This window comes from Chlamydotis macqueenii, chromosome 12, assembly GCF_036417535.1.
Source record: "Chlamydotis macqueenii isolate bChlMac1 chromosome 12, bChlMac1.mat, whole genome shotgun sequence".
NCBI lineage: Eukaryota > Metazoa > Chordata > Aves > Otidiformes > Otididae > Chlamydotis > Chlamydotis macqueenii.
The window spans coordinates 22149824-22221581 of NC_141567.1; the positions used below are offsets into that span (position 1 = coordinate 22149824).

A 71758-nucleotide genomic window follows, 5' to 3' on the forward strand; every position below is an offset into this window, starting at 1 on the left:
GAGAAAAAAATATATATATATATAAAGAACTTACAGGTCAGATTGGAATCATTTTGGGGTGGGTTTTGAAGTTGACCTTGAAATGAATCACTGGAAGCATTTGAATGAGTGATGTGATTCAGTTCCTTCACGTGTGTGACGAAGCGCTTGCAGTCTGGAGCCCACTATGGAGCACAAGCAATAGTCACAGCGTGGAAGGAGTGAGAACAAAGAGCTCGGTGTTGCTGGAGCTGCTGCAGCCACTCTCCGTGTCAACAGTGGATCAGGACGTGCTTTGGTACAGCTCCTCTGCCCAAAAGAGGTATCTGAGTGACATGCAATTTCACTCAGTCCCCTAGTTTTACGGCTTGGCAATGGGGACACAGAGCAGGAAAATACCCGTACTCTGACGGAGCAACCCAGCAATGCCTTAATTACATCTGTGTTGTCGTCGCCACTGCAGCTCTGTCTTGTGCACCCTCTCCAGCTGCCAAAGGTCCCGCTGCCATCAGGTGGTGTTTGTATGAGCAACGTCTACGTCCCTGTCTATAAATAATGCCAGTGGACGGGGGGGTGGGTGGAGGAATGGAAACTTGTAAATGAAACAACAGTGTTTCTTCAAATTATACATTCAGATTGATCTAAAGATAAAAATAAAACTCCTCAGGAACAATTTTGATCTTGGCTATATAGTAGCCTAAATTCTAACACTGAAGTGAGAAACAGAGTCACTTGGTTGTTCTTCATTTTTTTGACAGCCATTTCTACACCAAGGGTGAAGATGGTAATATCTTTGTCGTTACAATCCGAAACCCGACATATTTGTTTCCTGATTTGCCATCTAAGTAGGAGTTTAATTAAAACCCATTCATGTGAGAGAAAATAAGCCAATCTGACTTAATTGCCAGTTGATTTAGTATTGCCAGTTCACAAAAAAAAAACCCAAAACAACAAACCCCAGAAACTACAGGGTTGCAATAAGAATAAGTGGTTTCTCTGCCCTAGGTAGGTTTAGGGACTGCAGAACTCAGGCTGAAGCCGGGGTATTGTTTCTGTTCTTTCTCTTCTTGGCAATTGTTGTACTCACTTTTTGCTTTCACAAATTAATTAGTTTACCTCTGTATTAATTGTTACTAGTGAGTTATTGCCCTCATGTCCAAGGCAATAAGGGTAGTAATCCCTTCCGCAAAGAAATTTCGTTAAATGTCAGATATTCACTTGCATGATTTGAAGCCATGACTCAATTTGCTGTCATAAAGTAGCCAGCGTAGTGCTAGAGCACTGGAGCAGCTCGCCAAGCTGGACCCATCAGCGTGTCCAACACAGCGTTACAGACCTTGCTCCTCATTCCATTTGGCAAAGTGACTGTTGTACTTGATGAGAACCCGCTCATGTTCTTGGCGCTAAGGCCGGCATCATTGTCTTCCCAGGTAGTAGAAGAGGAACCGCGTTTGGCTACTCGCTGTTGGGAAGAGCGACGGCACGCATCCCCCGTGTTCTTCTGGGGAGCCGTCCGAAGCCGGCTGTAGCCCAGGAGCCTGCAGTGTGGTAAGCGCAGCGCTGGTCTCCACTCGGGGAATGCCAGCAAGGTGTAGGTAGCAGTTCAGTCTAAAGCTGGTCAGCTCCGCGTGCTTCTGCAAACTGAATTGCTTTTAGATGCCAGAGGAATGTGGTTTGTGTGACAGGTAGCTGATGGAGGTCGCTGAAGCAGCTGCGGATTATGTGGGTTTGAACTGCATCTCCACAGGCACTGGAATCCCTTCTCACCAAAATCTCCTGAACTTTATTAACTTGATTTAATAATGAAACCATTATAGTTTCCTCTTTCCTGAAACTTGTCTACATGCAGTCTCCTTTTGAAGGCGCACATCCCCACTCTGATTTATTTTAAAACAGCTTTTAGAAGGTGTCATCCTTGTGATGAAGTGTTAGGTCTGTGTTGCCAGTGTGCCATTAAAAATTGAATTTCTGACGTTTAAAAGTCTCACTCATCCCAAGTGTCACAGTTTGACAGCACAGGATTATGGATCCATTTCCTCTGTCGGGGCGGGGGGGGAGATGAAAAATGAGAGAAAGCAAGATCTGCAGTCTCTTTCTTCACAATTGAGCTGTAAATTTAAATAAATGCGCACGTTAAACCTCAAAAGACTGAAATGGCACTCTGTATCCTGTGCTGTCTGTGGAGAAGCAACTGTTGTCCTGTGCTCCTGTACAAACACGAAGAGAAGGCTGGAACAGCCTTCTCAATTGTCCGTGAACTGGTAAAACACGGAGCAAGGAATATCTATGGAATCCACAAATGGATAACGTCACAAAACCAAAACATGCCCAGATCCCATTGTTTATTCCTGAGTAGGTCAATAAAAAGGTCAGGTGGAGTATTTCTTGCTGCTTTGCTTTGCCAGCTTTAAACAGCCATGCCTTTGGTATCCTTTCTCTGTTTATCTATCCGCAAAGTGATAACTTCAAAACATGACACCTGATCGGTTTCAAAATGTTGGGAGTGTTCGCATCAGCAAGCAGAACTTTTATCGCTTTTGCCTGAAGCAACAAAAATGGTCTGGGCTTCATGTTTTCCACCTAGAAGTGTTGACTGGAGAGTGTGTAGAGCTTTGCCTGTAAATTTCTGACGTCCATCAGTCTGGCCAAGGGCACAAGCTCGAGCCATCGGCCGTTTCATCCAGCAGTGAGGAGTCTGAGTCAGCGAGCGGTGGCACCTGGCTCTGGCTGGCTGCTGACATCCCAGTCACCCGCCCTGCGGCACGCCCAACCGCTTGCAGGACGCGGCCTCCCCCCAAAAAAAACAAGAGCTGGGAACAGGTGGTTGTTGCTTGAAGAAATTACTCTGCTCTTTAGGCCTCGTCCTTTTGCAAAGAACTTTAAAGGAAGGAGAGCGCCGTGGCTGGGCTGGAGGGCTTGCCCTGGCAGGGAGTACCCGCTCCTGCTGGCCGCCGGGGAGGAAGATGGCGACCCCCGCCCGCCGCAGGAAGATGGCAGGCGGGGAGGAGGACAGGGCGGGCCGCGCAACCTTCGTGAGGGGAGACGGGGAGTAAGCGCGGGACCTGGCGGAGCGGGGCGGCGAGGAAAGGCGTAAGGCGCTTTTCGGGGAGGGGAGAAGCAGGACAACCGCGGCGCTGCCCGACGGGCACGGAACCCGTGGCGGCGGGCGGGCGGGCTGCGCGGGCGGGCGGGGCGGCCGGCAGGGGGCAGCAGGCGGACGGGGATCGGCGCCGCAGGGAGGGCGGGCGCGAGGGCGCCTGGCGCGCGGCCGGCGGCGGGGCCGCGCGACCACTTCGCTGTCGGTTGCCGCGGGAAAAAAAAAAAAAAGAAGGAAAAAAAACAAGCAAAAAAAAAAAAAAAAAGAAAGCGAGGCGGTGCGGGGAGCGGCGGGGACGAGCCCCTCCCCACAACGCCCGGCGGCGGGAGCGCGGCGCCAGGTGCGAGGCGGAGCCCCCGGCCAGGGGGGTGAACGGCCGGGGAGCGGGGCCCGGCGCGTTGCCCCGGGGGCGGAGGCTTCGGCCTTCCCGCGCCCCGTCCCGGGGCCGTGCGGGCTGCCGTGCCCTGCCCCGCCCGAGGGGCAGCCGGCCGCCCGGGGCCGCGCCGTCAGGCGATGCCGCTGGTGGGCCACCCGCCCCCCTGCCGCGGGCCCTCCCGCCCCGCCAGGGCTTCCCGAGTGCGGCCCGGCCTGCCCCCACCGCGGCCGGGGCTCCCCACGGGATGCCCCGAGCGGGGCGGCGCGGGGGCCGGCCTCTCCCGGCACGGGGGTGACGAGGGGGAACACGGCGCTTCCAGTGACCCCCCGCCGGCGCGGAGCGGGTCAGTCCCGCTCCTCGGTGGGGGGGTTCGCTGAGCGGGTCCTTCAGTCCCACTCCTTCGGGGGACCGGGGCTGGGGGGCGGGGGGGGGGGCAGTCGGAGGCCTGCGGGGCGCCGGGGCTGGCGGCGTGCGAGTGAGCGGGGCCGCGGCGCTCTGGGCCTAGGTAGGACGGACCTGCCCCCCTGCCTCTGCCCCCATGGCCAATAAGAAGAGGCCCGGGCTGACACCTGCCTATATACAGCGGAGGAGAGCAACATCTTCAGCGCCGGGCTCGGAGGGGGGGGCACCCAACCCAAAACACAACATCAGGGCAGCGCGGGGGGCTCGGTGGTGCTATAAACCCCCCCCTCCCGAGACCATGACTTCCAGTAAAATTGAGATGCCAGGGGAGGTGAAGGCAGATCCTGCCGCTCTGATGGCATCCCTGCATCTGCTGCCTTCTCCCACTCTCAACCTGGAAATCAAATACACCAAGGTAAGTTGTGCTCGTTTGTTCTGGCAGGGAGATTCGTGCCTATCCCTCCAGAGGAGGGATTTTTTTCTTAAAATCGGTTTCATTCTGCCCTAACCAACTTCAGTGTAGAGACAAAAAAAACCCAAAACCTGCTGAAAGGCTGCCTTGAATCTGCAATAAAGGAAACGGATTTTTACCCTGTAATCATCTGAAAAGTCATAGGATAACAGAAAAGCAAATTAGATCTGTTGGGACCGGCTTTGCCACTTTACTTCTCTTTAAACACAGTATTTTCTACAAAGCCGACAGGGTTTATTTTCAGTGCAAAAATCAATAGTTCCCAAATACGTTTCAGATGCTTTTGATGTACTTTAGAGGAAGTTACTATACATACCTGTATATCTGAATCAGAAAATAAAAAATGTTTTCTTTCTTGGATTGCCGTGTGTGCCCAGGGAACTCTTTTACAATTCCTGGAGGGCTCTTAATGCTGCCAGGTTGTTACAGCACTGGAACAGGTCTCTGCTAACTTCTGTGATACTTGAATACTTGAATCCCTGAACAGTATTGCAAGAGGGCATACTTCTTCCTACTAACCTTTAAAACTGATTTTCATAAAGAGAGGGTTAAGAACAAACCCATTGTGTCAATGTAGAAAAATCTGCTGTTTGAATTTGGATTTAAAAATTCGTTGACATATTTTGAATCTCTGCGTCTTTGGTTAAAGAATGTTTTCATTTCGGCTGGAGAAGTTTCAAATGTATAAACAGATTACAATGTGTCAGACTTTGTTTCTAATTTGTTTCTAAAAGCACATCAGCACTGGAAAAAAGGTGATAACATTTTTATCTACTGGAAATACAACCTCAGGAGCTTTAAAGCTGATAGGAAACTCATTTTGGCCAATGTAGTGTAATTTTTTCCTCCGTATCATCACTTTAAGAGCTTTTCATCTCTTCTCTTTTTTAAGAGGGTGCCACAACTAATTTGTCCTCTAATTTGTTACAGCAATTCCATGTTCTAGGAGAATGTCTCAGAGGAAAGTCAACTATTTTAGATTTCACTGCATTTTAATGCAAACTGCAATATGCAAATTAAAAGATGCATATGGTTTTTGGCATATAATTTCTTTGAAAATAGTTTAAATGAGTAGGGAATGCAGTCATTTCTTGTTTTGTGGTGTTACACTTTGGGAGCAATCATACTGTGCACATAGTATATTTGGCATGAATTTTGCTTATTGCTGGTTTCAGAGGAAAATACACTTCCAGAGTGTTTGGTGGATAATACTTGAGAGTAGTATCACAGTCAGTTTGCAGAATAAGTGTTCTTGTTCTAAAACTAGAGAATTGGTTCTAAAAATCTTTGACAAAGATAACAGCAATCCTAACTTCCGATCTGTGGGAATGTAAGCTGGATAGTAACCTTTAATAATTCAGAACACATAGTGCCATCATCTCAGAAATATGTAAGATGTTACACATTTCACACTAATGGAACAAGTAAAAGAAAGTTATTTTATTTCAATATTAAGCCAAAACCAACAGCAACATGTTTCTTCTAAGCTTGGTTTTGAGATATCAGGTAACTCCTGGTTGCTTTTGAGAGAAATTTGGTTTAGGACAGGTATCGAATATTTCACTTGGCACATCCTCTGTCTCTGTTTTTCTGTCTGTCTCGCTCTTCCCTCCTTTTTCTCTTCCTCTGCAGGAAATACAAGTGATTTATAGATAACCGGAGTCTTCAGCTTGGAGTCTTGTCTTGGGCAGGACTTTCATCCAGGATCCACTTTCCCACCTATTACAAAGAAAAACAATCAAAAATGAAATAATGGATTGTAACTTGATTCTTTCTTTTGGAGGAGTGGTCACTTCATGTCTTAAATGACAAATAACTTCCATAAACAATAAATAACATTAGACTAAAGCACTTAAGCAAAAAAAACCCCAACCGCCCCAAACCTTGTAAAATCAGACATCTGTAAGCATTCCTAGCAGCCTCTCTCCTGCTTGTTAGCTGAGAATTTTAAATACACGAGCAGGACACAGAATTCTTGAACTCTTTTTTACAGCTGTCTCTGGATGTAAAATCTTAACCATTTGGGTGTTAGTTCTTTATGAAACGTAGAGGTGCCTGTGAACATTTAAACTCAGTGAAGTAATTTTAAAATATGTTTTTCCAATTAAATTCCATTTCTGGAATTCTAAAATTGGGAAACAGACAGTTTTGTTAGGATAGAACATGTTAAAATTCCAGGACTCCCTAAACGAGATCTGTAATATGTACCGGAAAATGGTACATTTATTATTCACTGATCTTTAAAACACTGTGTTATCCTTGGAACTACTACAAAAACTCCTTCCAAGAACATAGATAAAAGAAGTACTTCCATGTCATTTTCGTGTGTTTGGTTATTTAGCAGAATTACTGAAACTTGTGAAATATTCCTCTGGTAGGTTTACTGAAGTGAGCAGAAAACGGTGTTTTAAGTCTTTCCGATCTGTACACCTGATGCAGCACACAGAGGCAATGTAGTTTTCCATTGGTCAGTGAAAAGATATTTAATTAGTGATGAAAATTACATGATGCCATGTTTTTATGTCAGATGTGCAGCAGTATCTATTGTGACTTCAATACTGGGAGTCAGCCTATGCTTCTTTAAAAAAAACAAGCATTAGAAGTATTTTTCCCAGCTTTTTAATACCTCGGCATGGTCTCTGTGAAAAGTGTTTCAGATGTGCGTAATAAGACTTGGTGAATAGGATGTGAACCAGACATGAAGATGGGTGTTCAGGCACACAGGGTTAAGTTTTTCTGTGTGGCTGGCAAGTACGAAAATGGCTACAGACAGGATTATTTCTCTTTTCGTTGTGATGATGCTTTAATTCTGTACTTGTTAATGATTGGGGAGGGACTGCATGTGCGGGACAGGGGATCTTCCAGCGTTGTGTGGAATCAGGGTGTTCTGCAGCCCCGTGGCACAGCAAGCCCCCTCAGACCAGTGCTGTGTGCGGGCAGAGCTGCGCTCTGTACGTAGGGGAGCGCGTAGGTAGGAAGAGGATCCAGCCCTCTCCCTGCCAACAAGTCATACTTCTGCAAATGTCAGCTTTGTGCCAGAAACTCTCCTGGAGTGGGCTGCTCCTCAAAGATCAGATGTGTGAGACGAGCCGTAGCGTGATGTCCGGGAAGGACACGTTATTAGCATGCTTTGTACAGGAAGCACATCCCTCATGGCTCTGAGAACCTGATCGCTTCTGGGGGTGATCAGACGGTTCTCAGCTTAGCGTCAGATTTGTGCCCCCCTCTTTCATGCTCTTCCTTGTCCCTCCTGAGACGTGAGCATCTCCCGAGTAATCTGACAGGAGACACGGAGTCGGCCCAATGGACTGAGCCCTTTGCAGCGCTTTCCTCCTGCTCTCTCTGTTGGAAGGGCTAAAGGTGTTTCTGCAGGACGTGGCTATCCTTCCTTTGTTACGGTACAATAAAATCTGCCTTTCAAAGTATTTTCATAGTGGTTTTAGTAAGTCACGTTGACTTTGAAAGACAGCCTGGTATAAAATGAGGACCCTTGGGTTCTGTCCTGTCCCAGCTCCGTCCCTACGTCGTGTAACTGAGTGAACAAGCATTCTCAGTTTGCACCATGCTGGGGACACTAATCCAGCTGGATGTTGCTTTGTTTCTTGCCAGCTGATTTAAGTCTGAGAAAGAGATGAAGAACGTTAGCATAAGGAAAGGTTGAAGAGTTGTGGTTTGGAGAGCTTTTTATAAAGAGGTGCTCTAAGGGGTGAAGTTACAGTGCTGTGGCAGGGAAGGGGTATAGAAATGGTTCTGTAGTAATAGCCTGTGAATTGGTTGAGAACCGTATTTTTTTTTTGTCCCGTGTAAAAAGGTTTGCCTCTGCTCTTCCACCATAGGCTGGCATCAGGTCAGTTTGTAAACACAGAGCAGGGGAACTGCCCAGCACTGCACAGAAAACTCTATACAGCAGTTTGTCTTAACTGTGGGCAAACCGCTTCTGTGTAGACAGGAGCTAACTGATACATTTCAGATTCTCGGATGATCAGCATTTGGGTTTGAAGTGTTTTGTTACTGAGTTTCTGTATTTTCATTCCCATTGTGCTTTCTTGGCATTGCCCACGAATGAATGCTGCAGAACACCATTATAAATCCTTTGCACCAAAAGTTCCAGCATGTGTTTTCCAAATAAAAGTCTAGACTGACATTAAGTTAGGAGGCGGGAAACCTACTTTATTTACAATAATATGCAGGATCTGTCATTTTTTGAACTGAAGACAAGCTTTGGCAAAACTCAGGTAAGTGACAAATACACGCCTGTCTTTCCCTGAATGAGCTCACTACTTCAATGCCTTTTGAAGTCAGATTCAGTGAATGACACTTGAAGAAATCGGCTGGCCTTTTGGGTCAGCTCAGGGAGCGCTGTCCAGTTACAAAAGATGGGGCACGGAAAATTAGAGATGTTTGCATAAAGAGGAGACAAATAGAACAGCTGCTTTTCCCCTTTGTGGAACACTTCAGCACCTGATGCTGACACTAGATATGTCCCTCTCTATCATCATAGATGAAGTTTTAGGGTATATATTGTATTTAGATTTACTGTTGTTTAAATCTACAGTTTGAATTCTCTTCTAGCCTGTTCAGACGTTGTGGTTAGTATTACCATCCATCAACCCATATAGCGATTGCAAACCATTTATGCAGTTCTTTCCTATTAACAGCTGAATATATGATTCTTTCTTTCCTCCCAAACCTTGAAGGTCTTCTGCACAAACCAAATTAACCAGGTTTTGCATGTGGGTTTGAGAAACAATTGTAGTCTTATGCATACCCCGTCCTCTGCCTGTGCTGACTGCAGTACAGCTGCTATAATAGCGTTAATTCAAGAGCATTAAAAATACAGAAACTACCAGGCTGAACCAGGCAACAGCTAGGTAACTGCTGCAGGTAATGGCTGTATTACTGAGTCGGTAACTATTGTAGAAATTGCCTCTTACTGTGCTGAATGTTTAGCAAAAGACAGAATCTTTAGGGAAAATGCAAACTGGTTTAGTAAATCCAGCTGTATTATACTGTATTGCAGGCTCGAGGGACGTTTTCTTCTCTTTGCCCGGTCTGTAAGGTCAGATGATACACTGAAAGACAAGAGCTGTGCAATTAGTGTTTTCCTCATCTTTGCAAAACTATGGTTTCAAGTATTCCAGTACAGAAGATGCATATTTATTTGCACACCAAAACCAGAAGGTCAGTAATAATCAGAGCACTTACTCAAGGTGAAGAGTAGCCAAATTCATGCTCCTGCTCTGAAGCAAACCGAGCAGAAATCTGAGTATGGATCCCTACTTTCTGATAGTGGAGAGGTCCCAGTTTTGGATGCTATCCACCTTTGGCTATCCTTGGAAAGAGTCCTTACATTCTCTCCTGTTGGGTAATTCACTTGTAAGTATTTATGAGACCTGAGAGATAGCAACTTTATATCCCAGTAGGCAGGACACTCATGGAGGAAAAGTAAGATTCAGGTCTTTGCTCCGAGAATACTCATGATGTCAGACAGAGCAAGGATTTGATCCAAGATCTATGGCTGTCTAGGCATTGAGCCTAACTGTTGGACTATTGAGCTGGGATAATGTGTCTTGAACACACTTTCATTCTGACAAAAAATGTCCCTCTGTAATTCTGCATTCCAGTCTGTCCTTCAGAAACGTTTCCCGTGGAAGTTCCCCACTCCTGGTACATTTCCATGTTAAATTGCTGTCTTGATGTATCTACGTTCTCTGATTAAAAAATCTCAACAGTCCAGAAATTTTTTATAATCTCTGCTCAGCTTGTCCATCTTGACAGGACAAGGGGTAATGGTTTTAAACTAGAAGGAGGTAGATTTAGATTAGACGTAATAAAGACATTTTTTCCAATGAGAGTGGTGAAACACCGGCTGAGGTTGCCCAGAGAGGCGGTGGATGCCCCATCCCTGGAAATGTTCCAGGCCAGGTTGGCCAGGGCTCTGAGCAACCTGATCTGGTTGGAGATGTCCCTGCTTCTTGCAGGGGGGTTGGACTGGATGGGCTTTAAAGGTCCTTTCTCACCCAAACTGATTCTATCTTTCTGTCCACGCAGAACTGTTCCCCACAGACCGCAATGAGCTCTACCAGTTTGAAGTTACCTGCTGCCATGAACTGCTTTGTTCCTGGGAACACCACACAGTGGAACCACTGTATCCGTGTGTCTTCCCTTCTTTAGAACGCACTAACCGTTGCTGTCCACAGGCACTGCCAGTCACTGGGAACACACCAGCATCTAAAAGTCACTCGAACCCTTCCTTCCAACAGGCTTTGCTTTGCCTTTGCTACCTTTGGCAAATTTAATCTACCCTTGAGTTGCCCAAATACCTTTTAACTTCAGCCCTCGTGGTATTTTGTTCAGTACTCTGATTAGTCTGAATATTTTTATCTGCAAGCTACGTACCTCACGATTAATGATCTGCAAAAGCAGGTGAACCAAGATATCGATTGCTAGTCAGAGTAATGAAGGGGCACCTTGCTATTAACCTCTTTCCAGGGAGAATTATCAATTTATTTCCAGTCTTTTTATCTTATCTCTTAACCACTTTTTAATCCATGGCAGGACTTTATCTTTCACCATATGGTTACTAACTTTCCTTAATAGCCTCTTGCTAAGGACTTTATCATCAAAAGCCTTTTTAAAGTCTAAATAAATTATATCCACTGATTCATCTCAGCTCCTCATTTGACTAACTATCTTCCAAGAAATCTTGCAGGTTTACAGAGATAAATGACAAAAGATTAGTTCAGTGGTCCATATCATAAATTCTTAGTCAGATCCTGCATAGAGACACATTTCTTCTTTTACAGTTCTGCAGCTATCTTTCCTAAGACAGAACTGTAACGTTTTGCTGTTTATTTTTTGCAAATTGTTTAATTCTCTCCACTTCTAAAAAACCACAGCTTTTTATCTGTTCGGGTTTTTTTTAAGTGTAGAACTTGCTCTGTGAAACAAGTAAACAAAACATCAACTCTAGTTCAGCTGAAAGAAATGAGAGACCAAAAAAATGCATTTATACAGAGACAACATTTTGGGGAAGCTGTGTAAATACAGTATGAGTGCAGATATGGGAAAGTTTAAAAAAATCTTCAGAGAGTTGCAGTTCTGCGCAGTCCTCTAGTGAGAAATCCTTAGACAAGTGCTGGCATCCCTACTTAAGCGCAAATATGTGCACAGGTAGCTATGTGAGGTGCAGTAGAAAGTATTTCATGGAGAAAGATGAAGTCTAAAAAGTGATTGCCATCTAAGGACCCGATCATTCATTACTTTTGTGCTTGCTCCAATGAATAGAGGAATTCCTGTTCAGACTGCGTACACCAAATTGGTTTTTCTCCAGAACACAAGTTCCATACTTCAGAATTTCTCTAAAAACCTATTTCTACTGACCAGCATTCTCGGTTACTTTCAATGGCAGTTTACCTTTGTGGCAGGAATGCAACACATCAGTTTTAAGCTATGCAGCGTAACTGAGCTTTAAATATAGGAGCACTTCATAACCAAAAGTATGATACGTGAAGCCACATCAAAGGTTGCTGCAGTAGCATTGCTGAAGTAGTCTCCAACTGACAACAGAAAAAAAAGGACTTCATTCTTGTTCACTTGAAGTCAGTTCCTTTCCCAGAGAGCCTAGGGAACTAGATTTTTACCTTATGACTTGAAACATAATACGCTCCAGCTTTGTGGGACTGAAGTGGGAAATTACTTCAGAGCAGAGAAGCGTCCGCAGCAAATTCTGTGACCCAAATGAAAATGTTTAAGATCAGCTCAATCTCAGTTGACCTCAGCTGGAGGTTAAACACAGGGACCGCACTGACCGCTGGAGTATATAGACCTCAATCTGCAAGGGATTCGTGGGTAATGAAGACTTTTGAGTGGAACTCGGAATCTAAAGGGGTGCCGGTGGGGCAGCCGTGGAGCGGCCTACAGCAGGTGTTCGTGGTTACAGAAAGGATATACTTTGCGGATTTCCGTGAGGATTTCCAGTATGCCCCCATTTACAATAAGGGAGTTACAGAAATCCATTTGAAAGTCAAAGACATAGAAGTGTTGCACGGAAGAACAGGCTGCAGCCTCTTTGCTGAACTCGGATGGGAAGAGGATGCCGGGGATACGCTGTGCTCTTACCGTGCTCTGGTCATCTCAGAGCGCCTACACAAAATCCCTCCGCTTTGACTCAGAAACCATCAGAAGGTGCCTTTCCCAAATTCCAAACACATGTATTTGCACATATAAAGGCTTCACTCTGCAGTGAAACGGATTTATTTCCAAAGCAGAGCTATTTACTACTTCAGGTAAATACAGATATTATGTAACTATGAAAGCTGATCTTAGCCTTTTGTGAATAGGTCAGCATGCCTTAAATTTGGCCTCGCGTGACTAGAGCTGGGCCGAACCTCAGGTCTACATGTCATCTGAAATACGAGCTCTCCAATCGGATGGTCCTTCCAGGTCTGTGCTGTGGCATTGTGTTCTCATGCTCCAGCGGGAAAAACACCACTTCGTACATCCTCGTCCCCAGTCCCACCACCACCTTGTGTGTCCTCAGTGGCTTTTGTGCAATTCCTGCTGCCTCTGCTTTTGAAAACTGGGAGAACTGAGATGCATTAGCATTTGGCATTTCTTTCAGGAGCTGTATTTCAGCTCTTTGCAGCGCAGCTGGGACTGAAGCTCCCTTGTCTTGGACGTAGCCTCTAAATGGTCTGCGGTATATTGCTGGCGTTAAGAGTTTTAGTAAAGATGAGTTCCCAGAACAAGTATTTTACCGGTCATCATCTTGTGTTCAAACTAGTGGCTCTGCTTTGCTTCCCTTGGCCCTACAAGACATTAAATTTTTGCCAGAAATGTAATTACTTTGGTGTAGCCAAATTAAGATCCCGCAAATGAGCAGGCATTTCTGGAAATACCCTCACTTTTATACCTTTCATAGCCAGGCTGGTTTTGGAACCCCCTGACTCTACCACAGCCTGTATTTGCTTATTTATTAAACTTCAGCTTCTCTTGGCCGTTTTATTTGTGTTACCGTTTTGGCATTTTTTTTCTCAGAATATTTAGTAGCAATTTTTAATTTCCATTTGTGTTTTGTAGCCTTTTAAAGTTAGTGCTTTATTTCTTTTTTTTTTTTTAGCTTACATTTCCTCTTGTATCTTCCTGCTTAGCCACCCCATTTATTTTCTTGCTTGTGCTTCCCGTTTTTAGCCTTGGGAATGCAAATCTTCTTTGACTCTTTCACATTCTTAAGCCTCCATGCTGATTCTATGGATTTTAATTTCCTAGCTTCAAGCAGGGAGTTTCTAAGTTACTTCCTCTTTTAAAAAAATCGCTTCTTGAAGTTTAGTATCCCAGAGAGTAGGGCTTCTTCATGTGTTTCTCTCCTGCAATGAAGCTGAAGTTATTTATGTGGTAACCATTTCTCAGGGGTTCAGACACAATTTTTAGTCCTTGACAGGGCTACGTCAAATGTTGTTTAGATTAGGATACAGAAAATTGTATGTTCTCTAGACGCTATCTGAGTGCAGCTCTCCCTGAGCTAATGCGCGGTTACTTTTGCACGAGTCGTACTGCCTTCATATTCTTTTTCCACTTCAGTGCCACTTCAGTGTCACTTCAGTTGCTCTTAGCCAGAAGCCAGTACTTCATTCTGCTATTAACCTTTGCGATCGACGCTGTGTCTGTGGGTCTACGCTATGTGTTCTGTTTCTCTTCCAAGAAATACCCACGCAATTCCTTGCACACAGAGCTACTCCCCCGTCGCTCCAACCTGGCTTGTCCTCCCTGCATAGCTTATACCTAGAAATCGTGGTATGCCTCTGATCATTCTCATCCCCTTATGCTCAAAAATGCGAGTCTTTTTCCTCCCCTTGATACAGTCCAGATCACCCATTTTCACACTTCGATTTCTCACGCTGGTTTATAGGCACTTGCGCTTTTATTTCCTAACCATAAGATGACCTAGATGAAAATTGTGACGTGGTTTGTTGAAAAACCCTGTAAAGGCTTTTCAGCTCAGCCACTAAAGCACTTCCCATGACATTGCAGCTCACTCTCATTTACCACTCTGCTAGTGTAAAAAGTCCTTAAAATAGAAATTAGGTTTAAACTGGCTTTAGTACTTTTTTGCACTGTCAAATTGATTTGAGAAGGCATTTATGTAACTGCCACTTGGATATGTGGTTTGTTGGGTTTTGTTGTTTGGTTTTTTTTTTAAGGAACCACTTCATTTTGTTGTTTGAAACATATCTGGAGTTTATTTTAAATGTTCTTTGCATCCACGCGTAAAAGTACTGTCCTGATTCCACTGGATATTTTCAAAACTTACCAGTATACCATAACATACGCATTTTACATTTGCTTATGTGTTTTTTTCCAACTGTAACAGAAATAGTTTAAGTTTATTCTTGAGTAGTTAGAAACAACCAAGAAATTACCACCTTCCTTTGCAAACCAAGGGTTTATTTTATTCTCTCCAGTTTCTTCAGCTGTGACACGTGGTTGCAGCAGTCCTGTACCGCAGTGGCCTGCACGGACCCTGAGAAACCTGAACGTGTTTTTCAGAACATCTGGCTAAACCTTCATCCCCTTTTCCATCAGTGCTTGATGGGTTTTTGTCGATCTTTCTCTTTTTGCCCTTACCATGCTTTCTTCACCATGGCTCCTTAACAGCCTCTTCTGTCTTTGGTGATGTCTATGGGATGCCGTTTTCCTGAGAGGTGAGAACCAAGCTCTGCCTTTTCAGCTGTCCATCTGAAATTGTGATACGAGACTAACACTAAATGGGTTACTGTGCTGCTGCTGCTGGCTTAGTCTTGGTGGTCCAACCCTTCAACAGTGATTTAAAAATCCATTTGTTACATTACTAAAGGCATTTTTAGCTAGCATCACTCAGCTGCAAGTGTTAATATTCTGCTCCTTCCATCAAAGCTTTTTAGAAGGCATTAATTGATTCAGTCTCACTGTAAAAGTGGTGATAAGGCTCCTTCACAGATGGAGGAGTTTAAATTTGTGGGAGTGCCACCGTGACTAACTCAGACAGTAGGTCAGTGTCAGAGGCAGGATCTCTTGCGAAGCCAGCCAGACTACTAGAAGATAAAACCTCTTTTTCTGCACATGCTATTCCGGGAAATGGAAATACAGATGAACTTCAGAGTCAGTGTTTGCCTGTGGATGCACGTCTACTGTTCTATATGGTGTTAACTGCCCCCTTTTCTGTGCACTCACCTGTACGTGTGCATGCAGTACAGATGAAAAGACCCCCTTTTTGTGCTCTTTTCTCTCTTTCTGTGTTACTTTATCAGGAGTTGTTTCTGTGGTTACCCCCTTGAGCACTGTCTGGGAGGCAGCGCCCTCCTCGCTGGATTTGCTGCGTAGGGAGTTCAAACCGAGCTGGAGCTTGCGGTGCTGCTCCCCTCTGTACTTTTCTGTTAGGAGGAGGAGCATCTCCGTCGGTGCCGTGCAGTGACAGTACTGCAGGCTGTCCAGGCTGTCGTCTCTGGGATTGTTTCTATTCACTTTTCAATGGTTTTGTTTTAGTAAGGCGCTCCAACATGGAGGGAGAGAAGGAAGGCCGTGCGGTTTAGAGGACAACCAGAAGCCCAGCGCAGAACATGCCCCGGGACTGGCGCAGCACAGCTCTTCCTCCCATCAGCCAAGACAGCTGCTTTTGATGTGTGGATTCTAGCTGAAACACAAACGTGTTCATGCTCCTGCTCTCTGTCTCAGTTCATTTCTCTCCTTGAGGGATCAACAGGGACAAATCCTTGATAACTTCTTTCCTGGTTAGAAGCCTTTACCTGCGTTTCCTAGAGTGGTTCCCTGTGACTGGGAACCTTTGTAGTCAGCTCTTCCAGCTGTTTGCCTAAATGGTCTTCAGGGAGACTAAAAGCGGTGAACCTGGAATAACAACATTTGACTTCGGCTAGGTCCCGTGGGAATTTAGTTATTACTTAATGGATCGAATTGGCGACATAGCTTATAGCAGATAACTGCCAAAGGTTGCGCGACATTAACCTTCACAAATGGCTGGTTATTGGCATGCTCCTTGCAGAACGCTGGGCCTTGGGTGACATACGTGCGCTGTAATTAATACTGTTTTTCATCCCTTTACGTGCCAATAGTATTTGCAATGTCTGGGTGAAAAATTTCTCAGAGTAGAGTCTCGATGGTGATTTTAGCCATTTAGTGATCACGTGTCATTGTGTTCACTACGCTGAGCATAAATCCTGTCTTGTAAACAGCAGGGAGACTAATGAGGTTTACCCACATTCTGGTGTCACTACAAGGGGTTCCAGCAGAGAAAAAGGGAACTCGGTTAGAAAGGGGAAGAGAAACATGGATTTTAAAGGAAATGGGGGAAAAAAATCTCAGGGCTGCATATATGAACATTTGTTTTTAAGGAAGGCTTTTTATTGACAAGACTTGTACTCTACTTTGCTCGTTTAAGGAATTCTCTGTAGTTAGGTTTTGGTTTTGCCTTAGTCCATGTTTTTAATGCTGCGTGTTTGGCAAAAGGTGCAGGTCATGTTTTTAATTTGCACACTCAAAGTTATTAGTCTGCCTCCATTTAAAGGTAAATAGAAGAGCTCATTTTTCATGCAGGCCTCCATCTTTACACAGAAGAGCTTGCCAGTCGTATATAAAAATGTTAAACTCTATTAAATATTGGCATTGTATTGCCATACCCCAAAGTGCTTTATTTGCTTGGGACTGTAATCGGCTTTTGCAAGAAGGCTTCGCATCCAATTTTAGTCTTAGCGCCACAGTGTACTTTGGGGTGTAAATTGGTCAGGTATCCAAGCACAGCAGGATACTTTGACAGCTTAAGAGCAGTTCTCCCCCATCAGCCTTATGAATAACAAAAAGTAGAATGACCTGTTCCAGTTTTGTCTATGTAAAAGCAATGGCTTATCAACAGGAAGAACTGAGGGAGAAATCAGAACTGAGCTCTGAGGAAAGGGAGTCTAGCTAGTTTCTTCTCTCCAGAAGAATGTTCTAAAGTAAATAAATTGGTATTTCCCAAGACTTTCTACTGAAAAGCATTTCCAGCATTGAATGAGAGGAGAGGTGTTGGGTTCCTTTGCATCTTCTTGAAGAGCAAAAGGGTTTATAAATCAGACTTCTGGGAACTGCTATCTCACAGCTTCTTCTAACAAACACAACAATTTGTTTTAAAGGCTTTCACCAAAGATGTCATAAGTGGTAATCCCTGCGTTGTAAGTGGGTACTTAATGTGATTTAACTTAATGCTGATGATGCAAAGCTATTCTCCCCCAAAGCCCATTAAGAACATCCAATTTTCTGGTAGACTAACACTCCTGTTTACTATCGTAGAGATAAGTGACTGTTTAACAAGGACAATAAGGAATAGTTTCAAACCATGGTCTTTGTGAAAGTTCAGACTTTGAAGGCAAATGTAACAAGCTGGAATTTTTTAATTTTTTTTTTTTTTTGGAGTAGTTTGAATTTCTGTGTGTATAGACATGTACGTACAGGCACTTTCAATCATCTTAGTGAGCACACTGGTGAATATCAACATTTATTATATTAGTAAGCATAGTCTAGGCAGAAAAAAAGCCAATGCAAGCCATTTATGTAAATGAAATAAAGAAACTGAAGTTTCATTTTATGTCACCCTAAAGTGCAGATAATTCTAACAGTTTATCCAAGAAAATGCTTCTCAAACTGCGTGCTTATTTGTTTGTTTGACTTTCTGTGGATTCTGTACATGCAGAATGACATGAAAGGAAATGTCACTGGCATCATTCAGCAGAACGTGCCAACAGAAGTATTTGAAAATATTCAGAATACAAAGTAGAAGTGAAGGCAGACTGTTCAGGAGCTTAAGGCTGCTCGCTTGGGTATAATATAGAGCTAGCACTTTGCAGGTCAGTGGCTCTGCTATTTGTCTCTGACCTAACAGATCTGGAGTTCTTCACATCAAAACCAAGTCTTGCTGAGCTGAGATCAAACGTGTTAAGGTAAGGATCTTGCCAGTGATTTATCGTGCCAGGGAGGGTGATCAGGCCAGAAGGGGCCACTGCAAATGAAGTTGACATTCCAGCAATTTCTCATGTGTAGTTATAAGGTAATTTTCTCAGGCAGAGCTTTTAAGTCAAAATAAATTTGTCCATTGTATTTTTCTGTGTTGCCCATAGTGTCTGAAATCCATTTTTATATTATAAATATAAATTATCATTATAAATTTATTTAAGCAGGGTAATAATTTAGCTGATTTCTAAGTAAGAACTTGTTCTTTGGTGATGAACATTTAAAATGGCAGTTACCTACAAGTGATGATCTGCTAGACTCTTTTAAATGGCAGAACACGTTTCTCATGTACAAATAAATAGATCACGCTGTTTTATATCACACATAACGAGCACACAGGACTTACAATGCACAAACAACGCAAAACACAGGAGAACTATACAGACTAATACTGGTCTTGTTTGTACAAACCCCTCCTCATGCCCACCACTTCAAATGAGTTTCCAGGATCAAGTTCTTAATAGCCACAACTTCATTAAAGCCCAGTGACAGCCCAATAATTGATTCTGTAAGCAAATACTCCCTCCTCGCCACTCCTGATTTAATGGATTTTTAGAAATCTTTCATGATTTCATTTTTCAAGTGACATCAAGGATCATACTCTGTAAAAACACTGCCATCCTTACCCAAATCATTCAGTGATGGCTGTTCTTTGTTAGGAGTGGAAATGTAGAGCATACTAAATTTTGTAGCCATCCTGGCCTCAGAAACAAGGTTTTCTGATGCAGTTAAGCAAGACAGTAAATGTCCTTCTCCAGAATTAAAGAGAGCCCCACAAGTGAAAGGATGAGTAAAGCTTTGGAGCTCAGTTTCTTAGCGATACCTGAGCTATGGGAAAGTATTATTGCTGCCGCACTGTGCTACTAGCAGCAGATAAATTCTTCATTAACTAAAAAAAAAAGTAGGAATTACTTTGAGGAAAGCCTTTATGGGCTGTAAGTAAAGTTTCTTCCCCGAGGTTTAATAAAGCAGCCGCAAGGAGTGAAATGTTTGTGGTGGGTATAGTTCAACAGACAACACGATCTGCAGTTTCTTCGCTTTAGATTAATTTTCTTGAACAACCAGGTGCAAAATAATCCCTTTAATGAGACTGAATTGAAATAGCGGATGCTATATCAGCATGTGGCACAGTGAGAAACCAGAATAGAAAAGGCTATCATCACAGTTTGGCAGCCTGGGTTTTGTGCAGGAAACACTCGGGAGGAGGAGGAAAGTAAGCATGCTACTGCGTGTTGTTAAGACTTATTTAATCTTCTTAACTAATTACTCACACTTCCTAATTCAAAATCATACAAACAAAAGCGTTTAGATAAGCTGGGAGTTTTTTCAAATGGGTGCCCCCTACAGCTTAGAAAATAAACATGACAGGTTTCCCCTGTCTGATGTGCTGCCATTTGCAAAAGAACAGACCCAGCTCCCAGAAAGACAGAAGACTAATTAAGACAGGAAGACAGGCAGGTCAAACATTTGGTGTGAGGGATTTGGGACATAGGGGAGGAAAAAAAATCATGTTACATTCCACTTTCACAGCAGACTGACAGGAGGCTTCAAACCCTTTCTCCGATTCCATTTGCTGCTCAGAGGCCCTGGATTCCCCCAGGTGCTCCACCCAGTCCCACCCATTTCCTAGGGTACCGGCTCGGCGGGGGACCTGCCGGATCACCTTTAAGCACCTCGAGAAGATGGCTGGATGAGTGGGCCAGGGCAGCAGCCACCGGAGAGACGGGCCCTGGCAGCGGTGGCGGGTGCTGCCCTGAGGGAGCGCGTCTCCCTCTCCTCCCACCCCACTGGGACTGCAAAGGGACGGAGCTTCTGCATTAAATGCCCCCATTAGGTGCTAGATCATATGAAGCCTCCTCCAGCTTATGCCTGCCACGCTGAAGCCTGGCTTCATTTACACACACTGAAATGTCCCCGAGACCTTGATGTACTCACCTATTTTAAATACTGGGCTTCTGAGCCAAGTCCTCTGATGTCAAGGACTGTTTGTGATTTCAGTAGGCTTGGCTCAGCCTTTGCTACTTGGAAGTTACATCCAGAGAAGCTGAAGACTCTAGTCTTCTCATCCAGACGTGTACCGTTGGCACAGGACTCGGGTTGCGTCAGCATAGTTCTGCTAGGTTGTGACGTATTGCTGCGCTGACAGCAAAACCAGAGCAGCCTCATTCACTGCTTGTGCCTTTTATTTCCAATTCCACTTTTTTATCCTCTTCCTGTAGTATGTAAAAGTTTAAAATTCTCCAACCCTCTTGGTACACTTGGAAGTTTGCACTCTGGATGTCTTGAGTGAAATTTCAAGCTTGGGTTTACGAAGGACACTCCCCATTTACGGTAGACCATCTCTAAAAGCCATGACAGGCTCATTTGGACCTCATTTGGAGGTCAAGCCTTTGGACCTCAAGCCTTCTGGCTCTGAGGTCCAAATGAGTTTTAAAAAAGCCTGAACACCCCGAAACACACACTTCAGGAAAGAGCTCTTCTTCCTTTTCAATTTTTTTTTTCTTTGGAGGGGAGACGGGATGAGGTAAGGAGAGGGAAGGAGCCAGCACAACCAACATGTTCCGTTTTTGTTTTGGCCCTCGCAGACCTCACAGGCTCTAGAGCAGGTGTCAAGTTTCCAGTGAAACAGCTTTGTTTCCCAGTACAAACATCCCTCTGGAGGCTGTTGCCACTGCTTCCTTTCCATAACTGGGGCCTGATTCAGCTCCCACTGAAACCAGTTGGATTTTTCCTTTTATTTTACTGTGGGTCGGACTGGACCTCTAGTGGCTGAAAACCAGCTGTGTCTGCAGGGGCTTGCGTGCCAGAATTAAATTTAGTGCAAAGTTCAGCATTACTCGTGTACAGTTCATTGCTACTCTTCTTAAACCAGTTCCAGGTCCTCCACAGTTGAAAGGCGTCTCGTTACAAGAACCGAAATCGAGGTAACCTCTGCAGGACTAACATTGCTCTGTGGTAACGATGACATGACCACCATTGCTGTTCCTAGCCATGGAACCCTTGCCTTGAGAAGCAGGATTCTGCACTGAGCGTGTCTGGGGAGGTTTGGCCTCAAGTCTGTGAGTGCCTACTTACCGCCCAGGTTTTCGCTGATTCCGAGGCCAGCTGTTGGTTCCCAGTCTCTCCCAGGAGTGTCCCGCGACATGCTCTGGCTGGAACGGGAGAGATTTGTTGTATCGAGACAGCCATAAAAGTGAAGGAAAACAAAGCCTGAGAAAATAAACAAGCTGCGCCTCTGATTGGCAATCCCTTCCACTTAATTCCCCTACAATTGGACTAGTCGTTAGGACTCTTGAAATGCTTCCAAAGGAGAGGAAATGAAGTTGCCGAGATGGGAAAGGATATGAAATTTCCTGACCAGACTGAGGCACAGGTGCCCGGTATCTGTGATGTTATGCAGTATTTACCACGGGAAATGCTGCTGCTGCATTTTTTGCATGCCTCTCAAATTGTTTTATGTCCTGTCCGTGTCCCCCCCACCCCAAAAAAAAAAAAAAGTGCCGTTATGTATTTCTTAATGCCTCCAGCTATGAGAAGATGCTGAGGGCCAAACAGCTGTGATTCTGTTATAAAGTACTTTGGCATCCGATGCCCCCTCCCCCCTCCTTGTAAGTTGAACGTCAAAGGCTCTCCAAGGAGAAAGTCACATATGAAAAAAAGATCTTTGATGGAATGAAACTATAACCAGCTACTAAATCAATGGAGTTAGGAAATTCCCATTCCTTCCTCCATTCATCCAGAACCGTATCTCCTGTGGGAAGCCATTATTATTTGGATGTTAAAATCCTCTTCCTGTACCAAAAAAAAACCCCCATTTCTGGAGCTGCAACAGCACAAAAACTTTGTTTATTAAATCCATGGGAAAATAATTCTCCCTCCGAAGAGCTGAAGGCTGGGCCACTGTCTGTCCACTGGCTGAAGTTCTTCATTCTACAGCTGGGGATCCTGAAGAACGTGCCCGATGACATCATCACCAAGCAATAGCCAATGAAGACTGCGGATCATCGCTTCACTCGCACATCATTCCCGAACGTTTTCAGGAAAGGAAATGAAAAGTTACATTGCAGCCACCTGTGCTGATTACTCTCATGAATTAATGGAGCCCAAATGACTTTTTTTCTCTATGTTTTCAGAGAGGACAATACAAAAAGAGAGGCAGGGAGCATGCAGGAATCCCCAGTGAATTTAAAAACCAGTTCCATCTTCCAAAGCCAGGGCTAGCCCCTGGGTGAGCATCAGAGGGAATCTAGTGCCAAAGCTCATTCAGGTAACAGAGCTGCAAAGGAGGCAGTAGGTCAGTGCTGCACTTTAATTAATTATATTAGTACAGACACCCACCAAGATAGTTATTTTGTACTTCCTCAGTGGTAAATAGTGATGAAAACAAACAAAAAAAAATCCTATCCATTTTCTCCCCACTCTAAATTTTGCTAGTACGGCATTGCAGATTAGATTGTTCAGCGGTTTTGAACACAGCTTTTCCTCCATGAATACTCATCACTCCAATTACCTGCATGGTTTGAAATAAACATTACCTTGCTAATTATTAGTAAGCCAACTGGGACAGATGGCTACTTAAACAGATATTGTAGTTGTTTATTTGCAAAGCTTAATTTGCTGTGCTTTATGCTAAAAACATTTCCTCTTGGCTTGATTTCAACACTGCTGAGCATCCAGAAATGCTACAGAACTCAGTGCATAATGCTTCTGAAATGCAAAATGCAACATATAATTGCCTTCCAGCTACGTGTCAGCAGAGTCTCAAAGTCACTTGAAGTTTTACATGATAGCTTTTAATTTTACTTCTGTATACCTTTTTGTACGATACGGTATCTCGACGGCTCTGCCCAGCCGCATGCCCTGTAGCATGGGTCAGATTGCTTCCTGGATTAGTGCTACGGAACTCTCAACAGTGGCTGTATGGAATCAACCACAGGCAGGATTGTTCAATCCTAGAAAAAATGTGGTGGGACCAATATCTTGGAAAGTTCTAGGAAAAGGTCTTTGAGAACATGTGTGTGTGAGGAGGAGGCTATTGTCAGTACCAGAGGGATGTGCCTCTTCTCTTAGGAAAATGCCATGTCCTTGCCATCTTTCATTTGGAAAGGAGCAGAAATTATCAAGAGACCTTTGCGATGAGAATGATGACACTCAGAGGGCGCATTCGCAGAGCTTCCAGCTGCACCACAAGACCTGTTTGAAAGGTCCCCATCCCACACACGTATGCTGTGTGAGGACCCAGCCGCTGTCTGCGCTGCTGCCCTGTTCTGTGCGTTGCTGGTGAACAATTAGTGTTTTGCTTCCTCCTCAGACCGTCGTACACCAACTGCAGCCAGATCCTTCATTACAAGAGGCGCCGTCTGTTTTGCCAGTTGGGTTTGTTCCTGGCCAGATCACTGGACTGACAGGGACACCTAAGTAGAACAGGGAGGTTTGCTCTTTCGCTTGCTGCTCTGACATTCCTGCAATTGTTGGCTCTACTGAGAGTAGATGGCAAACTACGTGTTCGTGTGGTCCAAAAGTCTTCAGTTCTTCCCTTTCCCTTTTCGCACAGTTTTGCTGGGAGCACCCAGCAGGTCAGATTATTTAACTCGTCCCAATACCGCATAGCAAATACATAGCATACCAGATACTTTTCCTCACTGCAAATCACAAAAGGTAACACTGAGACTCAAATGAAAACAAATTACCTCAGTAACTCCTGGAAGACTCAAGTGGTTAATCAGTTACCTTTTATTTACATATATATGCTTAATGCTGAATTAAGTTGTAAAAACCAAAGGCTGATTTATAGCCCCAGTCAGCCTTAATTAACATCGATTCCAGGGGAATAGTAAATGTGAATAGCCTTCACCATCGAGGCTGAACAATGGACTCGCTGGGTGTTGTCCAATTTGTAGCATGATTTACATGGAAGCAAGCCCTTCTTTTTTCTAGGGTTACCCCTTTTTCATCTAGTGTTTAGGATGGGTTATATATAATCCATAGATAGGAGCATTCGCTGTCAAATATTCTCCCTGATTTAGAGTTAGCCTTTAGCGTGGTCACTATAAATAAGGCAGAAAAAAAACCCGATTTGAGGCTTTGCAGGGATTCCTTGTTCTTGCCATGTGTCATCGCTTGTCCATTTCATGGCATTTTTACGAAGTGGCCATAATGAAAGTCAGATTAAATGTACAGGATATATACGTTTAATCAACAGCCATTGGAGTCAGTAGTGCTGGAACAGTTATAAAAGCCCCTGTGAATGCAAATTTATTGCAAAAGAATCTGCGCCGTGGTGGTTGGAATATCTGCTGAATGGTACAACCTGACACAGAACACCTAAAACTTTCAAAAATGAATTATTTAAGTGCAAGGTTTTGCTTGTAAAGCCGCCAGCTGCTGCATTTCAAGACTTGAAACTGTTCCAAACCATGGGACTAGGTACTTTATTTGTGCGCTAGGGTAAATACTCTGATTTTACTGCCAATTTAAATGTGCTCAGTTTACAGTAATGAGCTTGTATAGGCAATACCTTGTTTATAGAAAGTGGAACAGGAAGAAACGAACATTAACCATTAACAGTAGCAATTTCTCTTGCCTTCAACTCTAACTTCATGCCAAATCAATCCTTCCCGTGTCCTATCTGAAATATTTGCTATTACCGTTCTTTTTCTAATTCTGCGCGATAAATGGTGCATCCAATAAAATAACGCACCTTACAGTGCTTGCATTGCAGCACTCTCTTGTAATTCCGAGGCACTATTTCTTATTCCTGTGGTGAAATGCAGTTTAAGAACAAGTACGTGTCCTGCGTACTAGCAAACCTGATGATAGGTGTTTATCCCAGCAGAATGTAGTTAACGTAGTTTAATCTTTTTAAAAAAGAACAGACCACTCCTTAAGAGAAGACACTGAATTGCAGTTGCCTCTGCTTCTCAGGTTCTTGCACTCAGCCTAACTGTTTTATTCTTTCAAGACAGATCACACGAGGAACCTGTGTGTTTATGTACATACTGTAACCTTAAACAAACATCCTTACATCTCCTTTGGCCATCTGTTCCCAGGGCTGCAAGCTTTTCTCCCTTCCCCTCCCTCCCCAGCACACCCACGCGCTCTGGGCGTAGAGTTAACTCCACAAAATCAGCGAGTAAAATCCTTCTTCCACACAGGTCGCAGATCTCAGACTTTCTTTGTCTCGCTTACACTCTGAACAGTGACCATGATACACTGGAGGATTTCAGCTTATGGTGTTAGTCACTAGAGACCGTACTGCTGATTCTTGGAGTATCTTATTTTGGCTGGGTTAGCTCCAAAATGTCCTGATGGGGCCAATACTTCCATTTGCAAAGCAGTGTAGTCACTGAGCAGGAGGATGTCACTCGTGGTCTGAGGAGCTTACAGTCCAAGGACACGGACACGTTCAAGATAAATGCAGTGTGCAGAGCAGGCGATAGGTGGGTAACCGTGCGGGAGGTCTTGGGTCCAGCTGCCTCTGAAAAACAAAACGGAGGGGGAAGTAAAGAAAGGATGGACTCTGAAATGGATGGAAGGACACGCAGCAAAGCGGCTGAGGCCAGAGGCACAGGGAGGAAGAGGAAACACGACAGAAGCACATCCATAAAAGCAAAAGCACATATAATTGTGAACTCCTGCCTCCAGTGAAGTCAGTGGTGAAATTCCCATGGATTTCAGTGAGGCCAGAACGTCCCCTTACACATTTAAAGCCCTATTTCACAGAATACAATGAAAGAACATGGGTACCTGAACTCCAGGGAATGAAATGGCGTCTAGATTTTTTGAACACTTTCATTCTTAGAAAGATTTCAAGGACAGGAAGAGTCCGAATACCTGAAAAATCTTTCACTCAATCATTTACCTAGAGTGACTTATTTCATATTTGCTAATAAATAATTGCATGCTGTTCTTGAAAGGCATTCCTTAGAAAATAACTCGCATGTGTGCAGCTACCAGTAAAAATCGACTTTAAATAAACTCATTTATCATCACCTCTCTCAAGACAGCTGTTGTCAGCACCATTACAATTAAAATTTTGTTTGCCCGTGACAATTAAAATGATGTCAACACTGAGAGAATGTAGCGATTTCCATTGTTCGTAGCAGATAAGCAAGTTAATTCTGTGCTGCAAGCCATCGCTGTAGCCATAACCAACCGCCTGTGTATTGAAGAGCTGCGATGTTTGGGATTATTCAGCCTTGGCTGGGTTGTATCAGTGACCAGATGTTTACTTACTGAACCGAATGATTACTCCAAATCCTCCTCTCGTCTCCCGCAGTTTCAAGGCTTTTTCTATGATACAGGTGTTTCTTTTTTTAGTTTCTTTGCTACAGTTTTTGGACCAGATTTGAATGTCAACAAAGTTATTTAGAGCGTGATGTCGCTTCTATAGTAACACTGCCGCAGAACACCAAAAGACATCGGGGCTGACCCTTCGCCTGAGCTCTTGACGACTGTGATTTTCCCGGGCATAAATAAGTGTCAGCTCTTCTGTATTAGAATCTGCAGCCTTTCCCAGGAGTTTGTCGTTATACACGCCTCTGTTTGTTCATGCAGGAGGACTGATGAATTTTCTTCCTTTTCCAGATTTTCATCAACAATGAGTGGCAAAATTCTGAAAGCGGTAGAATATTCCCAGTGTATAATCCAGCAACAGGAGAGCAGATCTGTGAGATCCAGGAAGCCGACAAGGTAATGCATCCCGGGAATGGGCAGAAATGTGTAAATACATCAGAGCAACAGGTCCAGAATAGCACTGCTGGACAGTTCTTGTACTCGTCCCAGTTCCAAAATCTGTCCTGTGGCTAAGGTGATACAACAGCATTTTGCATGAGCCTGGTAACGTTATTTATCTCAGTGCCTTTGGGTTTTTTTTTTCTTCCTTCTTGACAGGCTGATACGGACAAAGCAGTGAGGGCAGCTCGCCTGGCTTTTTCGCTAGGTTCGGTTTGGAGGAGAATGGATGCGTCGGAAAGAGGCCATCTTTTGGATAAGTTAGCGGACTTGGTCGAAAGAGACAGGGCAATCCTTGCTGTAAGTGGCACACGAAAATCAACAGTCACATCACGTGTCAGTTTTACATCCTCAGAGCAAATTAGTTCATAAATGTGTTAATATGAATTATATTGGAAAACTACACTCAGCTTGGCAGCTAAGATGGCTGACTACTGAAGACTGATCCAAAGCTCATAAAAGTCAACAAGACTCTTCCAGTTGACTCAGATGAGCTTTAAACTGGACATCAGACAAATGAAAGGGTGTGCACACACGTGTATGCCTGTTCTGCGCACTCATAACTTTTGTAAAATAAAAAAAAGGAAGGCTGAGTGAAGGGATTTGTGCAGATATTAATGCAATGGCCGGTGAAATGCTTACTGGCGCTCAAGTGGTAACAGGAATGCTGGGTATGGCACTCTCACTCACGTATGAAGCCATCTAAACGGTGGCATTGTTAATGCTGTTTTCCGCATGTCAAGTGCTTTGAACTAAGCTGGTGAACATCTTAATTCCAGCTTTGTCAACACTTAAATCATCTTACCACCAGCGTATACTGTAAAATCGCCACAGGGAGAAGGAAGTGCACAGCAAATCAAGTTTACTCTGCCTGTCATTTGATTTGTATTTCTAGAGCCAAGTTCTTTACTGAATTGCACTGCAGGCAATGCCATTAATTGCTCCTGGGGATATAAGTCAGTGCAGAATTAGGCCTCCATTCTTCTCTACAGAAGCTCATTTGCTGGTTGGTGTGTTACACATGGGCGCACTCTGCCCATTCTTAAGGATTTCTATTAGACAGCTATTGAGAATGAGCTAAGCTACTCAACATCTCAGGATATTTTATTGGATTCTTTTTGCTAAATGATCTTAGGAACCCCTAAGAGGATAGCTTATAAGATACTTTTAAAAACAGGAATATTAACTTAAAAAGAAGGACATTAGCTTGTTAATTTATGAGCTTCCCTAGAGGAGAGTTTGTTTATTTGATGGCAATAAATAAACTGGCTGTACAGTATAGATATCTCAGACCTCAGCAGGAGTCTTGGCAGCCATATAGAGAAATTTTTATATTCACATGAATTATATAAAGAAGGATATGTCCATTCTTCTCTTTATGGATTCAGATCATTAATATGGGGTAACAAGGAGCCCCTTCTCAGCTGTTATCATTAACATAACAGAACCTAGCTTGACAGGCATTTTTATCTTGGCTCCTGATTAAAGCAATTTAGCATTTATGTATCTGGACCAAACACAGTGGCTATTAGGTCCAAAATACACACAGGCACATGTACATGCATGTGCTCACACAAACCCACAGTGCAGACAGACAGACACACACAAACAAACACGCACACGCTCTTAAAATCATAGTCATTCCAGAATAGTCCAGAAGGAAACAGATTTTTTTTTTTAAGGAAAATATCTTTTGTTCCCATTTGCAAAAAGAAGAAACAAAGGGGATCCGATAGTTGTTCTGAAACTTTTGGATTCAGACTACACCAAGGCTTAGCTGGTTGGTCTTTATTAAAATCTGTCACGATTGAAGAGCTGTTAAGACAGTAAATACTTAAGTACAATAGCCTAAAAATGCTACTGTGCTTATATCTCTTAACTTTTTCTTGTCCTCTAGACTATGGAATCACTGAACAGTGGCAAACCCTTCTTGCAAGCTTTCTATGTAGATCTTCAAGGAGTCATAAAAACCCTGAGGTATTACGCTGGTTGGGCAGACAAAATCCATGGAATGACCATTCCTGTAGGTAAGGGGGATTAAAGCACAGGTACGCACCTAAACCTTCACGTGGCCAAAGGGCTTAATAGATGACAGCTTCGTGAAAGGTGGAAGAGAACCTTGTTTTGGTTGTGTAGGCTGTGGGATGTTGCTGAAGCAGATGGTTAAAAGTCAGCCAGGGCTGGACTGGATGACCTGCTGTTGTTCTGCCCTACATGCACATCCCAAAGAGTCTTGTCTTTCTTTTGCTTGTGTCCATCTGAGAAGGAAAACTGGGAAACTAGTTATTCTGCTCTTATTTTTTGCTAAAGAGATAAGAAAAGAACAAATCCTTACCTTCCCCCTGCCCCTCCCTCCCAGCTGTTTAACAAATCTGTTGTGAATATATTAATTGGCCGTCTGGACTAGATGTACCCACTGCTGTCACTATGCAAAATGGCACATGATGGCAAAGAATGATTTTATGCAGGTGCAGTGACTAAGATAAAGGTACTCATCTTTTACCTGCATAAAACAAATCGTTAGAAAAACAGTAAGGAAAACCAACATTTTTCAATGGTTTCTTTTTGGCGTCATGGTGCACACTGTTCGCTGCGCACGCATGTTTATTACACTTTACTGAAGGAGACCAGGAAGGCACAATCACAAGTAGATGAATTTTGCTGTTGCCTATCTATTTCCGTAAAATTATGTATGTGATGTAACATGATATCTGCAGGACACTAGCTTGCCTCTGTGCAGCAAAGCACAAAACTATCAAAGTTAGGTAAGCAGATAAAACTGAAAATGTGGCCCCAGCATTTTCAGGAGGAAGACAGATCCTGTGACTCTTTCGGCAGCGTTACTCATCATGGTGTTTCAGCTTATTAAAACTGCAGCGTGTAGTGACTGATGTTTATCATCACTGGTAGATTTTCACCAAAGAAATGCCAATATTAATATTTCAGGTGTAGACTCCCCTGTAAGGACTCTTGAAGATTTCTACATTTAGGCTGAGATTCATAAATCCTGGGTTTGCTGCTTGCACTTCACATTCAAACATGCAAAGACGTGCAGAGCACACCATAAATTAATATATTCAGCAAATTTCTTGTTCCCTAATCCCTTTCTCCCTGGTCAGTGAGTGCCTCCTTCTCACTCGTTGGACCTGCAGCTACACAGAATTCAGGTCAGTCGCCAAAAGGCACGGCCAGGTTAAGGAAAATAAATATGCTCTGCTTATTCTTGTCCTCAAGTAGTGTACCAGGTGAAAATCCTGATTTTCTTCAGTGAAGCAGGCTGTGCTGGGGGAGAGGAAGGCACATTTTCAGCAGGTCTTCCTAAATGCAAACTTTAGTGCTAACAAACAGTTATCAGTAGTACAGAATCAATGCACAGATTTTCAGGGTATCAGTTAGTTCTTCCTCTTGGTTTAACGCTCCTCTGTATTCCTCTAGTTTCACACCATAAATTCGACATTCTCATAAAGCTATGTTAGAGCAAGGCCAGTGTTCAACAACAGTGCTCTTTACATTCATTTACCGTCAGCTCATCAAAGGAAACCAAACAAGACAATAAAACCGCTATTAAATCTCCTTCTCTTTCTGTTCGGTGTGCTGATAAATCTGAAACTTCCCAATCTTTCGCCTGTTTCTGTTGAGGTTTTCTTTTCCTCTAAAATAAAAATAGGCAAGTGATAGACAGGTAGAAGAAGAACGGCACGTTTTACAGTCGCATTCCTTCTGGTCCCAGAGCTGCTGAAACCTTCAGACTGCCCTCTGCTTGCTCCTATGCGTAAAGCCTTGATGACTTAAATTAAAACAGATTGAGGTGAGACTAGAAACTGTTAAACTAATAAAATGAATGCGAGCAAAAATGTATCTTTACATCAATATATGGTGGGATACAGCTTAAAGAACCAACGTGGCTCTCCTCACCCACCTGCTTGCTGTGTCCTGCAATATGAGCCACGTGACTGCATTATGATTGTTATGCAAGTAAAATATCCAGGACAGAGACTCTCGATGGAAATGTGAGCAAACACATCTGTGGAAGGTATTGCTGTCCCAGAGTGAGATCCCTGGATAAATGGGGCTTGCTTTCTGATTAAAAAATAAAAATCTTTGGGCCAGGTGCTAAGCAGCTGCAAATTGATCTGGCTCTATTAATATCAGTGAGGACTGAAGAATGTCAGCTTACATCAGCTGAGAATATTAAAAAAAAAAACTTATAAGACAAACTTAGATTGGATGTGGGATCAGACTGTCAGATCCCTCTCAGGCAATGTTCTGGCAGCCAGCTAGTAGAAGGAGAAGAGTAACAATCATCAGCAAGAGCATCTTAAAATAAGCGTCCTTAGCATGACTTGTATAAACCAATCTTAAAACTCTAAAAGATTTTAAAAGTCTCCTATTTAATTTATGAACACAGAGAGGCTTTCTGTGCTCACTGTTCAGAAGAAGTGATGCACTTCGTCAATCTTGAGTTATTTTTGCCATGGTAACAGCTTATTTTACATTATGAACAAGATGGCTCTTGGATACATCTTTGGCCTGTCCAGAGGCATCTGAAGCCTCTGAGTAACTTCAAGTCACGTATGTTCACCAAAATATTGTTAGAAAGCAACCTCAAAAACCTCAACTTCACAGTAAGTCTGTGGATGATGAACTTTGGAAATAGTTGTCAAAAAGGGCAGCTCTAGAGTCTAGGGGAAGAAAGGAGGGCAAGCAGCTCTGCATGGGAGGTGTTGCTCTGCGGAAAGAACACTCTGCCTACGCTCGGTAGAACCAGCCACCGTTTGAGTTGGCAAGCAGGCTCGGGTTATCTATAACTTCGTGTTGTGGAGCACGCAGACATGTGGCAGTGATTATGCAGTGACGATCTGGAGTCAGACTGCGCTAACCCAACTGTGTTACTGTTATGTTGTCACCGTCCTTCTGGCCGAGAATCCACCTCTCACAGCACTACCCAGTACAAGCTGGTATTTTTAGCTGACGCCTCGATGTGCCTGTTGAGCACTTAGACAGTTTTGCCTGTATGTACTTCTCTCTCTTTTGACTTCTACTTTACTTTTGTCTGGTCTGATGATTCTTCCTGTGGTCTGTGAACCACTGCTAGCATCTGTGAAAGATAACCTGGAAAATCAAACGCATCGTCTCAATTTGTGAAACAAATATTCTCATCTCCACTGGGAAGTTGTTACGCGTCTGGAGATCAAAACGGAGCAATGATGTTTTGTCAATGCAGAGCAAACTGACTGATCAACTGTTTTCTTCCTCCTTTTCCTGATGTGAATCTCTTTCCTCTCTCTCCCTCCCTCCTTCATTTCCTCTGTTCTGTCCCTTGTCTTGGTACAGACCATTGTTACCTTTCTCAGTTATTCTGTATCTGGCCTGCAGCTGATGGCTACCCTAGCTCAGGTTTGTACAGAGCAGATCCTGTAAAGCAGGTCTGAAAGTACGTTATTTCTAATCAAATTCAAGTTGAAGTCTTTACTTAAGCCCAAGAAGCTTGAGGGGTTTTATTGTTCTTAGCTGTATGGTACAGGACATGGCAGCAGGTTCCCGAAACGTACTCCCCGTTGTGAAGTTAGGTCTCTCCCCGATACCGAAAAGCCTGGCTGCAGCTCCAGGCGGAAGGGGTAGAGGCCACGGCTGCCCGCAGGCTCTCACACCGTGTGAAGGAGAGCACGTGCCCTGCGTTGGACAGTGACAATGGCAGCAAAAGCACTGCCATCTCTCCTCTTACCCACACCCGTGAGGCAGGCCAGGCACACTAACAGCGCTGATGGCTGGGCCATACCTTAACCGCTCCCCACACAGAGCAGGTCGGTTGCCTGCTTTTTATCACCTGGGAAGAACCCTCCGTCGTATCATGGCGTGTACAGACTCAGCACGTACTCCCAGGGCGCAGGCGAGTGATGGAGCTGCAATAACTGTGCAGCTTTGTGAAGAGCATGAATTCCATCGGCCCCACGGCGGTCACTGGCACCAGCTGTGCAGAAGGAGCCAGCACGGAGGCTGCCGCTCGGAGCAGGCTAGGCCCCGTGGAAGGTTCCTGCAGCCCACACGCCTGACCCCAGAACACAGGTCTGTTTATTTCGTGACCCGACTTGAGCTGCCCCGAGCTCAACAGCGCTTTAGTTAAGGACTGCAGATCTAGCCTAGCACTCATTTTAATTAATGGTACCTCTCACCCCTGGAGTTCTTTGCCATTTTTGTTCATCAGGACCTTAAAAATATTCCCAGATCAGAGAGTTAAGTAAGTAGTTCCCTTTAGCCTCGCACCATCCACACCTGCAGTTTGTGGACACGCAGGCTGCTTTTCCTGTGTCTTTGTTGTCAGGATCTTTCTTAGTCCATATTCTTATTTCTGTCGAAAGTCCAGTGAGAAAAGACCATTCTTTCCAAGTTTCCAGTGAATTGGTCCCTTCATTTATTTATTCACCTCTCCTTTGCCCAAAAGGTTTGTGAAAACTTTTCTTATTCTCTGTTGTCTTGTTGTCTATCTGCATCCAGCTTTTCCTTCCCTGTCAGCTTAAACTGACTGCCTGTTTCGCTCGAGGCCATTTCTGATACAGGCCTTGCTCTACCAGTCCACTGCCAGAGCACAGCTGTATGATGATGCCTTAGTGTTGGCTTCTGCAGTAAATTATGCTCAATTACACATCAGTCACAGGCTTCCTTCTTCCCTCTACATCTGCAGAGCGTGGTACGTCAGTCCGTTACGTCAAACAGCCTCTGTCTGCGATGGAGGAGGAGTGAGGTGTGTTATTCTAGTACCCCATGTCTGCTTGTACGTGTACCTTTACATCGCTGCGTTCCAGCCTTGCCTTTCGGGAAGCTGCCTTTGTGACTGTGCCTTCGCTTCTCTCCCCCTGAAATCAGCAGAGTGGCTTCCTTGCTACTGCCCTTTTTTGGTGCGGCACAGCTTGTCCTCTTTCCCAAGGAACAAAGCAGGTTACTTTCTGATGGGATCCCGCTTCCTTTGTTCTACAGAAAGAACAATTAGGTTGCTCCTGAACCCAGGTTTCCCATGCTGGCTCATGAAAAAACATTTCCATGACTTCTTTATTTCTTTTACTGCCATCAAAGGCTGATCCTTAGAGCTTTTTCCTCCCCTCTATTTTTTTTTTTTTTTGTTCTGCCAAGTCAAACTGCACTTGAGAGTAACCATGCTCATCTGTTTCAGATGGAGATTATTTTACGTTTACAAGACACGAACCCATCGGAGTGTGCGGACAGATCATCCCTGTGAGTATCTCTACTCGCGCTCTCTATTTATTTTCATTTGAACCAGCTCTCTTTAAAGACACATAAAACACAGTCCTCGGCTATGTGTGTTTTCCATTACGAAAAAGCTGAGCTCATATTGTTGACATATCTTTAACAGCCTCCCCGCAAATGCTTATTTGAACATGCTAATAGGGTTTAGGCTCTGTTATTAGGAGTTAAGTTCTCAAGTCATAGAATTCTCATGATTAAAACAAGCAAAGCAAAACACAGTGTTAATATGCTGTCAGTGGTTATGGATGTTCACACAACTTATGGAAAATTGATGCTTTGCTGTGGTAGTCTTTTATTTATTTAGTTTTTACTGTGATTTAACAGGCTCCTCGGTTCCTGGGAGAATGTGGTGCATTTTAATTCCATTCTTTCCTGCTATTTCTTTTACAAGGCTGGAGGAGAAAAGGAAACTCCAGGAGACATATCACTACAATTAACATTGCGTAGCTAATAAAAGACATGAAATGTTTTATTTGTTATGAGAGAGAAACACGGCATTTCATCAAATCTAATACTCCCCCTACACCCCGATATACAGCCTTGCTGAAGCTGCATGGGAATTACCCTGCGAGGCTAACTTTTTCAGAAAAAAAAACAGTGAACTGGCTTTGGCCAAAATTTCAATGGGAGGCTCGCGTACAGCTAATAAAATATTGTCTTGACAAAGCTCTGGGTAACTAGTCAGGCCATTCTCTGAAATTGTTGTTGATGTTGTTTTTTCATTTTGTTCACGTTAACCACAAAGCCACTAACCAGCAACACAAGGCAATTCCATGAAAAGAGGACCAGCCAGAAAAGTTTACTTTAATCATGTTAAGCCTTTTTTATATTTGTTGTTATTCCGTATCTTTGTTAAGGGGTGGCTAAGGTGTTCCCTAGAAACTCAGAGAAATCTGAAAACAACTCGGAGAGTCTGTGGCTACACCCGTCCTGCGAACACCTACACGCGCTCCTGACTTGACTCACAAGTGGTCCTTGTGGATGAATGATTCCACAGCTCTGTCCCCCTTCCTCAGCCAAGCATGTGCATAAGCATTTGCGAGATGACAACCCCGACACCTAACCCCGAAGCTGCTGGACATCTCTTCGGCTTGTCTCATTGAGCTTAACTGACAGATCTGTTGAAGAAACTTGGCCCCAGGCTGAACATTGTGCCAAAAGCAGGATTTATTTAGTTTAGACTTGTAAAACTCTTTGTTCAGGGTACACAGCCATCTACCACACTTGTTCATTCTCCCCCCAAGTTTGTCCTCCAGGACTTCGGCATGGCTGTTCTAACATACGCATCTGTTCTAACACTGCTGCTGATCTGTTCCATATTTCCTTCAGCTACCAGCCACAGAGTACAGCCCCTGGCCGCTGCGTGCGCTTAGCAAATATGTTATTGCAAAAATAAAACTAAACAACAAGCCTAACACTAAACTCCTCATCCTCTTTCACGTCCTAGCTTCCCTACTTCACATGCTCTTTGGCAGCTTTGTAGCATAAACAGGGCTGTATATGACCCTATAAAACTGGTTGGAGCTCTCCTTGCCGGGCCATTAGACGTGCGGGCTGTCAGCACGCTCTTGGCCCTACAGCTCCCCTCCCAGGTTTATATACTGGAGATGGAATTAAAACATCACTTTGTCTCCGGAGTTTATAAACAACTGAGGGAGTAAAAAATAGGGTGTTCGGTGAAGGAAAGACAGTTGTGTATTTTTTCAAGCTAGCCAGGGGCTAGAGAGATGTCTGTGAGAGTGGCAGCTGATATGCATCAGGCAATAACATGTTCTTGGCCAGGGGTTGGCTCGTTGTGACTGATATTTTCTATTTTCTTTCCAAAGGAGACTATTATTTGCATTTATAAGAGTGATGGTGCAAATGCAGTTATTTTATTACTCTGTCATTTCCACTGAGATCAGCGGGACTATCCACTTACCCTGTTAGGATCAGGGCTTGATGCAGAAAGCCTTGTTACGCTTGTCTTTATCCACAAATTGCTCGTGCATCAAATTAATATAATTCACTACATCTGCTGCTGCAGTTAAATGAAGCTGAAATTAATGATGATACAAAATTTTAGATCAGCAAAGACTGTTTCACATCTTGTTTTTTACTGTTCTTTTAACGTCTTCCATAAAACTTGCTTAGTAAGAAGTTTTCAAGAAAATGAAATGCTTTGACTGAGCCTGGACATTTCTGGGTTTTCTACTGTAATCCCATCAATTAAGGATTATATAATTTTGAATTTAAATTTGATATCTTAAGATGTATTCAAAGATTGGAAATTTACATCAAAAAATGCTTCAGCATGAACAAACACTTCTTTCTAAATGTATCAGAAGCAAGAACTATTTGTCATGGGGGAATTTGCCAATTGCAAAACAGTAAATGAAATAAAAAGTTGTGACTAAAGAAATTAACAGATAACAGAAGATGCTTTATGAAGACTGTGGGTGGGGGCTGTATTTCTTTGAACAGGAGAGAAAGAACTAAAAGGTCACTGTTGTCACTTTCTTAATGGCAGTAATTAAAAACAACAACAAAAAAAAAATCCTTGCTTTGTGCTGGGAAAGATTTATGTTGAGGATCAGCCTGAGAAATAAGTGAGGTAGCAGCTTGACATCTTGAAAACAAAACAGCACCGCAATATTTTTCCATCTATCAACTTTTATTTTTTCCTACAGTGGAACTTCCCCCTGCTGATGTTTGCATGGAAGATCGCTCCAGCTCTGTGCTGTGGCAATACAGTAGTTATTAAACCAGCAGAACAAACACCACTCAGCGCTCTCTATATGGGAGCCCTCATCAAGGAGGTAAGAATAATTGACAGGAATAATGTCTCCGTCTCTCCTTGCGGGGAAGGAACCACCCGCGCAGGCCTGGTTTAACAGGCTCTGTCAGTTTTCATAAATCACACTTCCCTTCATTCATTCCTGTTTTGACAGGCTGGCTTTCCACCAGGAGTTGTCAATATTTTGCCAGGATTTGGTCCAATTGTTGGTGCAGCCATAGCATCTCATGTCGGCATTGATAAAATCGCTTTTACGGGATCCACTGAGGTAAGAGGATGCACGGATATGTTACTGTAAAATGTGAGTAAATACCCAGGGAGACTGTACTGAGTTCTTGTGCTACACTTCTCACTGTCACTGAGTAAAAAGAGCTGCATCTAAGTAACAGTGGTCTGAACTTGCGTACTGCAGTCCTCCCAAAGCAGAAATGGCTCCTTTCCTCCGGCCCCTGCTGTGCTCGGCACCTCAGCACAGGAGATACGCCTGGAAAAATATTGCTGGGATTTCCTGTGGGCTTATGAGGATGTGAATCACATGCAAGTAGGCAGAACATCCCGTGTATATCACAGCACACATAAATGCTGCTGTAGCATCCATAATTTGTGTCTCTTGGCATACGCCGGGAAAAGGGGAGAGGAAGGGGGCAAACTGGGGCAAACGCACTTCGACTTTGCTGCTGCATTCAAGGATACTGGGGATGAGGGGGATGTCTGCAAAGGAAGAAGTGCAGGGAGAAAAGGAGATTGTCCGAGGGGTCTGCTCCAAAATGATAGAAAGAAGCTGGCCGGAAGGGGAAGGGAGTCAGTTGTCTCCTGGATGCCAAAATGTCTTGCTACGAGTCTATGGTGCAGATGTTACAGAGGAGGCGCAGTCTGAAGACGAAGGCTGTAATCTGCAGAAAGAGTAACGCATCCCTCAAAACTGAGAGTGCGCCTTGCTCTCAAATACGTGCCAAGCCGGCTGTTATCAGGGCTGGGGTGGGGATGATAGAGGTACTCCAGACTGAAGTCGCAGGAGAAGGGGCCTTATCTCATCGTCTGAAGGCAGACAGAAAGGAATCTCAGTGGGAGTTTCAGGGCTGGTTATATTTAGAGAGTGCTAAACCCAGCCCTTTTCAATTCAAAATCTGACAAACTATTGTATGGAGGGAGCTAAGCCCCAGGGATCCCGTCTCTCTCTGAGACGTCTGACTCCCACTCGTGGCAGCGGGAGGCTTTGTGCAGCCCAGGGAGACTGCTCTTCACAGGGAGTCAGTTTGGTTTTCATTTGAGTCGATAAATTCACTGACCAGGCAGCCCTGGGTATCGCTGGTGGGCCCAGGGTCTGCAGAGACCGGCTTAATTACTTCAAATAAATTATTCTGGTGGAATTATCCTGTACCCAAGTTTGGAAGTCACCATACGGGAGCCTAAATGGCCAGTAAAAGGTAGCTGCAGTCCTATACCTCATTTGTACACACAGAGTTGTTTTGCAATTACGATATGCCTGTACATTAATTTTTATGGCAATTTTAGATTAGAATATACACAGGTTACTTTCGAAGTCAATGGCAAGCATCAGATCTCAGATTATTCTGTGGAATTACTGTAGTCATTACATCTCCTGTAACCAATTTATAATAGCATCCTGGAATATTGAAAACTTTAATATGAGCTGATTACCCCCCATAAATTAAGTTGAAACAATTGTTTTCATAAAGATATGTGGTCTCTGTTAAAGATAAATATTCTATTATACAGGATGTTGCACTGTTTGGAGGAGGAAAAATACAGATGGGTTAGGTTTCAAAGTTGTCTTTTGTAGCCAAAATAAATTTTTATTGTAGTTCCAGACAGCTTTAGTTTTAATAGGCGTTTAAACTCCAAAGCTGTGGGTTTTATACTAACTCAGTGCCTACCTTTAAAAGCCTTACTAATAGGAAGTGAAAAGCATTACGGAGATGAAAAAGCAATTCTCTAAGAACCTAAAGCAGGAACAGATGGAACGTTTTAATGCAGAGTTAGTGTAAACTATTCCATATTGTTCCTGATTTCCTGTAACACTGGATTTTTGTAACAGCAAGTCAACATTGTAAGATTTTAAACACAGTGCCGTGATACGAGCTGTGCTATAGCATCTTTGACTTCTCCAAAACAAGAGTTCAGTCTCTAATGAAATGATAATGGAAATATTGTGTCTCTCGGGTCTTGTCTGAGGCATGTCAACTGTACGCTCCAGCGATGGGGATTTCCGATGGCCCTCAGATATACGAATGCCGCCATATCGGCTTCCATTCCCCCGCTCCATCCAGGTGCTCGTTAGGGCAGCTAATACGTTCAACTTGAGCGAGCTAATGGTAAAACCTATCACCTATCGGTACAAAAGCAAAGAACTTCAAGTTGAGATGTCTGAAGCACAGGTTTTTCTTAAGTTTTCACCATGCAGTTCTTTTGTAAAAAAAATACAAATTCCTGACCTTTGAAGTAAATACTTATGGCTAATGAAATCTCCCCATTTGCCTGTAAAAATCACAAAAGTCAGGCTATTATTATCTATTTCCCACAAAGTTTTTTGAAGGCAGAAAGGAGGCTGCTCTTCCTACAAAAAATGTAACGCTAATGTTTTCCAAAATTTGTAGAACCAATCCATAGAAATATGAGCCAGAAGGCCAAGTTCATGACTTTAACTCAACAAAGCCTAAAAATGTTGTGCCTTCTTAGATTCCAGCAGCGTTCGTGGCTTCTCTGCTTGCTTTGGTCTATACTTCAGCAGCTTGCTTGGTATGGGCATTTTAACAATTTTATTTTTCCTGTGTTTTTTTACTGAACCAGGGCTAATCCACAATCCTCCTTAATTACAGCAATCTCCTCTCAGGCTTCACTGACACATTTTTTTCCTCATCTTCCACAATCAGGTGAAACTTAACCTGCCCAAACCAATCTTTCTTCCAGCCAATCTGACCATGTCAACGCTTGCTCCTTGTTTTCCTACCTTCCCTTGAAAACCAACAATCAGTTTAAATATCTCATTACGCCTTACTGTATTTCTCCCTGGTCTTTCCGGTCCCTTGCTGTAGGGTGCAACTTTCCCTCACCGGGACCGTGGAGTGGTTCTGGAAAGCTCAGCTGTCTCCCACACTATCCCAGTTGTTCACTCGACATGCCTTTCCGTTTTACTCTGCCCCTCTCAGCCTCAGCTCTTCACTGTTTCATGGATTCCTGTCTATTTGAGTTCTTTTTAAAAAATTACTAGAAACAATTTAATTAAAACTCAGTCATTTGTATTTTCTGAGCTTAAAAGCAGGTCCAGACTCAGGCTGTCTGGCTTAGCCATGTGTCTGCTGTTGGGCTGCAGAGCTCAGAAGTACAGGAGAGGTTATACAAGTCTCCTGTCTTCCCCAGTTGAAGGAACAGTGGAATTCCAAGACAAGAGCTTATTTATTTCCAAGACAAGAGCTGATGAGGGGACAATTTTTACATGTATCTGAAATGCACAGTGGTTCTTCATATTACCTTCTTATTTTCTGAAAGAACTTTTGCCAAGTAGCAAAGGCAAGACACCAGAAGCTGCTTCACTCTTCGTTTGCCTTTATTTCCTCTCAGATCTGAGTATTCCGTTACAGGCTTTGCAAATACGGCCATGCTGACTGCTGTGAGCGGTCTGGCCGTGCCTGTATATTTGTGCTCCATTTGAACAGAATAGTTGGGTGCAGTATGCTCTGGGCTTAAATTTAGAGATTATTATGGAGAGCAAGAAGTTATACATTTCAAATATGTGCATTAAAGCACTGCCTGGATTAAAAAATGTATTTTGCTTGCTGCAAAAGTTTAATGAGTTCTAATAGCTTCTGTTCAAAACCAAATGTGTTACCTCCAAATCAGAGTGGCTTACAACTCTCTCCAGTTGTTAAACTCTCAAGATGAGAATTACAGATAGCACACAAAACATTTGAAGGCCTGGCCAACAAGAAATGTATTCTAAGTGGCTGGTTTCCACTTTGTGCAACCCACGGCCCATTAAAATGCAGACAGATTAAAGATAGGATTCAGGTCTGTGTTCCTGCCGATCTGTAGAGTAACCCAAATAAATATCCAACAAATTGGTTTGGATGCCTGTGTAAACAAAAGGTCTATAAACAACTGCAATAAACCCCAGCAAAGAGTCTGCATTTTGCTTGGCAGAATGTTTTCTTTATGCACTTAGATTAACAAACCATGATCTCATCATTAGTCAACAAGATACTAGAGAGACCATCAAAGCAAACTACAGGAGAGTCGAGATTGATTCATGCCAAACAAATGTTTGTAGCTAACAGCTGTATTACCACTGATTCTAATTTACTCAGCAGGACTCTCCTTTCATTTCCGAAGTGAGATGAATGTCCCGATGCATGATGTAGACAGAATGTCTACCTACTGCATGAGCAGTGGGTTGTGTCGGCTCTTCTGGATCACACAATCTCTTGCTGGTTTTGGATATCGTGAAGATTTCCATCCTGGCATTTTCTGCTTTAGCAAGAAGAATCCCGAAGGTGATTGGACCTGCTCTGAGAAGTGTTAGCTTGCTACATGCATGCCCTGTTCAATGTAAGGAGGATTTGTGCCTCCTCAATGAAAAGTAGTCATTTCCCTTTTCCTTCCTTGGTGTTTTTGGTAGAATTCAGGGAGCTCTCCTTGCACAACTGTTGTGCCTCTTTGCCATAAAAGATACATGTCAAAAGGATTCACCGTCCTAAAACTGAAACAGAGTGGTGTATCAGCCCTGTCCAAGTTAATAAGAGTTTAGCCACGGACTTGCACGGGGCCAGGATTTAACCCAAGGAACAAATGAGCCTTTTATAGCTTAGGATTCTCTCCCAGAGTTTCTGTTTGGGATTGCCTTTTCACTTGTGCTGCGCTATTCATATGCTCTTTTCCGGGCTGCTCCTCACACAGGGCATTACACAGTCAAAGAAAGCAGCTCTTCTTCATGTCAATATTTCAAAATTCGCTTGTCTTTGCTGGAGACACACCCTGAATGTGCCATGCCATACTAAAATGTTTCTCAGAAAGATTTTGCATCCATTCTGGAATTTTTTAAAAAATCAGACAGAGTAAGCAGCAGCATGGGTTTGAAGGTTTTGCCACAACACTGACATCCGGTGTCTCAATAGCTGGAGAGAAAACTGCAGTTCCAGAAAACACAGAAAACTTCTGTCTGATCATACCATCTCCCCAAAACGTAATCAATCTCTTGTAACTTAAAGCATTTATTATTCTTCAGATGTTCTCTCAGTATCCCAAGAAAGGTATAATAATGAAGATGGGCAGCCCAGTTACTTACAGTGCCTAAGGAGCAGAAGATCCATGGCTCCTCTGTCAATTTTTGCACTGTTCACGGAATCTTTTCATCTACATAGCTTCCTGTGCAGTCTTACCTTCACGGTCTTGTCTGTGGCAGTGTGCAAGAAAATCACCTGCTGTTCAGCGCGGCTGCTGTTCCCCTACGTTCAAGTGTTCCCTAATGGCTTACCCTGGATCTGCCATCACAGAGGAGATTTAGAGGAGGAGATGCCAGACGGAGCTGTAGAAGAAGTGTCACAAACCCTGGACTTTTGCTTTTGACTCATTGGGCTTCCAGTGCTTTACCAGGAACAGGCAAACCCGCCTGTACCATCTAGAAACACTGATTTCTGTCTGAAAACAGAACATTAAGAGACCATGAAAGGCAACAGACTTTTTTGTATTTCTGCACAAAGTATTTAGAATGTGACTGCATAAGCCTCCTCTGGAATGAGACATTAAACTTCCAAACACAGAAGGCATAAATAAGCGGCAATCAAATGTTTTCTGTCACGATACGCTCTCAGTGCCTAACAGCATGCAGTTCCCAGTCCAGAAGCAGACCCTTCCAGGACTAGCCTTCAAATAGCTTTTTTTTTTGCACAGGGGTACCGCAAAACACTGCTTTAATTTTTTTTTGTTGTTATTGTTCTGAATAACAAATTGTTTTCTTTGAGATGGGCCAAATTACATCTGCGTCACCCTCCATGCAGCTTACAAGGTTGCGGTGCTTCACAAGCTATCCAGGGATACTCCTGATATCAATCTTGAAGGCTATTCAAAACCAGGATGGGGAGTCAGGGCTTTCTCTGCCAACATTCCTGCTGAATAATCACACCGCTCCATTATCTGTGGGGGAGTCCTCTCTCCCAGCGTTCCCTCGCGAGGCTGCGCTGCCCGTTGGGAGCTCGCAGATGGAGTGGAGAGACGCCGCAGGAAGCGTGTACTGAAAGAGCAGACAGATCGCAACACCATCGCTTATCCCTTTCATGCTGTCTCTCTCCACGAAGAGAGGGTCGCTCACAAAAGGCTGCCTTTGGCACTGAAGAGCCGCAGCGCTGGTGTCGTCCCTAGGACTTTTCCCAATCCGTAAGTGCACAGGGCACAACAGGAGCCCAGCGAACAGCAATGCCGAGCAGCATGAGCCCCGCCGCCCTGATGTCCACGGTGATTTCTAAGGGGAAGGACACTGTGAAGCTGTCCCTTAAGTTTATACTTGGGAACTTGACAACAACCTCCCTGTGTTAACAACACTCTGGTCCATATTTTTCCAAATTAACACCGCTATCTCCAAGCGCTTTGCACTGTAATATTTGCCGTATACATAATAGTTGGACTTGCGTATCTGGCAATCACTTGTTTGCACAGAATCCTGTCAAAATCTTTACTTACACGGAGAGAAGAGTTTTGGCATTCAAGTGGTAGAGCGGAAGGCAGAGAGATGGTGGGCTGGCCACGTTGCTCTGGCTGCCTTGGTCTGTTCTGTGGATTTTTGAGAGGCAGGAGGTGGTGGTTGTCCTTTGAGAGAGGGAGGTTCAGAGCAGTGAGGGTGCGAATGGCATTGGCTGGCACTGGCGCTCTCGCTGGGTTCCAGTGTGCATTTTCAGCAGGGTTTGAGGGACTGGAATTTCCAGATGACGTGCTCCATGTATGCGGTGGGGGTGGAGGGCAGAAGGAGTCCTTTTTCCTGTTCACTTCTGGCTGTCAGTCAAACACAGCAATAAAATCAACTCCAATTAAGGGGATATGCGAGGAATTTCTCGATAATGTCAACAATCCATTCCATCCATACAGGGGTAAAGAAAAGAAGGTAATTTAAATTTTTTTTGAAGAAATAACCTCAGTCACACTCGACTGTGCTATCACCAGATAAACAGTTAATCACAAAGGTACATGAACTGGTTGACAATTCCTTCATTATCCTGTGGGGGTTTTGCTTTGTTTTTTCTGTGGGGGCCCTGGTTTCTGTTTCATTTGCTTTCTGATTACTCCAGTGCTGACTTAACTTTCTCCAGCAGACTGCCTTCAGTTCTCTAAGAGGTTCAGCTTCTCATCCATTAACCCCTTCCTGGAGGGAATCTCACTCACCTGACCTTAGAAATACAAAGCAGACAGGGAGACCGGAGTACTGCGTGGAGAAGAGCCCAGCTCTGGACTCACTCACATCGCACCTCACATCTAACTTTCTGTGTGACCTTAAAACTTGTCCCAGTTAAAAGAAAGCACTTAATCAAGGTTGTCAAGCATCTCAATATTCAATAGATACTTTTAATCCTGTGTTTTGCCATGTAGGGGCCTAAATCTACCTGTGAGTACTTCCTCAGCTGAGAAACGGGCATAGTTACAGTGCAACAGTGTAAAGTCTGATCTATTTTGGATTCATTGATCCAGGGACGGGAGAATTTCCAGGGAGCACAGCTGCCTCTCTGACTGTACTGACGTGGAAACACGTCAAATACGTAGCTGTCAGATTGCTGCCCCGTTTAACCCACCCTCGTGTTCCTTGGCAAGACCTGCACTTTGCGGCTGCTCCAGCCACAGGGCTGCATTCTGCTCCAGCCGACCCCACAATCCACAAAGACATTTTGGAAATAAACCTCTTCGTAATAGTACCTAAAAACCCTACGAACATGCCACTAGTTTGGCTGGAAGTAATTCTAGTTACACCAGTTTCAGATCTTTAATTCAGCCCTCCTGAAGCACCGTAAAAGAAAGCCCCAAGCCATTTTCACATAGATACCATGGGGTGAAGGGCACAAACACTTTGTGCTGAGCCTTATCCCCTCTCAATTTCTAGAAAAAAATTCCTGGAAAGCTGTCCACTGCTGATGAGGATCTGTTTGGACTGAAGAACCTGCTGGATTATTTAAAGCTCTGTTCCAGTGATAGCCAGCATTGGCTGTTAACGCGCACTGTGTGACTGCGTTCCCTGTAAAACGTGTCTCCATTTCCTTTCAGGTTGGGAAGCTGATCCAAGAAGCAGCTGGAAGGAGTAATTTGAAGAGAGTTACACTGGAGCTGGGTGGGAAAAGCCCAAACATTATTTTTGCAGATGCTGATTGTAAGTCAGCACTTCCATATTTTTCTTAAAAACATGTTTGTGTGGTGTCTTTTTTTTTTTTTTTTTTTCATTTTAGGGCATATCTTTCACACAAAGTGACATGGGCTAGTACAGCTATATGTAATTGTACTTTTTAATCTCACAGAAGCAGCCTAAGTTGTGATATTTTTTAAAAAATGACAACATTTGCACCTGCAGATTCACAGACAATGAGAAAACAGAAGAAAGTTGTAGCTAAGCACATAGAAACGGTGTTACTCGCTCCCATACACATTTGTCATCCCAAACTCTGCAGCAAGGTGCTTCAGTGCTTTGAATCTGGAAATTCTGTGATTTTTTTGCTTCACAGCAATTATAAAAAGGGAGAGCTTTGTTTTGTAGTAGCTATAAATGGAGATTATTCCATTTTTTAAATTTTCACAACTGAAGAATTGTGTAGTGAAATATCCTTATTGCTACTGCCAGCAGGGAGCTGAAGATTTTGGCAGCTGGATGATGCTGTGCAGCTGAGATTTTTGGCACCTGAGAAGGTACAGGACAGCTGTTTAGGACAGCATTAAAAACATGAACTGGAAGTTTCTGCTGAAATGGTCAGCAATGAAAGAGTTAAAAGCGTTGATATCTAAACTGTCAGCAGGAGGTTTTGAAGCTAGCACCCCGTTAGGGTGATGGGACAGTTCACGCCTTGCTTTGAGCCCTTGTTTCAGGCAGCTGCAGGCACACTGTACTGGTACTCCATGTGTTTTCTGAGAACCTGTAACCCAAATAAATGGACAAATAAGTCTTTTAATTTAAAAGGAGAAAGTGAATAGAAGAATGATTCTGAATGGTGTGAATTACAAGCGTTGGTTCCAATCCTATATGTGTTCTCGAAACTTTAAAGAAAACTTGAAAACTTTCAGCAACTTTTCTACGTAGAAATGTTTTACCAAATTGGGGGTCTAAATTACGGCCACAGTCATGCTGGTGAGCAAAAAGGGCTGGAGCCAGATGCAAATCTTACAGCCTTCCACCCCAGCTACTCCATCTTCCACCAGAAATCACCACATCTCAGATGTCCCTAACGTACCAACTCTGACCAGACTGCCTGAACCGTAGTTTATCCGTGACTTGCTGTATCTGCCAAATCAGGTTGAGGACCTGGCGAGAAGTTGCAGGCAACAGGGGAATAACGGGGCACAAAGCAGAGCACGGTCTTCTTCAGGACTGTCTGTCCCGTAGTACATCATACTGAAGCTCTCTGGTCTTCCCGTAATACAACCACCAGCACTTGAGATTCAGCCTCCAAAGCTCAGATTATTTCAGAACAGCAGCCAGTTTGCTCACCGTTCCAAAGGAGCTGTTTGTTCTGTCTGAGGAACACCAAAAGTGTGCCAAAAGTTAGCAGAAAGCATGACAAAGCTGTTGAAAGTTTAGTCGACCAAAAAACCTGAGAAGAATGGTTAGAGGCTCTCGTGGTGAAAAGCTGAGTTAGCAATAGAGAAAGAAACATCAGTTAAGCGGTTCTGGTGTTTTCAGTCTCCATGGAGCTGCCTGGGAAAATCTGAGTGCGGTCCAGGGAACACCCTGTGTAATTTTTTTTCACAACCACGCTGAGGGCAGAATAAGACATTTCTCTTAGATGGAGTGGTTTAGGATGTGCTGAAAGTAAAGCACTGTTGCTTTGTTTATTCCGTTGAAAATTAAACTTTAAGCACTGTTCCAAAGTGCTACAGCTGCTAATGGAGGTGCTGCAGGGCGTCGCTGTTTAAGGACGAATTCAGTGTTCATTCAGTCTGGTCAGCTATTGCACCCCGTGGGAGAACTCAGCTCTGAATGTCTGACTGTGACTGGACCCTCTCTCCTGCTTGGACCGTGGATGTGGTAGTTGTACCTCCAAGGAAGTCAGCGCAGAAATCAAGGCTTGATTGTTCTATAATTGACCTGTGTTTTTAAAGCCTTATTTGCTCACCTGTACAGGCCAGAGATGTTTGTCTTGTAGAATAATAATCTGGCTTTTTGAGAAGGATCAGTCTTGCCATTATCAAAGGCAAATTCTCTCAAGTATTCGGTTGGCTGTAATTCTCACGCAGGCAGTATTGAACCAACTTGTGATCACAGACAAATGTTCCCCTCCTCTACTGATCCATCCAGACAGACTTCTGCAATGTGGGGCAGAATCTGCTTCCTAGGGTCTCTTGAGTTTTAGTTGATAAATTGCATGTTGCTGGTAGGTAAGACCTTGGTGAAGCTGTTCTTGCGTACCCTACCCCTATAGATGCTAAAGCACTGTCTTGATTTAATCTTTGCAGCGGGATATTAAGCAATATTTTGTTGCTTGTGTCACGAAATGGCATGTGGAATTTATTACCTAGGGACTCCTCTTTACCTAAATGGTGCCTGAAGTCCCAAGCGGTCCCTTGCAATCTAGTGTTTCTGAACCAGTTGTATCCCTCCAGTACAGCTGTGACCAGAGTGGAATAAATGGGGGAAAAATCAACTGTAGACATGTTTAAAAACTCTGTATTTTCACTGGGATTGTAACACAAAATGAAATTAATCATCTTCATTTATGACCCGCCACAACACTAGTATGTTTTGATTTGGTCATTGTTTTGGTTTTTTTAACCAAATCCTACTTCTGCTTTGAAGTTTTGGGAATGTGGCACTATGTAGTACACATGGCACTGGTGTGTCCGTGGTGTCTGATGTAGCACACATAGCAGATGTGTCCGTGATGTCTCAGAGCAACGTACGCTGTCTTGGTTTTCCAGTGGACTACGCTGTGGAACAAGCTCACCAAGGGGTCTTCTTCAATCAAGGTCAATGCTGCACCGCAGGCTCACGGATTTATGTGGAAGAGTCAATCTATGAAGAGTTTGTTAGAAGAAGCGTAGAACGTGCGAAGAGGAGAGTTGTGGGGAGTCCTTTTGACCCAACTACAGAACAAGGCCCACAGGTAAAGGGGTAGTGCTTGGGCTCTGTAGCCCAGAAGGTGCTTGGAAGCGTTTAAACTCTGCTGGTATAGAGGTCAGTCCGTGCAGACCCACTCACCGTCCAGGGGAGCTGGCATGATAAGCATTTCAAAGTTTAAAATTCTAAAGGCGCAGATAATCCGTGCATCTCAGAGGTGTTTCTTGTTAAGTAAAAACTCTCACCTTAAGTATCCAAAAGTTTGCCTCCCAGCTTTAACAGCAAGATTCTGTTCTTTAGTCCCCAGGACACAGCTGCAAAGTGTGAGAAGCTCTCAAAAGTCTCTGTGGGCGCTTACCTTCCAGAACTGCCTACAGCCAAACCTGTGCCTGGGAACCACTAGAGAGACAGCAATTCTAAGCAAAAGATGGGCAGAATTAGAAATAGGTCTTTAGAAAATGTTCCTGCCACTAGTAACCAGCTTCTTCAGGAAGTTAAACTGGGGCAAAAAACTAATGATCCGCTTTGTTTGTGCTTACAAACCAGATTGCTTAGCAAGAACATGGGTTAAGCCACACAAGGGGCACATCCTGAAGAAGACACAGCCCCAGGCTTCACGCAGCAGCTGTTTGAGGATATTTGGCATCTCAAGCTCAGAGTAGTGAATATAAGGATGAGTTTACTCACTGGGATATGATTTGCCTGAAAAACCAATTTTAACTTGGTTGCAAAGTCTGCAAGTCAAACGGCTTCTTCTGTCTTTCAGATTGACAAGAAACAATACAACAAGATCTTGGAGCTGATTCAAAGCGGCATTACCGAAGGAGCAAAACTTGAGTGTGGGGGTAAAGGGCTGGGAAGAAAGGGCTTCTTCATTGAACCCACGGTGTTCTCCAATGTCACAGATGACATGCGGATTGCCAAGGAGGAGGTACCCACACACACGGGCACGGTCATTTTTGAATGTCCTAAACATGGGTTTTTTTTCCTTTTGTTTACTTCCCAAGACAAAACCTTTAGAATGAAAATTACCACTATATATTATTTTTTTTAAAAAAAGAAAAACGTAAAATCTTTTCAGAGCTCCTTACGCACACAGCAGCTGATGACACCAGTTGAGTAAAGAAGCTCAGCCTCTGCCGTCGGCTGTAGAGGCTGAGACCTCAGAGAAGGATGGATGAGTCCCACTGAGGCAACCGCTTTGGGAAATCCATGCAGCTTCACAGACGGCTGCTATCACTGTTCAGTGTTGCTGTGGGAATTTGTAAAGGGTAGCACAGGAGAGAGAAGACAATTAAAAAAGCAGAATAAAACAGGAATAAAATGCCTCTGAGTGGGCTGGTTTACTAATTAGTGATTAACCTTTCTTGCAGATTTTTGGGCCTGTTCAAGAAATACTGCGTTTCAAAACCATGGATGAAGTTATAGAGAGAGCCAACAATTCTGATTTTGGGCTGGTCGCCGCTGTCTTTACAAATGACATAAACAAGGCTCTGACGGTCTCCTCAGCAATGCAGGCCGGGACGGTCTGGTAAGGCAGAAGTTATCCCACTCCTACTCTGGGAGATAAAGAGTTTGACTTGCTATTGTTAGGGCACCTCAGTTTTGCACCCTTTGTCTGAAAAATGTTTATCTAGACCATCCCAGTGGTGAGTCACTAACCAAGGTACGGAGCAGCTGTAGGGAGGCGTTGTGGCTCTGCTCACTGCAGGTGAATGCTGTTGGAAACTGGGAAGCACCTTGCTTCCCCTTAGCGTGGCAGCCACGCTGCTGAGTGGCATCACTGGAACCAAACAGAGTGGAGCAGAAACGATCCTCTCTGTGGAGCAGAGGAATCCTGTGAGGTTTCTGCTGAAGGCACAGAGGTTCACATGCTTTCTGCAGCATTCAGGAACTGAGGGGACACTTCTTGCTAGTCCTTAGAACAGGTAATGCCACTTCTGCAGTTTAAGAGCTTGCAATTTGGTATGTCAAGCCTGGGTTAACTAAGGATCCAGCAGAAATCAAGGAGAAAAAGGACAAATTCAGATCGGATAGCACTGTGTTACAAGCTGGCACAGAGGTATGTCAGCAGATGAACAGTTCACTACTGAAGCTGCGTCCAAGTGTTCGGTGCCCTGCTCCAGTCCTCGCAAGCCAAATCCCATTCTCTTTACGAGTAAGGAGCAGAATGTTGTTTTTGTGGCATAAATCCCTCATTTCTTTTCAACGTGAGACAAGTTTGTTATTACTAAGAGGTAGACAGTGTCCTTAGCTCCAAACCTTTCAGCCTTTCCCCGAGTTGTCCCAGGTGTCTCAGACTTAATGCCTCTTCTGTTCCAGGATAAATTGCTACAATGCCTTAAATGCCCAAAGCCCTTTCGGAGGATTCAAAATGTCTGGCAATGGGAGAGAGATGTAAGTATTACACTGCTGTCTTCTAAACTGTTTTCTACAATTTAATAATATTAGTGAATCTTTCCATGCAAATTAAGATCAGGAAATATTCCCATCTGCAGCTCAGGGCATAATATAAGATGACTCATAATCATTGCCAGTTCTAAATGCAATTGATTTTTTTTTTTTTTTGGACATAGCAGAATAAGTTTCTGGAGTCCCTTCTTATTCTGAAAGGAACTGAAGATTTCTGAGTATTTTTCTGAACTTGTAACCTGTCTTTTCTGTCTTTTCAAATTAACCAGCACTTTTGCAGAAAGATTCTCTTTTTGGCACTGCTGTGTGCTTGCTGACTGGTTTGGTGTACTTGTTTCAGAGTTGTTTAGCCATTCCTATATTTTGCCTTCCTTGCTTTTTTTTCCTTTCTTTGCTTTTTCCTACATGAACTATTATCGGTGCACCTGAATTTTATTAAAATGTTATCTGTCTCTTCCAGATTTATAAACAATGTTAAATGAAATCAGGCCTAGAGAAGGATAGGAAAGTGTGCTTACATCCCTTTCCAAAAATCACCTTCCACTTACAAAGCTTTCTGTCTTTTCTTATTCCGCGTCGAACTGAGTGCCAAAGATTTTGAAACGGAGCTCCACGCTCAAACACTGTCTCATGTACCTCATTTAAACTCTTACCAGTTTGTAGTTCTCCTTACAATCACAAGGAAGCTTAGCAATTGCGTCAGCCCCAGATTGGTTACGCATACGAGGGACTCAATTAATTTTTGTGCGGGGGGCACGTATACTAGATGTGTCTCACCTCAGCTTTCAGAATCGCTTATGGCTAGTGGCAAACTCCACAATAAAACTAAAGTAAGGTCAAACTCTTTAAAACTTTAAATACGTTGAAGTATACAACTGGCTCTATAAAATAAGCTCTATGTAGTCTGAAATATTTTCCCTCATTAGGGAGTGCTTTGAATAACACATTCATGCTATTCTCCACATTCATGAGTTATGAGGTGATCTCACACTGGCATAAATATGTCAGCTCATCTAACTCTTATCATTGTGAAAATATTCCAAAACTACTGAGCTCGCCGGAGCACATGAGTAACTCGACACCAGGAGTGACCCTGCTGACTTCAGGGGGGTTAACTGTGCAAGCAAAATATTCCCATATTGATAGCGTGGAGGTTGTGAAAGGGGGGAAGCAGGCAGCACCCCAGCTCCCATGGAAAAATCTGTGGTAGCTGTACACTCGATTCCCATCTGCAGCTTTGAAAATATTCATCATAAACAACAAACATTTGGCATGGCAATAATCTCCATCGCACAAAGGTGCCTACTCGTGAGTGATCTTTCTGCTCCTTTCAGGCCCTCTTTGATCAGACATTACCTTCTCAGTCACCTCCTCCTCCCGCATTAATATCTCCGTACTTTCGATTAAAATGCCACAGTTTCTCCGATCCCTGTTTTTAAGGGAGACACATTCTACAGCATAAATAATGTTGAGTCAGGCAATTAAAGAACTAGAAAAAAGAAGAGAAAGTGTCCATAAGTGTGTGTGTCACTGCTCAGCTAACACTGTCTTACAGCCAGCTCGCACTGTGCCGCTGTGCTGTCTCTGCTAGCCCTTTATTGTCTGGGACTTGGTTTGCTCCTGCATTTGAATTCTCAGATTTTTATCCCACACGGGGAAAAAAGATGAGCCTGGGAAGTTGAGATCAGCCACACTCATTTTACTCTCCCACAAAACGCAGCGGGGTGTGCGCATACCAGCAGAGAACCGCAGCTCAGGTACACGACACGACTGATTGCTGTTTGCGTGAAGGCTACTTACAATATTCTTGTAGTCTTACAGAAGGCTAAAAGAGGGATTTTTTTTTACATTTACACTTCTTTAAAGATTCTTATCACTACCTGAGTGGTATAAATTTAACTCCTGTAACTAAAAAGCAGCGACTCATCCCAGAGAGCCACGTGTGGCTGTTTTATCCTGGATATCCTCCAAAACTTTGGTCTCTGTCCTCATGTCTTCAAGGGAAAGAGGTGCTATTCTACTTCAGAACTATCCTTTAATGGCATAGGAATTATGGTCTGGATAGCTCTGATATACAGCAGTGCTCAGCTGCATTCCCAAAAAGAAGTGCAAGCAGGAGAACGTTTGGAGTTCTAATTCTTTTCCTTGTATTTTTTCTTTTGAACTGAGGGAGGGAAGAGAGTATGTAGTAGTATGCAGCAGTTTTGAAGACCAGCTTGTTGCACTTCCCTCACACCTACACACCAAGGGATGGCATCATGCAAACTTGAGCCATGGGCTCCTTCCTTTTTCCAGACACAGCCCTTGTTCTCACCCCGATACTGAACTGCAGTCCCAGAAGATCCCAAGTGGCAATAGAACAGGATGTTACTGCTCCCTCCTTCCCTGTATTAGCTGGGGGGACAAGCGACCCCTTTGACTGAGCGCACACTGACTCTTCTGCGCTGAATGCACGGAATAACCCATCTTCCAACCCATCTTCCTGTTCAGCAGGAGCAACTTTTTAACTTTGGAAAGATAACTTGCCTTTGAACTCATCACAGTTGTCCACTTCCAAACTTTTGGCCAGAAAACAAATGCCTAAGGCCCTGAAGCCTGTCTGTGCGAGAACTTACTGGCATTAGTTACTGGGCTCCGCGCGGCTCCCAGTGACAGCTTCCACGGAGCCCTCTGGGAATGGTTCTGCGGCTCAGCTGAGGCTGATAAATAGCTGAAGTTTGGGTCATTCTTTGGAGACAAATCAACCACTTTCTCCTGAAAGCTGGGGGTGGGGTGCTCCAAATCAATGGGAACCTTTCGTATGTCAAAAAAATCTTTACTGATATTTTTCCTTGCATGTTCTTAGACTCTGGTAAATCTTAATGTGCCTCCTGAATCATCAGTCTGTATCAACCACTATGTCATACGTAAAGCTTAGCAAGCCAACAGCACATCAGAAAGTTTTCAGACCTGCAGGTGGAGTGGAATGGCTGGTAAATACTGGTATTTCTGCCCAAATGAATTAACTTTCCAAGGAAGGCTCCTCCCCCAGTGTTCTATTTTGTGTAAACTTTACAGTGCAGAGGTAAATACAAAGTCGGCTCTGCAACCCAGGGCCATACAGAGGGGTTTCATTGCTTTGAACAAGTGGCCCCTCACTCTGCTCTGAAAGCAACGCTTCCCAGAAGCAGGTTCCGAAGAATCCCCCTGAAATATTCTTCATGGTGCAGTTGGCATTAAATTCTGCACAGGGGGATCCAGAGGGAAGGCAGTGTCACATGGGAAACATGCTAACATGATATGCGTGTCAGCACTTTTTAGATTTGAATATCAGTAAGGGAGCAGTATTGAGTGTGTCATGGGGGTGGGGGTAAGAATTTAACCAAGAAACAAATGTCTGTAAGAGCTGGTGGAAAAGAACCCTTGTATGAGTTCATATCGAAGAGACACTCCACTGACTACAACAAAATCTACACAGCTTGCAGAAACACCTGTTTCTTAAGCATGATTCATCCAAAGCAGAAGATGTACCCCCCCAGAGCCATGTCTCCGATGGCTGGGACCCAGCAGGTGGCTAGCTTCTAGCAGCGCAGAGGATCTGCTGGAAGACTGGGAAGAAAAGGATCAGTGCGTTAGGAGTGAAGTTCATCTTCATCCAGGGTTGCGAGTAGTTTCTTTTCCATAGATCTTAGTTCAGACCTTCTCTTTCTTGAGTGGAAATATAAGCAGGGCTTTTACTGGCCAGTGGTGTAGGTCTTGGTGTCTGGACATTTTCAAGGTCTGGAAAGGCCAGTGGCCATCAATTCACTCCCCACAGTTCCATCAACGGACCGAGAGTGTCTCTGGGTTCAATGTCGTTCTGTATCTCCTTACCAAATGCCGGAGCCATCTGTTGTTCCTTTGACCTAAACTGAAACTGCATCTGCAGGTGTTCTGAAAGACGGCATGAAAGGAAAACCTGTAGAAAGTCACAATACAGCAGAATTTTAGGTTGTATCTTAACTTTGTCAAGGAATGGCTTTGCAGGGTTTTGCTTGATAAAGAATTAACGTCTGGTGTAAGCTGATGCTGCAATTTGTTTTTTAGGGGTGAATGTGGATTGAGAGAATATTCTGAAGTTAAAACTGTGACAATAAAGATCCCTCAGAAGAACTCCTAAAATGACAGAGGACCGCGCTGCACAGAAGAGCACGCGATGCCACCCTCTCTATTCCTTACGGAGCCAGCACTCAGGAATACAAAGTGTTACACAATAGATATTTAAGAAATTAAGTTGCAACATATATACTGGGCACAAAACTGCCTCCGTAATGCAAACCAACTCTGCATGTTGTCGTAAAACTCTCCTGAGAATCGTCACAGCTTTATAAAACCAACCATAACGAGAGATAAAACTGCTATTGGGCATCATTTAATAACGGTTTCAGCTGTAAAACTGTTAAATGCAAATGCATGCACACACATTTATCTCTTCTTTAAATAAACAAAATAATTCTTACTGCTTTCAGGTTGCTTTCTCAAACAGACCTGCCTTCTACTGACATTCCACTTTCAGTCAGGGCTTTGCCAGCCAGATTTTGCCCAAAATGCTAGCAAGGAGCAACAAAAATGAAAGACTGAACAAGGCAAAACCTGGTGTGTTGGCAACTTCCCAGTTAGTGTGCTCACATGAAGAGGTCAAACCGGGGAGGGAATCAAACCATCACAGGGACAACAAAATCCACATACTTATCAGTGCGATTCGGCCTTCATGACCCACAGCAATTTGGTTTTCAAAGCTGATTTTCATAATTACTTTGTGTCTTGCTAAAAGCAAAACCCCTCCCTCACTTACAGGAACTGGAGAGCTTTCACCTGCCTGCCAAAAGAGCACAGCACGGCCGGGCAGGAGGTGTTAAGGAGACCAGGAGCAGATCCCAGGGTTTCCCAGAACAGTTCAGCTTTCACTGCTTGTCTAGTCCTGTTCTTGTTGCGGTTGTTGTTTCCACCTTTTTTTTTTTTTTTTTTCTTTTTTTTTAAACAAGTATGTGCACACGCAGACTCCATTTATTTGTCAGCTACTAAACTGCAGGCTGCACCCAGCAGAAGCCCACCTGAGCAGAAGTAAGCTTGACTTTATTGTTGTACTAAACGGTGGTGTGCCATCCTCACCATGCGTGTGAGCCTCATGTGAGCCTGGTACTGACTTTTCAGTTACGGCTGGGGTTTTCTGGCCCAGGACAAAAATATGAGCAAGTTCCCTTAGAAGTGAGGTGTTTAAAACCTGGCACATTATTACCTGCTGCCTGCAGACTCTCTTCAACTCATAACTAACAAACTACACACCATCTCTTTCTCCTTCCCAGCTGCAGAGCTCATCGGTTCCCCCAAATTTGTTTAGAGAGGTTTCATTTTAGGTTTTAACTTAGAATTCAGTACATTTATCTTTAAAGTACAGTAAATCACCTACACTGCGTAGCAACATTATCTGGGGTGTAAGGACAGAATTGTGGCCTCAGGTGTAAGTGCTCAGAACTCCAGACCTGATCAGCAAATCATTTCTGCACGTTCCTAACGCCCTTTCCTCCCGGAGGAGTTCCTCTTGGCTTTGAAGCTGTGTGCGTCCTTCAGCATCCTGCTGGGTCAGGAGAAGATTATCCAGCCCCTTGCAGTGTGGTGGCCCTCGACATTTTGTATTTCCAACTCGTGTCAGCCTGTGTGCGTGGTTTTAAAGCAATACGTATCCACGATGCCGTTCAGAAATGACCGTGCTTTCACAGACAAGGAGATGAATCAAAATATTCCTGAGTTGTTACATGTGAGTGCCACACACTGCTGTTGTAGTGTGTGTCAGAGTGAAGAAAAACAAAATGCAGCAAATAAGAGATTAGTTACCTTTAAACTGCGATATAAAATGTGAAAGGGGAGATTTAAGTTCTGTTCTCCTATTTACTCACAAAAGAAACTTCCTGTGCTAGCAGCATTTACACCGTGTACTCTTTTGTATTCTTTTTGTGTATTTTGTGTGTCTGTGCTTTATTCCCAGTACATTCAGGTTAATAATGTAGAGTTGCCATTTTTTTCAACCCTGTCACTGCAGCTTCATTTGATGTACATGGATTTGTGAAATCCCTTTATAAATGTACCGTCTGCATGGATCCAGCAAAACATTTTCCCAGTCCCCGCAGCTTTTTGTTACAGTTTTTAATCATGTATATAGTTATATGTTATTAAAAAAGTAAAAGGATATTTTCTATGAAGTTTTTTCCATTAAAAAGGTTTAGAGAAAGACTTTAGACTGTGAGACTCCTTTATTGTTGATAGAGCTATAAAAATATTTTTAAAAATATTTTCTTAGCAAAAGATCTGCTCTCACAGTAGCTTTATTTTCCTTTGCAAAAGTGAATGAAGTAAAAGGCCAATTACATTTTTCTGGAATATTATTGCAGCTGTATGAAAAACACTTTGTGAATTGCAGATCTAGGTCATAGCCAAAGTTCATCCTCACCCTCACGGTCATAAAGTTTAGCGATCGGGACAGTTTGAAGTCATTGGAACCAGCGGGGCACCCTTGCGAGCTGCTGCATCACAGCGTGAGTTTTGGATAATGTTTAAAAAAAAAAAAAATCATGATGCCTTTTCTTCCTCTAGTAGATGAGTCACAGAGATGATTAAATTAACACTCACAGCTTTTACGGAGTGGCGTTCTACTTGTCTTCTTTAATTTCAAAATGCTCAAACAGGGGAAGAGGAGAGGGTGAATGTTACTTGACAGCCCGTAAAATTCACCCGGCCAGGTACTACACAGCTCTCCCTCGAGCGATGCCTTTATTCCAGGGTTCCGTTCATTGTCAAGAACAGCATTCCTCTTTGGAAACGGTGCCCACTTGGATAAAGCATCCACTCCGTTTATAAGGCCAAGCTACTGCACTGTACGGCAAGCCGTGGTTGTACCTCGGTGTCACAGAGTAACGCTGCTGGGTTCATCAGTCGCGACAGATAAAACAACTTGACTGAAACAGATGGGATCAAAGTGAATAAAACTGTGAACTCGCATTCTCAGAAAGGAGTGCTGTTCCTGAAAGTCTGGGACATCACGAATACGTTAAGCTGAGTTTCATTTCTATTTAAGTAGTGGCATGGACGGCACTCTGTCACGGGACGGGGAGTGGACAATTGGCATTTCCATATTCCCCCTCTCCCTGACCTGCCAAAGTTCAGGCCGCAGTAGATAAGCGCTCTGCGGAGCCCCAGCCAGTGAAAGTAAAATGTGTCACTGAATGCGTGTACAGGTGTAGTATAGGGCGAGTCTGGAAATAACTGTACGTTTCTTCTGCGAAAAGGGTGTGCAGAAAGGCAAGAAGAATGTCGGGGCTGTGGCCTTCAGACGAAGCCATGGATGTTGACACCCCTTGACCAGCATTCAGGCATTTACTGGTGCCCTGTTACGGAGAACGTGCTTTCTCTTCCTCCCCACAGAGGCCAGGATGAAACAGCTTGCCTTGCCCACGCAGAGGCACTGTGTTATTTCTCAGTTCTGTCCTGGAAAAAAAGAGAAACCATAATAGCAGTGAATTGAGGGCGCCCATTGAGCTGGAGAGGCAGTCAGGGACAAGCCGTACGCTGTGCTGTTTAGGTGCGGCTCTCCGCACGGTCACACCTAGAGCTCTGCAGAGCCACGCTTACAGCCACCTCATGTTTGCATCCATACCTCTCCGTTTACTGCACGCTGAGTCCATCAGCACAGGAAGTTATTTTTCTCATACCAACTTCATCCCACAATGGCCGATGTTCACAGTGCTGTACGCGTCAGGAAGCAGGAACGGCCTCTGTGGCTGTTGGATGCCCTCAGCGTTCCCAACCCTTTCAGGCAGACTTCTCTCAGCACATTAGACTACAGCTGCACAAAACACATCTTTCTTCCTCGTCCTCGTTAAAACACAGTGATTAGCTCTTTCTGTATCTTCACCCTATCTTGTGTCTACCGCGCGCACAGGTATGAAGGAACAGGTGTGTATGGCTCTGCCGGAGAGCTCAGGAACTTCTGAAGCGATGTCAGGGACTTCAGCAGGAGGTCGGGCCATGCCTGGGAACCTGTCCCAACAGCAGCCAGTGCAGGCACAAGGGCGACTTGCCTTTTGGTACAACCAGGATAAGTCACCAGAGCTGTTGCATACTGTCCCTAATTCCCTTAGCTTACTGTTAGAGGGGGAGAAAAAGCTCATCTACATGCCCCTGGGTCACAAGAATGGTTAATTCTAAAGCAGTTCGGCCAGCCGAGTTTAAATCCTGAACCCTCACTAAAAGCCAACCTCATCCCCCGAGCACAGGCACACTAAAGCCCAGTTGCACCATAAAGACCACAACTGTTTTCTTCCGATATCAACAAATTTAAATCCACTCAAACCACTACTGAGAAGAGGGCCTGCACCCACGAGCCACCGCTTCCCTGTGGTGAGCGTTTGCACTTCTCCTTTCCATGGATGAGTTCCACCAAGGAGCAGAGGCTGTCCTGTACCGAGCGCAGCGCGCACACGCTTGGCTGTGCCCACAGCACCAGGAAGCACTCCACGGAACGTTATTTCATCCAGTCTCCGAGCCATTGCCATTGGCCACAATGCCCCAAAGTCTGCAGCGCCCAGGAAGGCCGGGACATCTGCCGGGAGAATCCGGCTTAAGGATTGATGAAGTCTGCATTACTGCAGCCATTCCTTGTACTGTCATTTAATCCTAGTACCTAATATCCGATCCGGCAGTGCCAGGCTGGCTTCGAGGTGTTTTTATCTGCCTGGAGCCTCTTGATGAGACCGGCTGAATAAAGCTGGATTGTGCAGCCACACCAGCGACAGACGGTAAGAAAAGCTCCAGCTGCAGAGGCTGCCAAGGAGGCTGCGCGCAGCAGGCCGACGTAACCCAAAAGGGTGCTTGTGAAATGTTTGTGCTGCTGGCAGGCAGCGCGCTGCCAGGACAGCTCACACATCATGCATTTGCACATCAAATGGAGCTGCCCTGCTCCGAGAGCATGGGAAAGGCCTGTCTTGAACGGCATGTGTCCTACTTCCTAAACATGCCTACTTTACACTTTACACTTGGTTATTGGCCAGACTGAAAGTACCGCAAGTTCCCCAAAGCTTGTCACTCTGCCTTTGAAGTAGAACTGTTTGGATAATGTTTCCTTTGGCAATTTATCTATGTAACCAAGCAGGAACTTGGCCGCACTGGCCTCTCAACAATCCACCGCTAGCTTTTGTCGAAGAAGTCATGCGTTTGTGTATGTGCACTTACTCACAGTTTGATCATTTTTCGTGACCTTGTTTAGCCCCCGCTCCTTCTCCCATACGGTTCCTCATGATGAGGTTGGTGTAGCTTGTGCTGATACTAACTCCCTTCATTTGGGGGTTTTTCCCTGCTCTTTGTATGCCTGGCTGAGTTCCCGTTTCCTACAGCAGTTTAATTAGCAAGGCATTTGTGTGCGGCTCGCTCCTGCTGCTGAACAAAAAGAAAACGCATTTGCACTGCTTCCCCTGGCAGAAGGGCTCCAGCTCGTGGTCCACTGGTTTTCTCAGGCTCTCCTGGGACCACAAGATGGGACACAGAGCAGGATCTCTTGTGAAATTTCTGTTCTTTCCTGCTTTCTGTTAGTCCAAACCCTCTCTCACAGTCTTTGGCACCTGACATCCAATCCTAAAGTACAGTCAGTGTCTGGCAAGGGAGGCCTCCTCTTAGTTTTTCATTTTGAACTTCACAAACACTCAGGTTTCTGGGGAGGATGCTGAATGGAAAGGTACCCCTTGCTCTCACCAAGAGAAAGCAGATGAAGGAGGATGGCTGAAGCATTCCCCTTGCATCTGATGGCCCTGCCACTAGTCAGAACTCAGCGCGTTCATTTGCCGTGACAGCGTGGATCTCACTCGGAGCTGGCTACTGAGGTGCCCTGTCCCCAGGCTGTACGGCTATGGGGACCAAGCAGACTGCCTTTATTCTAATCCAGCATTCCAAAAAGTCTTGAGTGTTTCCGGCGATAGGGCATCTACCACCTCTCTGGGACAGAAAAGTCACCAAGTCCAGAAAAGTCACCAAATATTCTTCAGCCTTATTCTTCCAGCATCATGTGCATTTTCTCTTTCAAATACAACCTGGCTGTGACGTTCCGGAGAAAAACACATTGTCTCCAAAGAAACAGGCCTGCACAGAGCAACTAACGGGCGGTTCCTGCATAGCCTGGAGCTCCTGAGCAGTATAAGGAAGGCTCCTACGCTGTGATGCCGCGTTGCCCCTTACCACAGGGGCTGCCATGTCTGATGTAGGGGAGGAAGCAGGCTGGTGAGGCTGCTGAGAGCACTATGCCCCTTCCGTCTTGGCACGAAACTAAACTTGAGCCATGAACTCTTTTCTGAGAATCTATCCCATGTTTCTCCATGGCGCACACTGCACACCTCGAGCATTGCTAGAACTGGAATTGGAAGCCATTGCTGGAGAGCCCCTGGGGACTACTAGGTTGGCCAGGCCTCTGACCACATCAATACGTACAGAGCCCCTGACTCTCGGAACTGAAACTGCAGCCGACCCCTGCTTTGGCTTTGCGGCAGCCCTGCCTCTCCAGCAGTCCTCCCCTTGCAGCACTTGCCTCCCAAGGACAAACACCATTTCCCAGACATTTACGGGAAAAAATGCCCAGGAAATGCCACTGGTACCACAGACTTTTACAGGAGTTTCCTCAGGGACGCAGAACGTCTGACCCTCTCCACAAATCCCATGAGATTCCCCTTTGTGAACTCCTCTGATGCCACCATTTCAGATCGCGCTAGTGGGAACACGACAGGAGACTCCAGCTGCCCAGTGCCTTTCAAAAAGACCCAGAAAGACGCTCTCATCTGCTCCATCTGTAGCAACTTTATAGCCCAGGCTCTGGGACAAATGTTTTAAGTTAATTTCATATTCCATCATGATATTAAAAAAGACGATGACGAAATCACCATAGATACCTTTTCCCAAGTCACCTTGCAGCTCTTTCCTGTGAAAAAGCCAAACCTGTTTTCTTCCCTGTGGTGAACTCCGGGTGGATTACAGAAGGGCTGGTACAAAGCTCTGCTGAAAACCAGGCTTGCTGGTTGACTTCTATTTCAGAAACACACAGAACACCCTGAGCTCTTTCTCAGGGTTTTGGGAAAGAGGCGCTTTTAACTGACTGTGTTCTTAGGTAGAACAGCGACAAACGGCTCAATGATTTGTTTTCACAATGTTCTCTCTAGGAAGACCAATTACCAGCTAGCGTTCTAGCGTGCACTTTCAAACACCTGGGGCTCCATTCTTTTTCAGGCAGCATTCATACGACGGACTGCAGGGTCTGCCTGGGTGGGGGCATTTTGCTGAAAGTTTCTAAAAGCTTTAGGATTATGGGCTGGCCAAGAGATTTCACAAAGCTTCTAGAATTTTGAGAAAATAAGTAGGAAAAGCCCATGCTTTCCCCTGCATTCCTGTTTGTCTCTTTGGGGTACTAACACAACCACCAAATGAAAGCCGCTGCAAACGCTGTTCCCAGCTGGTTTGCACGCAGAGCTCAGAAGAGCCAAGGTGCGTTTCACGCAGGAGCTGTGAAAGCCGTGCTCAGCAGCAAGAGCCAGGCTGCACGGTGCGGTGGGCTGAGCCGCCAGCAGACACTGTGCGGCAATGGAAACAAACTGATGGGCTCCTTCCAACTTATCTTCTTTTTATGCCAAGTTTCAGGACAATCAACTTTTCTTTCTCATTACTCTCCCTAACGGAGTTCTTTCTCCCTTCCTAACTCCTATTCCTCTTGGAGTTGTCACTTTACAGCAAATAATTCCGTAATCTATTTTTATCAGGAAATGAAGCAGCAGCAAAAGTACTATATGTTCAGAACTCATTGTTCAAACATGTTACATAAGCTTGAAAATAAAAAATAAACAACCACAAGGACTTGCTAGGTTTCTATCCACAGCTGAGTCTTTGCTTTCAATGCCATTAAAACACTGGGAGACGTGCCTGCTTACCGCAGCTTGAGTCCCAAACCATCTCCCCTCGCAATCGCAGAGAAATCCGTATCTGAGCAACTGCAGACGCTGCCAAGCAGAGAGATAAACCGATAAACAGGATGGCATTTACGGAAGGGAAGGGGTAGCGGGAGCGGGTGGCTGAGATGGGCTTTCCCTTCCCCTTTCCCCGCAGCCCTCGGCACATCTCACCCAGCCTCCTGCCTCCCCCCCAGTCACGCACTCCATCACACCTCCTCTTCTACAGCCCTCTGCAACCGTCCTTTAAGTGGCACTATTTTAGAAATCTAAATGAAAAGCTTCCTCTGTGTGTAAGAAATCAAGGTACATAAACCTCATCCAATATTCAGAATTTCCAGGATCCATACAGAATCTGAAAATCACAAATTTGCTTCAGCTGCTCATTTACATCAGGGATGTCCAAGAAGTTCAGACCTGGAAAGAAACTTGGCCTCTCTTCAATGCGACTGCAGACACGGGCACTTCCTACGGAATGTATTTACAACCCAAACAGGCTTTGGATGGTCTACAAGCCACAGTTACACAGACTGAGGGAGTTACAGTTACAAGGTAAGCATCCGTTTTGAAACTGTTCTCATAAAATCAAGTTATTTCAGCTGCAATGGCCTGCAGGGACAACAATATTTGCTTTCTTTCGCATCATCTTTGTTGATCCTCCTTCACGGCACAAAAAAAAAAAAAGAAGAAGGTGTTAATTGATCACCTGATTATTTGTGTGCAGTTGATCAAAACCGTAGCCCCACTGTCCTCTCCAAACTTTGTAGACTTGGTCTGGGCCTTGGAGGTTTTAAAAGTAAAATGAAAAGCCAGGAAAAAAGACAGTAATTATTATTACCATTTTGCAGACAAGGAGTTGATCGAGAGAAACAAACACAGCAACTCACTCCAAGGCCACAGAGGTAAATCTGCCGCAAAGGCTGGGACGGAGCACAGATCTCCTGACTCCCTACCTGGTACCACGTTTTCCTGAGCCGCGTTTCCTGCATGTAAACACTGTAATTATCCTGCTGTCAAGGAAAAACTAATACACGCAAACGCATACACAGAGAACTGATGAGCCTCTTCTGTTTGACTAACGATCTACAGGAGCAGAGCTGGAATTCCCTTCACTTCTGACAAAGCGAGCTGGGGAAAGCCGCTGAAATCCTTAGGAACTACTGATCTTTTAAGAGCTCGGGTGGGGGGGCTGATTTTCCTTGGTACAAATAGCCACGCCAGGCACTCACTGCGACATTTTTAGGCTCAGTGCAGGATCTCTCAGCTAATAAATAATGCCATCAACTTTCACCAGGGCTTGACTGCAGACAAATGCGCTTTTCAGCACTTGTATCAGTTTACCACAGGTTTGGTGTGTTGTTTCCTGTTCCTCCGCAGCCAAGCGGCAAGCTCCGTACCTAGATATGCCTACAGGTTTATGTATTTATTTATTCATTCCCTCTCACGCATACACACACATTCAGGGTGCAGGGGTTTTTTTATTTGGATGCACACAGTCCAGTTCCTCGTGTTCCCTTTCTCTCCCCATTCCTGCATTTGCTCCCCACAACAGGAGGGGAGCTTGCAGAAGACCTCAGCACTGTCCATCCCTGTCGAGTTCTCTGGGAACTGACAGTGCTCAGCACCTCTGAAAGCCTGCAATATACAAATATTTAGCTACCCATGAGGCTTTAACTCAAGGAAGCATCAGACATGAGTTTGTGGCTGGCTGTGCTTAACCCCAGTTTGTAGTCTCCTGACTGAAAGCCCTTGAAAAGCTGAGTCTGGAGATGGATCACTCCATGAGATTTCTAGCAGAGGACTGGCCAGCATAAGCGGTGCCATACCGGTCAGAGCCCTAGGTTCAGTGACCGGTTCTCTAGACTCTGTTGACCCTGTTAATGAGGTCTCTGAAGACAGCAATGGGTGGTGAGACCCACAGAGCACCTCCAGCATAGACCTGTCACCTTAGGGTGAGATTCATCTTGCTAGGTTCCTAACTTAGGAACCTTATTTGAAAATCACATCCTTACCTTCATTAATTCAAATTATATCCAACGCTTCATTTTTTAAACACAGAACTATTGATGTCTTGATGGCAAAGTTGCACAACAGTGCATGCACCGCGCTGGGTTACCCTCAGGGAACCCGGATTAGAGCCTCTGACTCACTCTGCTGTTAAATTCTGAGATTCAAAACATCAAGGGGCCAATATACGTCTGCACCGTAACACAGGCACAACAATGCCTTGCAAATGTCAAAACTAAAAAAAAAAGCCCAAACTTAAGAAAATGCATAAAAGAAAGCTATAATTCTAGAAAAACATAGAGAGAAAACACTTAAGCAGAAACAGAAGTTTGGTTTCTTGATAATAACCACCTGAAATGCCAATGATTTTGGAAACTGATCAGATAATGAATGATGACAGATTTTCTCCTAAACTCTTGCCACTTATTCTTTTGGTTCCTTATTCACCTAAGCACTTACACAGTGTGATTTATGCCAGCCTGCATATTTTTATCTGCTCTTTTATTAGCAGTCTCAGTCCTCTTTTTTGCTGTCTAACACGGAACAAACTGCACGTAGTCACACGAGCTGCTTGCTCTTAGCTCCTGGGATTTTCTTTTTCCAGATCAATTGCGGTGCAGAACTCTCCTAGAAGGCACCAGGTACCACAGACAACTCAGCTGCCTTCCCACGGACAGTAACACGCTCAAGCCAGCGCAAACAAGTGATGCAATGCAAGCTGTGCTCCTCCCAAGGGCGGAGAGCAGCCCCCAACCAGACCCTCAGCTTGGTTCTTCCCATGGAGAACAACTTGCAAGGTCACTTTTGAACCCTCTCTTCCCATGGGGTGGCCGCAGTCCACCCAGCAGAGCTAAGGGGAAAGAAAATGAACCTCTGAGCTGGCTTTGCTCGTGTACGGAGCACATGAGCTAGCAAACAGCAATACATAACGCTAATTGATTGCAGCTTCACTTGCAAGGACTGAAAGATTCTCCTGAATAATCTGAAACGGAACACGACCAGTGCTGAATTCTTGTGACTTTGTTTGGAAGCTTAAATTAGATGGTAGCATATCAGGGTATGTATGTCATGTATAATTTCCAAATGCACAGGTCTCAATTATTTTCTGAATGTTTCTGTAAGAGTTGCTGGTGATTCCCATCCACATCTATCACTCAGGATTGGGTTTAACTAGAAGAAAAACACCACCACCTAAACAGATTATAACTTCTGCACTTTTTGCTTTTTAAAGCATTGTGCAAATAGAGAGCACTAAAATATATTAATTAGTTTAACAAAGAATTTGACAGGATTCATACTATAAAAATTCTTGGGTTATTAAACAGGTTTCTTTATATGACCATCATTGTTTGACCACCTAATACCTACATTTGTTATTCTGATGTACATAAATAGCATTTTTAAATTATTTTTCTCTTCTTCCAGCAGCCCAAGTATTCTCTCTGAGCTGGTTCCTAGTGGGATTTGGACTTTTAGCAGTTTTTCAAAATAGTGACGATTTTAATAATAGATTATACAAATAAAAGTCAATCCATATTTCAAACATGTAACTGGACACAAGCAGAAAAGCATTTAAAATGAGGCACACACGTCAGATGCATTAATAGTTTGAACTTTTGCAAAATGCTGAACATCTCTGACCTCTCATCACGGCTTAATATCCAACTATAGCTCTTTTCCTGTTCGTTCCCTTGCTTCATTCCCATTCTGAATCTGTTTCATAGTTCAGCGTACCAGATAATTTTTTCTTGACCCAGCTGTCTCAGTCCAGCTGACTCTGGTTAGAAATCTCCTCTTGTGGCAGCCCAGCCCATTCTCCACACCAAAGAATGGTGGTAAGCAGACAGACCAATGTTCTTCCTGATCTTTTCAGACATTACTTGCCCATAACATAGAACAAAACACTTTAATACCAGTCTTTTGCAATTAAGATTCTTACCCAACAGCCTGAAGAACCTCAAGAACTTTATCATCTTTTGCCTTAAGTGTAGACACAAATGTAAAAAAAAAAAATCCAAATCAGGTTACATCACTGCATGTAGAAGTAGACATAATACCCACAGAAGAGATGTTAGTTATTCTGTGCTACTGGAAGGTTCTCGGACTGTACACGGTCTGGAACAGTCTGCAGGGAGACTTTTGTACCACCTACAAAACATCGCTGCTGTAAGATTTTCTGGCATCTTCCAAGCAGATCAACAGCTTCTGTGGTGTTATAAAGGGCCATGCTTGAGGCAACTTGGACTGAATTGGACTGAAACTCTGTAGATACAAAAAGTTTTCTTGCACAGTGTAAATACAACCTACTTCAAATTTAGTCTTAATGCCCATGGCATTCCATAGCATCCATAGGAATGATGAAGGTCAGACCTTCCAGAAGGTCTGTTGTCCCAGTTCCACAACAAATAAGGGCATAACACTAAAGAAAACATGTGACATTGGTAAAGAAAAACAAACAAACAAACAAAAAACAAGAGACGGAGAAAAGACATCAATTTTTTTTGAGCAGGGCAGAACAAATGTTTGACTAAAAAGCTTCAGGTCCAGCTGGGAGAAGGCCAAGACTAATTTAACCTCTGGTCAAATGGTTGGGAGTTAGCTAGTTTCCTTTTTCCTCTTACATCACTCCCAGAGATTTCGACAAAAATAATATGTCCCTGATTACATGACATTACAGGCTCTCACAATGCGCTGGGGAGGATAGTGTTGAAACCCCTCGGAGACAAATTAATCCCAGCAACGCAACAGCTGTAAGATTGCTATAAACAGGGAAAACAACGACAACGTTTGCATCACGAACTTGTATGATTTTAATATAACTTATTAAGGGGACTAGATGATCAAATTTTTTTAACAGGTCTGACAGCCTCTTATCATGAAAATTGTTGGGCTGTGTGCAGTTGCTATGAAGACATTTAGCCATTCAGTGCATTCTTTTAAAAAGCTAAAGCTGACCCAGGTATAAGATGATTTATGCTGCTTTCAGAAAATGTACGCAGTCAGAGAGTACATGACCTACAGGGTTTTTTAAATACGCTGGAACGGATCACCACTTCTGTCACCGGCTCAGGCAGCACCCGCAACTGCTCAGGTGTCACACACCTGCCCGCTACCGCCAGCCGAGGGCAAAGCCCGGCACCCAGCTGCGTGGAGGGCCTCCTCGGCCATGGCAGAGCCACCCTCCAAGGCCACGTGTGCCCCAGGCCCACCAACAGGGAGTTAACCTTCACCCTGTTCCTCACCCACCCACACCTCCTGCTTCTGCATTCAGCCCCACGCGTGAGCCCCATGCACCAGGGCAATGGCACCCGGTGGGGATGACCAGCACAGGAAGGACGTAGGACGGGTGTACTGGGTCAGTTCCAGCACAGCCCTCGCTGCCACAGCCATCCCCAGAGCCCGCCTGGAGCCAGGCCAACCCCGTCCCCGCAGCCGTGCACAGGGAGCAGCCTGCGGAAGAGAGGGGAGCGGGATGGCTCGGGCCTCGCAGCGCTGCCAGGCCCTCGTGGCCCTTCACTGTGGCAGGGGTGAAACCTTCTGGAACCTTCAGGAAGCCACAGCCATGGTCCAGCTCTGCGAGCTTGCCGCACGGCCTCGTTGTCAGCCGCACAAAACTGTTACCCATTCTTGCACCCCAGCCACGGGGCCCAAAATCCCTGGCATAGACCTGCCCTTCTCCTGTCGCTTCTCCCGACGGCCGGGTCCAAGCAGCGGACCAGTGCCTGTGCAGGAAAGACTTCAACAAAATACACCGCTTTCTGGTGATAGAGCAGCCAAAACTACCTCCCTGTGTTTACAGCCGCCGGCGGAAAGCTGCGGGGTAAGCGAGAAGTGCGGAGGCCTCTACACGCACTATGAGGTGAAAGAGAGATTATTTTTTTTCCCAAACTGAGAAAATATGCTCATATGGAGAGGTATTTTTAGGTGCTTTGTGTCACTACTTTGAGAATAGGAGCTGGTGGGGTTTTATTTTCCCTTACTTGGTTTGGATTGCAGTTCCTTCCAGAGCGGAGGAGTAAAGATATCTGTTCATGGTGACTGTGAAATATGACAATATATGTTTTTAAGAACTGTTTTTATGTATGGTAAGCTTAATTTTATCAAATGAACTTTAACTTGTGACTGCAATTTGCAATGTTTCATTTAATAGATAATAATGCCATAAATAGTACGTACTATCACAAATATTGCTGGGAAATTTAGCGCATATTGCACCTTACAAATTTAATGAAAGGCATAAAGCAGTTTCATGAAAATTTGCATCACTTTTGAATAAACACCATTTTAACTTAAAATTATTCAGGTGAGATAAGATATGACTGGATATACTGTTATATTCCTGTACGTGTTTACCCATTTTATGTGCATACCACGGAAGTGCATGGATTTAATGACAGATTTTAGGAATACATCACAGGAACTATACCTTGATAAATGCTGTATCGTTACATCGTATGTAATGCACAGGGGTTTAAAAAACACTTTCTTCTTACAGAAATTTTAACATAATATAATAAAATGTGCCAACTTGAGAACAAGTAATTAACAAAACCAGCGAAAGTTCGCACACTACATTGACAGCTCAACACTACCCACAAGCTGAACGACAGCGAACGCACGCGCCTCTGGCTGCACGGCCTTCACGGCAGCTTTGGGCTGGGCTGCTGCCCCTCTGAGGGCTGCCGCATTGTGCCCGAGACTGGAGTTTGTCCCGACGGCTCAAGCAGGTTCTTAAACCCCACGGCTTCCAACGGAGCAGGCAGAGGAGCCTGCGGGGCGGTGTGTGAAGCACCCCGTCCCCACAATAGCAGAGATGCATCCGTCTCTCTGTGGAGAGGACGAAGTTGCAGGGCCTTCCTATATTTAGTGAGGAGAGGAAAGTGAGCCTGTTGGGGGGATCATGTTGTTTACAGGAGGTCAGATAAGCGATTACGTGTGTTCTTGTGGAGAGCATAGCTGTCACTTCTTAAGAGATGCAAAGTACGTCTCAAAGACAAGGGTCTCCACTGCTATGCGAGGTATGCTTTGATGTTACTCCTCGGAGTGATCTTTCAAGATCTACTGAATCGGAAAGGCACCTCTACATATGGCGGGAGAAACAATGAGAAGATCTGTCAAGTAACAAGGCCATAACAGAGCACTTTCCTTGAAGTGTAGTGGTTCTGCATGCATGCGGAAGATGGACAAGGCTGCTGGGAAATAAATGAGTTTTTGGAAGGATCGTTCCAAACCCAGAAAAGAAGAATGCTCTGGCTTCGTGGATGCTACATATTTTCATAGAACCATAGAATCACAGAATGGTTCGGGTTGGAAGGGACCTTCAAAGCCCATCCAGTCCAATCCCCTTGCAAGGAGCAGGGACATCTTTAAATAGATCAGGTTGCTCATGTTCATGTACTTTCTAAAGAAAGTTTAGAGTCTATTTAAAGTGTATGGCCTGTGCCAGAAAAAAAAAAAAACCAACATGGGAAAAAAATCTAAATATGAGCAATACTATAGAACAGGCATCTAGGAACTACATGTAGGCCTTGCAGAGTTATGCCATCTTTTCAGTCCTAGATTATGAGAGCTGGAATTTCAAGCAGGCACTAAGTAAATGAGACAAGCTCATTTAAATGTGCTCCACAGTGCAATAATTGAGCTTTTTTGGCCTGAAAGTGACCCTAGTACCGTGCTACTGCAAAGGGCATGATCTTGCGTGTCCATCTGCTTCAAAACAAAGAAGTACCATTTGACCAGCTTTGTTCCAGGATGGCAAGTAAAGAGACTGGCCTGTTTCGGTGAAGGGATAAGGTAAGGGAGACTGCTAAAATAACCTGCCGCGTAACAGGCAGTCTACATGAATGGCAACCCACGCTAACACCGCTCTGAAAATTCACTGTTTTCAAACAGGACACTAGAATACGCACACTGTCCCACCTATTAGCATGCAAAAACAATTACTTGAAAAAAAATAGAGATCATTTACCCATGGCACTGATGGCCAAAAAACGTCAGCGCATAGCTCAATTCTGAATACTGTGTAGGAAAGCTGCTGTGTGCTGAGAGCTGGAAGTTACAAAAGCTGAAGAGAGGTACCCAAGGAAAGTAGCGGCTTCCAGCTTCCACTGACTTTAGCTCCGCATGAAGTCACTGTACCGCTCATCAGCTGGCCCGTCTGGAAATCAACAGGAGCTGGAAACGCTACCAGAAGGTAGGTTTGATTGTGATTAGCTCTGATCTACTTGCATGCTTCACCTCTGACTTTAGAAGGAAATACCCAGTTTGGCACTGGACACCAAAATAGGGTACTGGCCACTCATAAAGTGTTGCTGACCCCAGTGGTATAACACATTGTTGTGCCAGTTCCTCAACCTAACAGAGTAATTTTGGCAAAGTTGCTTGTTAAAAATATTTGGACCGTGCTTTTCTAGTCATTGCATGAAGAAACTCTTAGTGTTGGTGAGAGAATAGCCTGGTAAGGGGAAACTACTCAACAGCTTAGAGGACCAATGACATTAGAGTTTGTGGCACTGTTACATTTCTGCCTTATTAATGATTACAATATGGGAAAAAAAAATCCCTTCCTAGGACTGATTAGTCAACATCCATTGGGTGAAGGAAGGGGGAGGTACCTGAGACTGCTCTCCAGAGTCTCTGCTGTAAAAGCCCTTTGTATGATCCTGCTTTTAACAGAACAGTCTAAAAAATTAAACATAACCGTTTATAAAAGTCAGTACACAGCCTCACTGCATATAAATTCAGACACATCTATACACTGACATGCATATTACCGAAAGATCTATTTTTACTTAACGTCTGAATATGAGAGCCATGCTGGTAGGCAGACTCCTCAAATGTCTTCCATTTCACGGTACGCTTTTTTGGTGGGAAGCTATTGACATCAGAAAGGAAGAGTAATGAAACTGAGGTCACAGAGTTATTTACACTGGCAGGTGGATCCACAGCATTCCCGTATGA

The 71758-nt window shown here is 44.2% G+C and overlaps 1 protein-coding gene across 2 annotated transcripts; it reads left to right on the forward strand.

Annotated features, from left to right (window-relative positions):
* The first annotated feature begins 3009 nt into the window (after positions 1 to 3009).
* ALDH1A2 (aldehyde dehydrogenase 1 family member A2) lies at positions 3010 to 57050 on the forward strand. 2 transcript variants are annotated; one of them, XM_086757384.1, is made up of 13 exons: positions 3010 to 3028; positions 26950 to 27054; positions 27256 to 27396; positions 28994 to 29123; positions 34265 to 34326; positions 37029 to 37157; positions 37290 to 37403; positions 45395 to 45497; positions 48251 to 48435; positions 49156 to 49320; positions 49763 to 49920; positions 50712 to 50786; positions 54867 to 57050. In XM_086757384.1, the coding sequence occupies exons 3-13, from the start codon at positions 27322 to 27324 to the stop codon at positions 54937 to 54939; spliced, it is 1269 nt and encodes a 422-aa protein (XP_086613510.1). In that variant the 5' UTR covers positions 3010 to 3028; positions 26950 to 27054; positions 27256 to 27321; the 3' UTR covers positions 54940 to 57050. The 2 variants fall into 2 exon arrangements, with proteins under 2 accessions (XP_086613510.1, XP_010116519.2); XM_010118217.2 differs by lacking the exon at positions 3010 to 3028 and adding an exon at positions 3875 to 4269.
* The last annotated feature ends 14708 nt before the right edge of the window (positions 57051 to 71758 follow it).

Excerpts from the sequence above, each read along its gene's own strand:
- ALDH1A2 (XM_010118217.2), top strand. The coding sequence starts at position 3,991 with ATGGCCAATAAGAAGAGGCCCGGGCTGACACCTGCCTATATACAGCGG. Across the intron at positions 4,270-26,949 it reads TGGAAATCAAATACACCAAG|ATTTTCATCAACAATGAGTG; the intron begins GTAAGTTGTGCT and ends TTCCTTTTCCAG. Across the intron at positions 29,124-34,264 it reads TGGAATGACCATTCCTGTAG|ATGGAGATTATTTTACGTTT; the intron begins GTAAGGGGGATT and ends CATCTGTTTCAG.